At 48.0% G+C, this 72,089-nt stretch overlaps 1 protein-coding gene and 1 long non-coding RNA gene across 2 annotated transcripts in view; both read left to right on the top strand.

Annotated features, from left to right (window-relative positions):
* The window catches only part of LOC142310460 (uncharacterized), a 20,675-nt gene extending 7,290 nt beyond the window's left edge, over nt 1-13,385 (top strand). Inside the window, exon 4 of the long non-coding RNA XR_012754160.1 lies at nt 13,026-13,385. This is a non-coding gene — a long non-coding RNA (uncharacterized LOC142310460). The remainder of the gene's footprint in view (nt 1-13,025) is intronic.
* Nucleotides 13,386-45,210: 31,825 nt separating this feature from the next.
* LOC142312466 (uncharacterized) lies at nt 45,211-71,112 on the top strand. The gene is made up of 2 exons (XM_075351406.1): nt 45,211-45,311; nt 66,792-71,112. The coding sequence occupies exon 2, from the start codon at nt 67,022-67,024 to the stop codon at nt 67,769-67,771; it is 750 nt and encodes a 249-aa protein (XP_075207521.1). The 5' UTR covers nt 45,211-45,311; nt 66,792-67,021; the 3' UTR covers nt 67,772-71,112.
* The last annotated feature ends 977 nt before the right edge of the window (nt 71,113-72,089 follow it).

The raw sequence follows: 72,089 nt of genomic DNA, 5'->3' as shown, positions 1-72,089 counted from the left end.
ACATCTGAGGGGTTGGGGCAAAGAAGGAGGGTATGATACCAGTGGTGATATAGTGAGAGAGGGATCAGTATGGAAGCACCCAGGTTGCCGGTTGGATGTGGGACAAAGACAGATAAATGGGGTACGATATCCCACACTGGCTATGATATTCCGGGTGTGGGACAGGGGTAAGTCTCTTCTGGGGATAAGCGGACCTACAGAGCTCTGGCCACTGTGGCAGAACCCCGACTTGCCAGAAATTAAAAAATTAGTAGGGTTCAGAGGATGGGAGGATAAAGGGATCCATTTAGTGTCACAAGTATTACAAAATAATACTCAAAAAGCTTTGAACAACTGAGAACGGAGTTTCACCTTCCACATGTCTTCTTTTATCAGTATTTGCAGCTGAGACACGCACTGGAAAGACAGAGGAGGACAAACCCGGTAACAGTGACACATAATCAAACATTACATAGGCTGCTTACATCTGAGTCCTCTAAGGGTCTTATTTCGGAACTATATAAAAAATTACTACCTGCCCATTTGGAAACACATCCATTGATTGTTAAAAGCAAATGGGAACGAGACGTCGGTCCCCTGACGGAAGGCCAGTGGTCTGATATATTGGAACAAGTTCCTAAACTGGCGGTATCGGAGTGCCAAAAGCTGTCTCAAATATATCTCATCCACAGGGTATATAAAACTCCCAGTCTACTATTTAAGATGGGACTCAGACCAAACACACAGTGTGTTAGGTGTGGACAGGATGATGCCCATTTGATGCATGTTATGTGGGAGTGTGGACACATTGGTGATTTCTGGAACCAAACCCTGGGACTTATAGATCAAATATATCATATCACAATACAACCGTCGCCCCGCCTGTGCCTGTTGAGTCTGTGGGAAGGAGAAGTGGATCCGGATTCTCCAACAGCTCTGGGAATAGCACGTATCATGTACCAAGCAAGAAAGCTACTTGCATATCACTGGTTAGACCCTCTACCACCAACATTACCAGAGCTCAAAAACAAATTAAATAACGTCATAAGATTGGAAAGGGGAGTTTATTTAAAAAGAAAAACATTGAAAAAGTGTTACAACATTTGGCGGCCATGGATGGAGTTGCCGGGCCTACCCTCTAGTGCACTGGTTCGGGATGCAATGCTGTGCCTGCAGTGATGGCATGTTTGAGGAAGGGAATTAAAACTATTTTTTTCTGTGGCGAAGTGGACTTTGAATGAACCGGTGAGAGAGGACTGGAATGGTTTCATGGATGACTGCACGGAGAGGGAGGGGCAGGAGAGTATAGCAATATGATGTGGAGCGACACGGCTGATGGAGGAGGTGTTCCTGTTAGTCTGAGGCATTATTGCATAATTTAAGTTTTGTTTATTTGTAGAGCCACGAGGTTTGTAGGCTCAAGCTATATAATATAATTATGATTTGAGAACTCTATTATTATATTTACATACATGCAGAGAAAGAACCTGATTTATAAATCACATGTGTTTATCTGTTTATTGTTATCAGTTATATGAAAAGTGAAATACTCTCTGTATTGATCCCTAATGATTTAATAAAAAAAGATCTGATTTAAAAAAAAAAAAGAGTGGAGGAGGGACCCTAGCGCCCCAGACATCAAGGGGACAATGATTAATTCAAAAATGCCGCTGTTACCTGGAAAGATGTAATGATCAGTCAGAGCCTGTGTCCAACCCGACGGCCGTTTCGGCTATGAAGCCTTCGTCAGGGGGCGTGGTGCAGTGAGGGGAAGTGTGGCTTAAAACAGGGCGTCCGCCAATCATAGTAGATCAACACGGCCATGACGCGCGCAGCGCCCCGGGCAACCAGGGACGCTCGTCGCGCGCCGCGCCGTCCCCTGCCGGACATATCCGGTCACATGACCGCCACGTGTGCGCATCACATGGCGACCATGCGAGTGGACGTCACGCAGGGTAATTCAGCGAGGCACCGCGACCATGTCCTGGCGCCCGCGGCGCGCACGCATCAGCCGGAGCTACGAAACATATTGGAGGGGTAAGGACGGTATATGGCCAGGATATAAAGTTATGGGATATACCATGGTAGCATATATAGGGCAAAAACACTCATATAGGTAACATTGCCGTCATATATATTGTGTTATACATTGGTATCCAACATTATTTAAGAGTTACAACTCAGGCAGTTAACCACATTTAGATATGAAAAATAGAAATAGCTATAAATGGTAATATCCCGCGAAATAAATACAAAAATGACATGAAGCACAATGTCAAGAGACACCAATTATTGGAAAAAGTTGCTATAAAGGACCACAGAGCTATAGGTGAATATGTATATACGCGCGCACACACACACACACACACACACATACACGTACACACAAGCAAGCACACCCATGCATGTAAACATGCTCACACACATACACATAACCATATGTGTACACACACAAACAAAACCACATACATACATGTGTGCACACACCCATACACACACGTGCACACATGCATACATGCACACACACACTCTCATACACGCACACACACTCACTCGCACACATGCACACGCATGTGCACACACACACACATACACACTCGCACACAAACAATGTGCACTGCACATACATACGTGTGCATGTATGTGTACGTGCGCGTGCATGCGCACACACACACACAAAAACCAAAGCTACGAATAAACATCACATAGGGAAGGTCAAAGATTCATATATCCGCTTCTTTATTCCCATAAGATATTTCTTGTTCGATCATGCAATACCAGATCCCTGGTCATTCAAGGTGCTTCGGCCGAACATATAAATCGAAGTCACATGCAGGACGCATCCTACAAGAGAAGGGAGGACGCCTGAATAAAATAATAAAAGAAAAACACGTATAAATATACTATAATAAAAACAATAAGGGAAAGAAACCCCCTCAAAAAAGAACCACGACCATCACAAAAATGAGGTATAGGAGATATTTTCATTTAAACCCATAGGGTAGAGAGTTTTTAGAGTCCAAATCCATCTGGCCTCCATCCTGGCCAATCTCGGACTAATCTTGCCACCACGGATGTTAGAATCGAGATGGTCAATACCCCTGACCCGTAGCAACGTCGGATTAGACTGATGATATTGTCTAAAGTGACGTGGGATAGTTTTTAAAGATGAAATATCTAGGCAATCTGCTGCTGCAGCTATCCCATTCACGTGCTCACGAATGCGCACCTTGAATTGCCTAGTCGTCAAACCGACGTAGATTTTGGGGGAGGGGCAGGTGGCATAATAAACTACCGCCATCGTAGTGCAAGTGATGTGTTTTTTGATGGAAAAAGTATGTTCCCCCATGGAGTCGGAGAATGAATCAGTCCTGTCCACATTTGGACAGGCTACACAACGGCCACAAGGTGCACAGCCAGTGCGAGGCGTCACAGGGCCAAACGGAGAGGGCTGAGTGACTCCCTTATAGTGGCTGGCAACAAGATGGTCGCGTAAATTTTTAGATCTCCGAATGCTCAACATGGGCCTGTCCGGAATTATTTTGGCCAGGATCGGATCGGCCTCCAAGATGGGCCAAAATTTCTGCAGACACGATCTCATCGCTGGAAATTGACCATGATAGTCCGTGACAAATCTTAAAGTATCACATACTTTGGATCTCTTGGGAGCGTATAGCAGGGAATGACGAGTAGAGTGTCTTGCCCTGTTATAGGCTCTCTTGACACATCACTTGCTGTAACCTCTTGCATAGAATCTATGCTTAAGGTCGACGGCTCTTTTTTCGAAATCCAGATCAGTGGAACAGATCCTACGGAGTCGCAGGAACTGGCCCACTGGAATGGACCGAATCATGTGGCCAGGATGTGAAGAGGACTCATGCAAAAGCATGTTCCCCGCAGTCTCTTTCCGATTAGATGTCGGTTTGAATGATATTATTAAGATCCTTTTTGACAATGACATCAAGGAAGTCGACGGACTGTGCGTGGTGGGTATAGGTGATACGGATATTCAAATTATTGGAGTTGAGGATTTCCATAAACTCATGGAGTTCAGTCTCCGTACCCTGCCAGATCAAAAAGATGTCATCGATGTACCGTGTCCAAAAAAGGACACGGTCCATCGACGGCAGCTGATCCGACAGGAAGAGGTCTCACTCCCACAGCCCCAGGAACAGGTTGGCATACGAGGGGGTGAAAGAGGCCCCCCTTGCTGTTCCCTGGAGCTGCATATAGAAGGACCCCTTGAATACAAAAAAATTGTTTGTTAAGGTGAACTTCAACAACTCCATTATCAGGGCCACCATGTCTATGGGTGTATTGGACATTTCTAAGAAATATCGAGTAGCCCGAAGTCCGTCACAGTGTTTGATACTGGTGTACAGGGATTCTACATCTCCTGTCACCAGTAATGTATCCCCTCCCACACAGAGTCCGTCGACCTTCCTAAGGAACTCGCCAGTGTCCTTAATGAAGGATGGCAGGCCCTCCACAAGTGGCTGAAGTTTGGTATCAATCCAGCGATTCACATGCTCCAAAAAATTCCCTCTGCCTGAGACAATCGGTCTCCCTGGTGGCACATTAATGTCCTTGTGGATCTTCGGCAGAAGGTATAGGGTGGGAATCGCTGGTTCAATAACCTGAAGAGCCGAAGCCAGCTCCTTGGTGACAACATTGCCATCTAGCGCTGTTTTAAGGGTCCTCTGAAGCAGTGTGGTAAAAGCAGACAAAGGATTATAGGTCAGTTTTTTATAACAGACCCTATCCCGTAACTGTCTGAATGCTTCCTTTTCATAGAGGTCCCTTGGCCAGACGACAACGTTCCCACCCTTGTCTGCTGGCTTCAGTATCACATCAGGTAGGGACCGCAACTCCCGCAACCTAATCCGTTCCTGCCGAGTTAGGTTATCATGTAAAATGCCAGATGGAATGCCGTCAAATTCTTTGGAATGTAAAGGTAGTCTTAGCCTGCTTCTTGTTCAAGACATCTGTGTAGGCCCAGTAAGCAGATGGCAGACCCAGAAGATTTGAGGGCATCACTGGTAGTTGGGCAGCACGGACTAGAACGAGACATTTTTCATGACCGGACAGACTCCATCTGAGTATATCACCAGATTTCCAGGCCAAGACAGGCTCATGCATCTAAAGGTACAGCATACCCAGTCGAAGTGGGTGCGACAGCCCTGGAAGCACATAGAAGGCGATCTTCTCTGAGTGCAGCATTCTCACCCAGAGCTCAACTTCCTTGGTGAAGAACAGGAGATCCTCGGACAGAAGATTTCCAACCTCGGACGACACTGCTATATGAGATTGAATTCACTGGATGGGAATCTGTTGTTATCCACAATGGCATTTTGTATGAAGTTCCCAGTTAAACCAGAGTCCGTATTGGTTGACTCAGTGAATTGGGTGCACACAGGACAAGGACACGGATCTGGAAAAGTACAGAGAAGACTTCATCTCAAATAGGGTAGCCTATCCTATGGAACCTAAGCTTGGTAGTTTCCTAGGACAGAAATAGATCAGGTGAGTAGGATTTCCGCAGTAGAAGCATCCCTCTGTGGTGCGACGGTCCACTGGACGAGGCTTTGAAAGGTTCATACGATCTACCCCATGCGCTCAGGGGAAGCAGCGGGAACCATGGATACCGGCATGATGGGTAGGAGCCAGGCGCAAAGATCATGGTTTGCCTCTCTGGGGCATTCTTGGAATCTGAGATCTATGCAGCCAGAGATACCCGTTGTCCAGCGAAGAAGGCACATCATGGTCTGCCAATTCATCCTTGATTCTTCTGGATAGACCCTCACAGAAATCACCCATCAGTGCTTTGTTATCACAGCATAATTTGGAGCACAAAGTGCAAAATGGATTGGTATAGGACTTCCGGTTCCGGCGCTGTGATGTGAGGATGCAGGGATCTGAGCTCCGCAACTTACCCGGCCACAGATCGACTCTGAAGGACACACAGCTACAGAGAGAGGCAGAGAAAGAGTGCCGGACAGCGGGGGACGCTGGCACATGGAGCGGTAACTTCTTAGAAGCGGCGGCAGACAGGACACGGAACGGCAGAGGGGGAGAGCACAGAGCGGGATCCCAAGATGGCGCGGCGAGCACGGGGCCTGGAGGCCTGAAGGAAGGTGAGCGCTGCATGATGGAGGAGGAGGGGGTGGCACAGAGCGGCAAGCCGGCAGCACACGAGCCCTGCCCGATCACAGACTTGCAGATAGACTACTCGCGACTTGCGGGGGAAGTGGCAGCTTATCTGGCAGACAGGATAAAGCCATCCCTGGAGGACATGGTCCGGGCGGCGCTCTCCCCCATACAGGAGCAAATTATCCAGCAGGGAACTAGGCTGTCTGAAATAGAGCAGAGACTCTCAGACACAGAGGATGAGGTGGCAAAGCTGAAGGGACAACTCCAGGAGGCCATAACAGGGTCCCAGAATATGAAAGATAAACTGGAGGACCTGGAAAACCGCTCCAGAAGAAGCAATTTAAGACTTGTAGGGCTGCCAGAATCCATAAATATGAAGCAGATGGACAGCATATGTGAGTCTGAGCTCCCTAAGGCGATGCAGGGTAGAAAGAGCACATAGGGTGGGCCCTGCAAGAGACCAGCCAGACCAGAGGAAAGCAGTGGGAAAGGAGGATGGCACAGGGACACCTGGAGTTAATAGACCACGCCAAGTAATCATAAAATACTTGGAATATAAAGACAAGGAGGAGCTCCTGCGAGCATTCAGGGGATGGAGAACCCCACTATATATACATGGACATAAAGTATGCTATTTGGAGACTACTCAGTGGAGGTCACCCGTAAACGCAAGGCCTTCAGTACAATCTGAACTGCACTGTACCGCAAAAACATAAAATTTCAGTTGCTGTATCCGGCACTACTGAGAGTGACACAACAAGATGGCTCCCTTTTCATAACCAAGGAACTGAAGGAGGCGGAGAGATGGCTGGGAAACCTCGAGGAGAGGGGGGGCCCGGGGAGAGCGGGGGAGAGGCAGAGCGGATTGTCTGGAGGAGGCGGAGAGGAGGAGCGGGCAGCGAGTGGGAGAGACTGGATGGACGGAGGGAGAGAGAGGAGAAATGACCACCCGGGGAGCCCCAAAGCCCAAAGAACAGCGACCAGCAAGCCTACGCAACAGAGGAAAGGGGACGCTTGAATGAAAGCCGAAGAAGATCTGGTATCACCTGCCGAGAGGGGGACATTTCGGGGGGGGGAGGGGATTGAGCCTGGAGGGCGCACCATTACCATGGCCCTGAGTAGTGAATGAGACTCATCGACATTTTACCTCCTGTTTTGGCTCCTCCCCCAACATCCCCCCCCCTTTTTTTTTCTTCTCTCTCTCTTCTCTTTTCTTATTTCTCTCTCATCTCCTCCCTTTCCTTCTGTCGTCTCTTCTCATCTTCCCTCTTCTCTTCTCTTATTTTTCCCTGTCTCCCCATCATACTTCTTTATATACTAATTCTATCGCCTCCCGCCCTTTGGGGTAACGGGAGCTTCACATGCCGCCGGAAGTCCTTTATTTCGCTCTTCCTTATTCGTCTTTTCACCTCTTTGTCTTCTCTATAGATAAGCAAACACTCTTCTAAACAAAAAAAAAAAAAAAAAGGTGACTCTAGGCAATTGCTAAATATAGACAAAGAAAGAGGAGATGGCGACTACTGAAGGGAATGACACTTGTGAAGGTTTTATTTTGCTGTATCGGTTAGAGGTTATAATGATATAATAGGATGAACGTTTAACTGGCTGGGAAAGAGTTGCGGAGAGGAGAGCACCACAGAAAAAATGGAAGTAAAATGGAAAATACGTAGGGTTGGGGGACAAATCCAAGGGTTGGGGGTTGTTAAGCGGGTTAGGGTAAGTGGTTGGGTTTGGGCAAAACATCGTCTAAGGCAGGGAAAAGACCAGGGAAAGGCGCCAAGACACACACAAGAGAGAACATATAGCGACATAAATGTCCCGAGATGTTGGGATAATGGTTAAATTAGTCACTTGGAACGTAAAAGGTTTGAAGTCTCCACATAAGCGCATGATGATATTACGACACCTTAAAAGACTGAAGGTAGATATCGCACTACTGCAGGAGACCCACCTGCAACAAGGGGATTTTTTTCGTATGCAAAAATTATGGGTGGGGGCGGTAGTCGGGTCGGGATCCCAGGGAAGGAAGGCAGGGGTAATGATCTTAATAAACAAACACTTTACTCACAAAATAGTGTCCCAAGACAGTGATGATGGCGGGAGGTACATACATATCAAATTAACTAGCCCACAGGGAGAGTTTAGTATACACAACATATACGCCCCTAATAACGAACAAAACGCCTTCTTTGACTTTATCACCAACAAATTGGGAGTGGATGTAGAACCAAATAAGATAGTGGGGGGAGATTTTAATGCAGTAGTTTCGAAAGAGGAGGATAGGAGGTATGGCAAGGAACAAGGTAGGCAGAGCAGGACTACAAAGAGTTTGATGGCCAAATTACTGGAAGACACAAATCTGCAGGACAGTTGGAGAACGCAACACCCATATGAACGTGAATTTACACACTACTCACACCCGCACGAAGCATGGTCAAGGATTGACTATATGTTAGTAGACCAAAGACTCTGGCACAGGGTCAAGGATGTAGACATAGAGAACATGGTTATATCCGACCACAGCCCGGTGACCTTAGACTTAAATGACAGAATACAGAGGGGCTCGGATTATATATGGAGATTTCCATCATTCTTACTCAAAGATAAAGATTTTATTAAAACATTAAAGGAGTGGTGGGAGGAATATTGCGGCACTAACAGCGGGCACAAGGAAGAGGCAATGCTATTCTGGGAAACAGCGAAAGTAGTATTAAGGGAGAGACTGATGGGGCATGTAGCCAAAATCAGGAAACAGACGCAAAAACATTACCAGGAGGCAAGCATTAGTTTGAGAGAGAAATACACAAGGTACCTAGAAAACAAATCCCAAAAAGCAAAAGAACAGTGGAAGGAAGCAAAACAAGAGTTTGACATGTGGGTAGGAAAACGAGAAGAACTAGTAAGGTCTCAGCAGGAGGTTGACTTGCACCGATTTGGCAATAAGGCAGGTAAACTGCTAGCTAACCTGGCAAAGGAAAGACGACCGTTGACGTTGATAGATAGTATGACAAGGCAGGATGGGACCAAATCGACGAATCTGCAGGAGATTAACCAGATCTTGTAGGAATACTATGCCAAACTATATAGTAAGGGGGATGAAAATGGAGAAGGAGGGAGGGAGTGGCTAAGGACATTAGGACTTACACAAATAACCGAGGACGAACTGACTAGACTGAACGCGGACATTACAATAGAGGAAGTGCAAACAACAATAGGAGAACTGAGTATACATAAAGCATCGGGGCCTGACGGGTTCAATGGGGAATTCTATAAAGTACTAAAGGAGGAAATATCACTGACGCTGACACGTATGTTTAATAAAATGTTAGGGGGTACGGGAATGTCTAGGCACCTTAACACGGCATATATAAAACTTTTACCCAAGGGAGACAAGAATTTGGACAATCCAACGAATTATAGACCAATCTCACTAATCAACCAAGACCTTAAACTAGTGGCCAAATTGATGGCCAATCGATTGGCAGAGGTATTACCAAGGCTAATCTCTCCCGCCCAATCGGGGTTTGTAAAGGGGAGAGCAGCCGTGACAAACGTAAGAAAGGCCATGATAGTAATGGACGCCATCAGACACAGGGATCTACAAGGAGGAGAATTTCCAGCCATGATCACGTTGGATGCTGAAAAAACATTTGATAATGTGCTGTGGCCATGGCTGGAAACAGTCCTAGATAACATGGGCTTCAGGGGAGCATTCAGAACATTTATAGGTATACTATATGCAAACCCTCAGGCAAGAGTGGCGACACCCGGATTTTTGTCACGACCCTTCTCTCTGACCAAGGGGACGAGACAGGGGTGCCCGCTGTCTCCTCTCTTGTTCAATCTAACCATTGAGCCATTATCAAAACTAATCAATGGAAGAGACTGCTTTGAGGGCATTCGCATTGGAACGGAAAAAGTACATTCAGCTCTATTCGCGGACGATATCATATTATTCATGAATAGACCACAGAATGACCTCTTAAAAACAATACAACAGAGAGATTTGGGTCTATGGCAGGTTTTAAATTGAACAAGACAAAATGTGAAATACTGTTTCTGAATGAGCGAACCATGTCATCCCTGAAAACCTATGGAATAGGGGATAACATATGTGGGATACCGATAGCAAAAACCCACCTTAAATACCTGGGGATCCAGATGGGACGCCAGCCTGCCTCCATAAACTTCAAACCGCTGATACAGAAAATAGAGCGAGAGTTAAAGATGTGGGAGGGGCTGCCGCTATCCCTGCTAGGTAGAAAACACCTATTAAAAATGATGAGTTTCTCGAAGCTGTTATACCCGATGCAGACTATCCCTATATTATTAAAGCATGCAGATGTAAATAGACTGAATAAAGCATTTACAAGCTTCCTATGGAAGAGAAAAAGACCAAGAATTAGGGCGGAAAAACTAATGCTACCATTGGAAAAGGGAGGAATCAAGATGCCAAATGTGAGAGGCTACAACCTTGCATGCTTGATGAGGCATGTAATAGACTGGCTGAGGAAGACAAGCTATGTTATGTTAGCTATTCTAACATAAAAATGGAAAGTGAGTACTGTAGACCATGGGACTTGGGGGCAATATTACACACGTCATTGGCCAATATTCCAAGGAAAATTAAGCACTCCCTGGTATGTAGAGATACGATAATGGCGTGGAAAGCAGTGAGGAAAAAGTTTAACCTGTCCTGGCGAATCTCCAAATACCTAAATATCTGGAATTTCCCGGAATTCCCAGCAGGGAGGGAAAACAAACTATTTCTAGAATGGAGAAATAAGGGGATCGGTGGGGTGAAGGATCTGCTCCATGAAACGGAACATAGATGGTTGACCCTTGAGGAGTTGGTGAACAGGTACGGGCTTTCCCCATTCCAAATCACAATACAAACAGGTGGAAAAGGGAATAATGGGACTATTGAGGGATGTTAGAAAAGAACAGGTAATGAATGAAATGGACCAATTCTTAATGAAGGACAAACAGGAGATTACTATCTCCTCCCTGTACAAAGATTTGAGAACAGCACTGGTACCACTGCACTCTGACCAGGTCTGGGGAGCGTGGGCACGACAATTGAAGGATACAGAGGCAGGGGAAAAGATATGGCAGGGATGGATGAGGATGAGGATGGAGGTGATTAATGAGGGCTAGAGGGACACACAGTTTAGATTAATGCATAGAGTAATTTATGGTTTTAACATCCCTACCAAGCAGACGATGAATAAAATAGAACATTGCCCCAAATGTAAACAGCCGAAAACGGACTTATACCACGGGATTTGGCAGTGCCCAGAAAGTCAGAAATTTTGGGGAAAAATGAAGACACTTATAGAAAAAATATGGGAAGTGGAAATGGAACTAGACCCATTGTTATGGATTTTCCATCACAGGACTAAACAAAAGGAAGAAGGAGGAGATACACGGGGGACCACGATTCCAAGACTCTTTCATAATATTGCTATGATAGGGAAAAAGGCTCTATTACGCAGATGGCTCGAGGAATCTGTTCCATCAGAGGAAGAAGTGGTCAATCAGATTAAAAAGCTGCTCAATATTGAACAGTTGGAAGCTGAAAGAAATAAGGACGAACTAACGGGAAAATTTTTTAAAAAATGGAAGAGATTTATTGTACAACAGTATGGAGTTGCAGAAATACGGAAAGTGGTATCTCCTTTCACTAATACGGAATGGTATCTACTGGGAGACTTGCAAGGCACATTGGGTAAGCTGAAAATACACACGCAGTAGAGACATGACAGTAGGGCGAGACGAGGGTTTCAGAGAAATGGGGCTTCAAACGGGAATCAGAATATAGAGGAGCTGTGTGTTCTTTCGTGACTTGTACTTGGTGTTTGTGTATTAAAAGTGTTGGGGGGGATAAAGTGGGAATACAAGAGGGTGGGTTAAGACAAGGGTGGGTAAACCGGTAAGGTGAATTTATTCTTGTTCAAATGTTAGACATATTGTAATGATTCTGAAAACTGAAATAAAATTTGTGTTTAAAAAAAAAAATGGATTGGTATACTGGCCTACGGTGAGAATTCCATGGCGAAGTCTAAGGAGCAGACATGCTGCAGAGGAAACTTAATTTTGTTTGTCAGATACCTTGGGAAACACCACCAGAAAGTTTTCAGCAAAACGACAGGATCAGTTCACTCCCATAATGGAGTAATGCAAGCAAGGGCATCGCCAGTCATGTGTGACATCATAAAAGATACTTTGGACCTGTCTGAAATGAACTAATAAGATAAAAGTTCAAAGGACAAGGAGCACTGATTTATTAATCCTCTGCATTGCTTGAGGTCACAGTCAAACTGCAAAGAGCAGACAGCAGAGGACCAAACCTTGGAGCCAGATATGCTACCGGGGTGGCGACCACAGCCGGGACAGGATTGGGGTAAGATGTTGGTGTCATGGCTTACAAGCGAGTGTCCACTGACCACAAGTAGGTCAGAATCTGGTCTTGTTATTCCCGTTGATGGACCATCTCATTCCGCATACCTGTGAGCTGAAGAGTACTGGAGCCTGCGTGATCCATGGTCTGGTAAAAGGGGAAGATCCCTTAAATACCTAGTTCCTCTCAGCCTATGGTCGAGAGGCATTTCTGGGTTAGGGCACGCTGGCCCTTTAAGAATAGGTACATGTGCCCTAAGCGTACTCCCAGGAAATCTGTCTGGCGTATGCAGGCCTTGGGAGACGGTGTCAGGGATCGGGGACGCAGACATGTGCCCTAAGCGTACTCCCAGGAAATCTGTCTGGCGTATGCAGGCCTTGGGAGACGGTGTCAGGGATCAGGGACGCAGAAGCCACTGCTGGGCGGCTGGGAGGGTATTTTATAAATGATATCCTTATTTGTATATATTATTATAAATATTTTTTATTCTTGGCAGATGACTGTACCAGGAGATCAGAGGCACGACTGACATCTTCAATTTTTAAATCAGATCACCTTGATGTCACACAAGATATAACTGAAGTGAATGCTGCTTTTCCAGATATACCATCATCTCTTCACCATAAAGATCTTTTATCTGATTCATTTAAACAAGTCCTACCTTTTGATTCATCACAGATTATTAAAAATACATGTCACAAAGGAGGCATTAAAAATCGAAGTGTTCTTACAACAAATAACCCATTTTCAACTTCAGAACATGGAAAAATCCATACAAAAATTTACACAGAGGAGAAAAGATTTTCTTCAGACTCTGGTAGTTACCAGAGTTATCATACAGGGGAGAAGCCATATTCCTGTTCAAAATGTGTCAAATCTTATTACCAAAAATGACATCTTGTTATGCATCAGAGAACTCACACTGGGGAGAAGCCTTTTCAATGTTCAGCATGTGGGAAATGTTTTCCAAATAAATCAAGTGTTGTTAAACACCAAAGAATTCACACAGGGGAGAAACCTTTTTCATGTTCAGAATGTGGGAGATGTTTTAACCAAAAATCGCATCTTGTTACACATCAGAGAACGCACACAGGGGAGAAGCCTTTTTCATGTTCAGAATGTGGAAAACATTTTTACCAGAAAACACATCTCATTTTACACCAGAGAACACACACAGGGGAGAAGCTTTTTTCATGTTCAGAATGTGGGAGATGTTTTGGAGATAAATCCTGTTTTGTTATTCATCAGAGAACTCACACAGGAGAGAAGCCTTTTTCATGTTCAGAATGTGGGAACTGTTTTGGAGATAAATCAACTCTTGTTATTCACCAGAGAACACACACAGGGGAGAAGCCTTTTTCATGTTCAGGATGTGGGAAATGTTTTGCACATAAATCAACTCTTGTTATTCATCAGAGAACTCACACAGGGGAGAAGCCTTTTTCATGTTCAGGATGTGGAAAATGTTTTGCATTTAAATCAAGTCTTGTTACACATCAGAGAACTCACACAGAGGAGCAACTATAAACATGTTCAGAATGTGAGAAATGTTTTGCAAATCAATCAAGTCTTGCTAAATGCCAAAGAATTCATACAGGGTGAAACGCTTGACATGTTTAGAATGAGGGAAATATTTTACACAAAAATTAATCCTTTTAAACATAACAATACTCACAAGGGTAGAAGCCATTATCATACCTAGAAGGTGAGAAATGTTTTACTTAAATTATAATTTGTTGACCACTAAGAAAAATTCACATGGGGAGAAACCATATATTTGACAAACTGAACAAGAAAACAGAAAAGAGACAAAGTAAAGGCAAGTAAGAAAACAAGAAAGGGAAAGCATGCTAGAAGTTACATTAGAATTATAATATATACAGTTACTAATAGACGTCTTTACAAAAAAAATCTGAAAAAAGGAATATTCCATGTGCATCGAACATGTCACATTGTTCTATACGGATATGAGTATTACAACCCTCCCCCCAAAAATACCCAACCTTCCTCCTCCCTCTCCTTCCTAACTCCCAATCTCAGCGATCTGCCATTGATTACAGTTACTTTCAGCGCACAATCTCCATGTCTGAACAATGTCTGTAACTTCTCTATACTACAATAATAAACATGTTCATATTGCAAATTACTATTTCCATCAACGATCCATTCCTTCTTTGTGGGAACATCTGCTGTGATTGAGTTTTTATAATCAGTTTCCACTAAGTTTAGTTGTTTTTTCATCATCATTGGGAACTGACCCCCTTCTCTATTACCCAATACACAGATTATAGGGTTTAGGGGAATTTGTAAATTCTTACTAAATTGTCCCAATAACCTGACACCAGAAACATATTTTTCAAATAAAATCTGAGTATCTAAACTAATGTTCTTCATTTCTTCTTCCTCCATTTCCTTTTTGCTGGAGCAGAGGTCGCCCAACCTGTTCCCTCATTATGGCATTAAATATCTTGGATACAATACTCTTATTACTGCAATTTCTCACTAACAAAGATTTAACTGTTTGTTCATTTTTCTAAAAGGATATCCATTTTTCCTCTGTAAAGGCCTTAAGCCCGCTTTACACGCTGCAATGTATCTTACAATGTGTCGGCGGGTTCACGTCGTAAGTGACGCACATCCGGCATCGTAAGGTACATTGCAGTGTGTGACAGGTGATTGTGATTGAACGGTAAAACGTTCATCGCACGCACATCGTTCATTCCTCAAGAATTGAACGTGAGGTTGTTCAATGTTCCCGAGGCAGCACACATTGCAGTGTGTGACACCCTGGGAACATTGAACAGATCTTACCTGCGTCCTGCGACTCCCGGCCGGCAATGCGGAAGGAAAGAGGTGGGCGGGATGATTACGTCCCGCTCATCTCCGCCCCTCCGCTTCTATTGGCCGGCTGCCGCGTGACGCCGAACGTCCCTCCCACTCCAGGAAGTGGACGTTCGCCGCCCACATCGAGGTCGTATGGAAGGGTAAGTACGTGTGACGGGGGTTAATCGTTTGTGTGGCACGTTCAACAAATTGAACATGCCATACATACGATGGGGGCATTGCAAATCACATACGATATTGTATGCGAAATTGCAATGTGTAAAGCAGGCTTTAGGTAACAATTTAGGCCTGTATTCTTGGCCTTTTTTTTTTTTTTTCTTAGACAATGTGAACTCGTCCTTTTCCTTCATTTCATTGGCTGTTTATTTCTCCACATGAGGTCCTTCTTTAAATTTTCTATGATTTTATATACTTTTTTTTTTGTTAAATCAAAATTTAGCTTTGATGATTGCACATAAAAAATGACAGGAAGGGATAACTCCAAGGGGAAATCCAGCATTGCTTACTCTACCATTAAACGTATCAAAAAAGCTCTATTTCGTATCCAAATGTTCGATGCATGGAGACTGCAGCACCCATCGGACAGAGATTATAGTTTCTATTCCCACACGCAGGACTCATACAGCCGTATCGACTATATTTTTCTACAGCATAATGCCCTCCCTTGGATACAGCATACCGGGATAGGTAACATATTATGGTCTGACCACGCGCCGGTCTATTGTACGATCAAAATTCCCTCTCTCTCGACCCCTAGAGGGTCATGGCGGCTGAACGAGTCGTTGCTGCTGGATGAGCTCTGTCTTACGGATGTTCAGACCTCTATTACTAGGTTCATAGAGGACCATTCAGTGGACGACACTGCCCCCACCTACAAGTGGGAAGCATTGAAGTGCGTTCTACGAGGCATTTTTATCAAACATGGGTCCCGCATTAAAAAAGAAAGGGCCCAAGACATAGTAAAAGCTCTTCATAGGGTTTCTGAACTGGAGCTCATCCACAAACGCGCCTTATCGGCCCCTATTTTACAGGCCCTATTGCACGCTAGGATGGAGGTTAAAAAGCTGCTGGACTCTTCTTATAAACGTCTATTACAGGTGGGTAAGGGGAGGTTTTATGAGTTTGGGGACAAGCCAGGCAGACTGCTGGCCAATGCGTTGAGAGAAAGGAGAGCCCATACTCTCATTCCATGTATCAAGAACTCACAGGATGAACTACTTTATGCCACCCCCGACATCTCAAATACTTTTCACGACTTTTATTCTAGGCTATATAATTTACCTGTTGGACCTCCTGAGTTAGGTGAGGGGTGCCCCTCCATGCCCTCGCCCTTTAGGCAACTCGATAGCTCTGTAGTTGAAGACCTGGAGAGTCCTTTTTCACTGGAGGATTTATTGGCGGTGATTCGCGACACACCGGGCAACAAGAGTCCCGGTCCCGACGGGTTTCCCGCCAAGTTTTACAAATCCTTTTCAGAACAGCTAGCACCCTTAATGCTTCTCTCCTTTAACTCGATTTCAGATTTAGTCCCTTTCCCACCCCACTCCACCACGGCCCATATTTCTTTGCTCCTTAAGACTGGAAAAGACCCCACGGCGTGTAGTAGCTTTAGACCAATATCTCTCCTTAATGTAGATTTAAAAATTTATGCCAAGCTCTTGGCAAACAGACTTAGCCCTCTGCTGCCTGACCTGATTCATTTGGATCAGGTCGGTTTTGTCCCGGGTAGGGAGGCGAGGGATAACACCATAAAGACCCTGGACCTAATCCATCATGCACACACTAAAAAGCTTTCTCTGATGTTGTTGTCTCTGGATGCTGAGAAGGCTTTCGACAGAGTCTCCTGGCAGTCACTTTCCCAGACACTGGAACATATAGGCTTGGGGCCGGTGTTCTCGTTCAGGATTATGGCCTTATACCGTTCTCCGACAGCACACCTTAAGATTAATGGCACTCTGTCGAGACCCTTCTCCATCCACAACGGGACCCGACAGGGGTGCCCTCTGTCACCTTTGTTGTACATCCTGGTCATGGAACATTTGTTATCCGCCATTAGGAATAATCCGGATATACGGGGAATCAATATCGCCAATCGGGAACATAAATGTGCCGCTTTTGCCGACGATCTCCTTGTTTATCTGTGCAATCCCCTTAAATCTCTCCCATCACTAATGTTGGAACTAAACCGATTTAGCAGGTGGTCCAACTTTAAAATCAATTTTGAAAAATCAGAGGCCCTAAATATTTCCTTGCCTCAAACAACTATAGATGCTATAAAACCAAATTTCCCCTTTAGATGGCCACCCCACGGCAGTATTGGCTACTTGGGCATTCATATCCCGTCCGATCTGACCAGGCTCTTCGCACTGAATTATCAAAATTTTTTGTCAAAACTTGAGGGAGACTTAGTTTCCTGGCAAAGGGGTACTCTTTCTTGGTTTGGCAGGATCAGTGCTCTCCGGATGACGGCCCTGCCAAGACTGTTATATTTGGTACAAACGGTCCCGGTTTATGTTCCGGCGGCATATTGGGCCAAGTTACAGCGCTTATTCAATCAATTTGTTTGGTCAAAGAAACGCGCTCGTCTAAGGAGTAGCGTCCTGACTAGGACCAAGAACGCGGGTGGGGCGGGGTTGCCCGACTGTAGGCGGTATTATTTGGCAACCGCTTACGCCAGAGTTTTAGACCTGTTACATAACTCTGGTTCTAAGCTTTGGGTTAGTCTAGCACAGGATCTATGCCCTTTATCAGTGCCGACCCTGCCGTGGACCTGGCCACTCCTTACTAAACATAAGATTAGTATGTCTTATAGCACCAAACAAACACTGAAATCTATACACGCTGCACCACTTCGCAACCGCCTGATCCAGCCCAGGGGTCCCCTCATGCCCCTAACGGATAACCCAGAGTTTATACCAGGGGCATCGTCCAACAACTTTCTGGGCAGCTCGAAACGAAATCCTTTGAGACTGAACCAGGTAGCCCCGGAGGGCTCCCTCCTACCACTCTTGAAGATTGTAGAGAATCGTAATTTTAAATTGCGGTTCCATTTTGAATACGGCCAACTTAAACATTTTATAACCTCACTAGACAGTGGCATGGCCCATCCCTCGCTTCCGACATGTTTTGAAAACCTCTGCGCGGTTTCCTCCGATACACGTCATGCAATATCAAAAGTGTACAAACTCATGACAAGCGCGACAGAGGTATCTCTTCCCCGCTTTTGTGCGGCTTGGGAGGAGGAGCTCAATCAGACGTTCGGGGGGGGATCAGTGGGAGCGCTGTTTCCGTCTGACCCACAGGTCCGTGGTTGCCACCAGGATGCAGGAAACTAGTTATAAAATACTTTCCAGGTGGTACAGGGTCCCAGCATTTTTGCATGCTTGGTGCCCAGAAGTACCTGATACCTGTTGGCGTTGTGGAGCGCAGGGGGGCACCATGTCCCACATCTGGTGGTATTGCCCGAGCCTAGCGGTCTTTTGGAACAAAGTACTAACAGCCATACGGGAGGTTACAGGGATCACAGTTCCTGGTCGTCCAGAGGCAGTCTTATTGTACATCTTTAAGGTACCAGAAAAGACTTACAAAAAATCCCTCCTGGGTCACCTCCTTCAGGCGGCCAAGACGGTGATCCCGCGGCGTTGGAAGGACCCTGCTCCCCCCACGTTGGATGAGTGGGTACTGGAAGTGAATGTGATTCACCGCATGGAGATGGTGATGGCCCAGTCCAGTGGTCAGACGGTAGGGATGGCCACTAAATGGTTTCAGTGGGAATCATTCCTGTCTGGCGAAAAATTTCTTGACCTACTTTAATCTCCGGTGACTGGGTACCCTGGTCTTTTTCCCCATGCTATCATACTCCACCCATCCAACAAATTTTGGTCCAGCGGACTATGTATCAGACCCGGCCGGCACTCTTTTTCTTTTTCTTTTTCTTCTTTTTCTTTTTCTTCCTCTATTTCTTCTTCTTTTGCTGACTTATCCTTTTTTCTCTAAATATCATGACTGCTGCTCTTCTTTACCTTCCCTCTCTGTTTCATTATTTATTTTTCTTTCTCTCATGGTTTAAATTGAATTCCAATGTACTATGTTAATCATTTACATTTTGCCTTTAGGTCTACGACGGTGTTGTCGTCTAGACCTTTGATCTATCTCATTTGTCAAAGCATGGATATATTTTTTCTTGTTATTTTCTTTTTTATAAACTCAATAAAATTTTAAATTGGAAAAAAATGACAGGAAGCAGTGCCATGTTTTCTTTTTTTCAATTAGATAATTCTATTTTTTTTCTTCAGAGAAATGATGATAAAATGCATGGCCTTTGTTAATCACGTTTTGTCGGAGGGTTGTCTGAATCCATCTAAGGGCTCATTCACATGACCATTCCATTTTTGTGGTCTGCAAAACACGGTCCGTTTTTTTCACGGATGCATCCATGTGACAACCATTCCGTATACGGGCCGTGTGTCATCCGTGTGCCTTTCGTTTTTTTTTACAGACCGCAAAACACAGAAGCAGCTAGATAGATAAATAGATGGATAGCTAGATATAGATAGAGGGATAGACCGATAGAAAAACAGATAGATAGAGGGATAAATAGAGGGATGAATGAATGGACAGATAGAGGGATAGCTAGAGGGATAGATAGATAATAAATGAGAAAGACATATATAATGTCCCACTCCCCAGCATTTTGTAATCTTGCACCCTTAAGTGCCTTTCATGTGGCACTAAAGGGAGCTTAGACTTGTATTTAGCCAAAAAAATAAATAATTTAAAAAAACGACGTGGGTTCCCCCCATTTTTTGTTGCCAGCTCGGGTAAAGCAGACGGCTGCACCCTGCAGACCATAGCTGGCAGCTTCACCTTGGCTGGTAATCTATAACAGAGGGCACACCACCCTGATATTTTAAATTTAAATAAATAATTTTAAACAAAAAACGTGGGGTCCTCCCCAAATTGGATCACCAGACAAGGTAAAGCGGACAGCTGTGGTCTGGTATTCTCAGACTAGGGAGGTCCGCGGTTCTTGGACCCTCCCCAGCCTAAGAATAGCAGGCCACAGCTGCCCCAGAAGTGGCGCATCCATTAGATGTGCCAATGCTGCTGCTTTTCCCCAGCTCAATCTGATGCCCTGGTGGCAAACTGGGTAATATATGGGGTTAGTATGTGACGCCCTGGCAAAACCAGGTAGTCACAAAAGAGTTAATCCTCCTTGTTAGCACCTGATCCCACACTGGTCCATCCAACAGGCACCCCCCCCCCTCTTCAGAACAGTAGGGACGCCCACTCGGGATATGAAGTGTCTGGGGAGAAAACAAGCAGTTGGAAGTGGAGAGCAGAGCAGACAGGGGTTGGAGCTCCTGGGCTGCTGTGGAAGCGTGCAGTGTGAGCTAAGTTCTGGGATCTAAAGTGAGGGGTAAGCTCAGGGAACTGAAGTGGAAAGTGAGCCCCCGGGACCGCTGGAACAAGTTGCTGTAGGAAGGAACCCGAAGTGGACCGGGGCAGGGTAGTGGCTCGCCGGTATTGTGAGCGGGAACCTGGACTAGTGCAGGGAAGTGGACTTTCCCCATTCCAAGCAGAGGAGTTAAAGTGACTTTCAACTGTGTGCAGGAGAGAGGGCTCTCCTTCATTGTACCGGGTGTGGGATCTGAGCACCACCCACCAAAGGCCCACGGAAACCGGCAATTTCTGGTTTACCTTATGGACTTGTGAAGTTACTGCGTCATCCTCAGAGTGAGTACACCAGTCCCCTCCGGTCCAATCCTGCTGACGGCATTCCGCTGTGCTATCCCTGCCACCACCACAACTCCCAACTGGGCCCCGGGACTACACCTCCCCTACCCGTGGAGGGGATCCCATCTTGCTGCCCCCCTGCTCCATCAGCCCCGGGCGCCCCATCAACAGGCAGCGGCGGTGTCAACATCCCTCACTGGAACCCACGGGTGGCGTCACAGACAACTCCCCTGTAAATACCCCTCTCTTTCACTGTGTGTGTGGATGGGCGGTTGCACAAGCCCTGGGTCCGGTCACCACTCGAGTCCCAGACACGATCCCGGATCCGAGCACCACTGGAGCAGCCCTGATTGCCGCAGCGGAGGCGGCACTCGTACGCGACAACACAAAAATTGGCGTCACGAACAGGATTTTTACCCCATCCGTGACCTGGATGACGTGTCTTTTTTTGAACCGTGAACTGTTACAAAATTTTGGACTGCCGCCATCTTGCCCACCATCTTTGGCGCCAAAACAACAACGCCATCATCTTTTTCCATGAAAAAGGCGCAAAGCCAATGACCTGCCCCCTGGGAACGAGGGCGGAAACCGGTGACTCCCAAGACAGGAAGCGCAAAGGACAGTGGGTCCCGCAAGACGGCTGTCAAAAAACCAAGGGGGAGGAGAGGACGGAGGGGCACCAGAACTGTAAAGTGCAGGGACGGCAGGACTCTGCAAAATTGCAGAGCAACAAGTTTATCAAAAGGGCCCTATATACCCTGTATTCCCAGTTCACCCACACAGCCAAGATTGTCAGAGTTCTCGCACAGAGCAACAAGTTTAAGAAATGGCACTTACAGAGCCTGTTTTCAGAGTTCCCCCTACAGAGCCAAAATATCAACCCCAGTAGGGTACAGTACAGCTGCTGCGGTTAAAAATCTTGTAGTTGGATTTGGGATCAAGCTGGCTGTCCACTGTGAGGCATACTACAGCCGCTTTGCCTTGGGCACCTCCCCAATGATGTTGACTGAGTGTTCCAGGAGAACAATAGAAAATGATTGTTCAAGAAAGCAGCCATGGCTGAATAATACAGCAAGAAATAATGGGATAAAACTGTTCCTATTTTGTTTATTGGTACTGGGGCCATGGTGGTGCTGGATGTTGTGGCACACTGAGGAACGTCCTGCCGCCTGTGTGCACCAGAGGAAGGTGTTTAGTTTTGGTGCATTGGTGCACAGAGAGACCATGTCTTCTACCTGCAGCAGCTCCACCTCCACCACTAGAAGCAGCACCACAGACAAGTCCTCTATATTGTTTGCACTTCAAAAATTGCAGAGTATTACATGGCCAGTATACAGAGAGAATGCCTATCAGATTATTACACTGACTGTTTTCACAGTTCCCCCACAGAGCCAAATTTCAGGTCCAGTACCTCACACTATAGCTGTAGCAGTTAAAAAGCTGGTTATTGGAAGGAAGTCGGGACGACTGGGTAGTCACTTCAAAAAGTGGAGGGGGTGGACAGTTTAACAAGATGGTTGCAAATTCATTTCATGTAGTTAGCTACCACAATACCTGGACTGTTCATTTCTCATTTCTCTTTTACTGTGTTGTGGGGTACATTTTTTGATATTGGACTTTTTTCTCCCGAGCACCAGAGCTATAGCGGTTGAGCACAGCTTACCCTCTACTGACTACTGATTTCTTAGTATGTGCTACAGCTTAAATATTTTTCCCACATTCTTTTTGTCATGTCGTTTTCTATGTTTTCATATAACGACGAGGATACTTCCACTATATTATCAAAGGTTAATGTATCTAACCAATTCCTGGTGATTCCTACAGAGGAAATAAGAAGTAAGGCTTATGAGAAAGAACTACGCAGACATACTGCTCTTGAATTACATTACATCACCTTAGCAGAGTATCACAAGGCCAAGAGGATCCCACGTGGACTACGCATCCCTCTTCGACCAACCCTGTTTTCAGAAAATATTTCTTACTGTGATAAGTATGAGAGCATTTTAAACAAATGCTCCAGGGACCTCATATTACTGACCATTGAGTACCTTGAGAAGGAGATTGGTGATATCAGTGCAAATATTTCTACCATAGAACAACAATTTCAAAATACCTTATCATCCACGGAGTTCAACAGTATCAAGACAAAGACTGAGTCTGCTATTTCAGAATTCAAGAAAACCCTCCAAATTCGCAAACGGTCCAAATTCCAGCGAGACCAAGAAGACTACCAAAAGAATCAAGTCTACACATGGCGTTCACCAGGCTATACTCAACCAAGACGTGCCCCATATTCAGGACATTATGCTTCATCCAACAGTTCCGACAGCGAACAAAGTCAAGCTCATTCCTCCCATTTTTTAGGCCCACGACGACCACCAAAAGAAAAACGAGGCGGAGCAAGGGATTTCGGTCCGAGAACCATCACGACCCGCTCACAGGTAGGAGCAACGTGGTCTATAATATCTCCTCATACAATCTTTCCCCCAGATAACAGAGAGAGGTAGAAAATGGGTTTTCAAATGCCGCGCCAATGATCACCAGTCAGAGGATCTGATTCATGTATCTTCATTGTTGCATAGGTCACGTTTCAGGAGCTCAGCTCCCTTCCTCAGGACCGTCAGAAGTAAGACAACATCAAATCTACCGTAGCAGATACAGGTATACATCAAATAGACAAAGTGACGTCAGAGTACCGCCGCTTCTTGAAAAAAACGGGCGGGAAAGGGTGCATGGTGATCCAGATATAACGCAATACAAGTCACTACATAATAAAAAAGCAAAACATAAAACCTTGTCTCACATATATATTGGCAGTATGATCTAAATATAATAAAATGTGTGAAAACTGAAAATACACAAAACACATGAGTCTTCATAAATGTGTGACAGAAAAAAATAAAAAATAAATAAAATGAATATATATATATATATGTATATGTATATATCCACAAACACGTGTATGTGAAACGGGTCTTGAACTCACCTAGAATTGTAAGCGCAAGGCACTACGAGGTGGTCCCACAGATAAAAATATAAAAATAAAATAAGAAAAAAACATAGAGTAAAGAAGAATGTGCGGACAAGTCAAAGAAAAACCAGAATGTTAACAACCATTAGATTGCGCCAGCAGAGGCGGGTGAGGGAGGATCGCGGGGAAAGAACACACATGAGTGATGAAACCGTATCAAGGAAAGGAGAGGTATACCGCTATTCTAAGGTGGTGGGTAAGAAATAGGAGAATAAGGCAGGGATAAAGCATACCCTAACGAAAGTGATGAAGTGAAAGAAGAAAAATTGTATATTTTAAAAGGCAGATATATAAAAAAAGGGGGGGAGGATAAAACCTCGTTATAAAATCATAGTACCAACGAATAACCAAGGAAGACAAATGAACTGCTGACGGAGACAAATCTTATAAAATTATATATATATATATGGTGAATGATAGGACCTGGTATAAGACAACAATCATAAAAACATAAAAAAATCAATATAAACAAATGGGAAGCAATATATATATAAAAATTATGCACATATAAAGAAAAAAAAATATATATATACATACATTTCCACATGTAGTGTGCTAAAAATATGCTGAGAAGGTAAGATCAATACATAAATTCTAAAATGATGCATAAAAATACGAAGATAAAAGACATAACTAGGGCAAGTATCTAATGAAATAAATCTGTAACCTCGTTGAGGCCCTGAGGTTTTAAGGTATTAAGTTTGTATATCCAGTATGTTTATTTCCTATTCAGGACCTCAATCCGATTAGGTGTATGTGGGGGTAAATGTTCAATCGGAGTCACCCTTAATTTTATCTTTCTTTCATGATACAGGGTTACATGTCGGGACAGACCATGGAGCATAAAACTCACCTTGAGATTGTGTCTGTGGGAGTTGATTCTATTGTGTAAAGCCTGGGTGGTTCTGCCCACATAACGTTTATTACAATCACACTCTATTAGATATATCACGAAGTCGGATTGACAGGTGAGATGTCCTTTTATCATAAATTCTATTCCCTCCGGGGCCAAACCAAAGTTTACCCTTCCATGCTGAATATTTTTGCAACATAAACAGTTTTTAGCAGAGCATTTATAAGATCCCATAGGTTTATTGATAATAATAGGACTGACATTATCCCTAGGATTGAGGTCCTGAATAGGAAAGAAACATTTTTAATTTTTTTATATATATTGCTTCCCATTTGTTTATATTGATTTTTTTATGATGTTTTTATGATTGTTGTCTTATACCAGGTCCTATCATTCACCATATATATATAATTTTATAAGATTTGTCTCCGTCAACAGTTCATTTATCTTCCTTGGTTATTCGTCGATACTATGATTTTATAACGTGGTTTTATCTCCCCCCCCATTTTTTATATATCTGCCTTTTAAAATATACAATTTTTCTTCTTTCACTTCATCACTTTCATTAGGGGATGCTTTATCCCTGCCTTTTTCTCCTATTTCTCACCCGCCACCTTAGAATAGCGGTATACCTCTCCTTTCCTTGATACGGTTTCATCACTCATGTGTGTTCTTTCCCTGCGATCCTCCCTCACCCGCCTCTGCTGGCGCAATCTAATGGTTGTTAACTTTCTGTTTTTTCTTTGACTTGTCCGCACATTCTTCTTTACTCTATGTTTTTTTCTACTTTTATTTTTATATTTTTATCTGTGGGACCACCTCGTAGGGCCTTGCGCCCTATGTCTCTGTGCACTCTTTTCAGTAATCTGGGTTCACTATCTCCTACTTCCAATGTTAATCGAGACACTTGTTTTGTTTCCCCTGCTAGCGCATTATAATCAATGGGTCTGCGCACACATCAGTGATTTCTCACGGACTTTGTGTCCATGCGGCGCACCCGCATGTCCGTGTTTTCCGCACAGAGACATTTCTGGTTTTCTCCGGCAGCACTGATGTCACACGAACCACCCATTGATGTGATCTGTGTAACACGTACTGGAGAAAACACGTGCCTGTGAAATAAAATGATTTTCTATAGTCACCTGACTCCAGCGCTGCTGTTTCTGCCTCTGCTGTCTGTTACTTTCAACCCGGCTACGGTAATTATTCTCATGAATATTAACTGCACCGCGACCCAAAATCCGGATCCGCGCGGTATGAGCGGCAGATCCGAGACTCAGTGTGCAGAGGGGATTCAGTGAAAAGTATCCTAGAAGAGGTTGGTGCTTATCTTAACCTTGCGGTGTCCACCGCTGAAGTGAACCGTCTGTGAATGACCGAAACGTTTGTGCTATTCAGAGTTAGGGAATAAAACAACTTCTTTGCATCCAGATTTGAGAGCCATGTTCTTTTTGTCATTGCTTATGGGATTGGATCCTACGGTACTTGTGCACCAGCTCCAGAAGTGCCGTGTATTCCATTTCTTTGTTGTTTTTTGACTGACATGTGAAAGGGGCCTTAGGGGGTGTCTGCTTTTCTGCTGAAAGAAAAAACATTGTTGGTATATTTTTACCCCTAGACATGAGCGCAAAAAGAAAGAGCTATTCTGTCGAGTACAAGAAAGGAATCGTGGAGGACTCTCAGGGCAAAAATCTTACTGCTTTCTGCAAAGAGAAGATGCTGAATATCCGATTGGTCTGAAAATGGCGAGCAGATTACGGTAACCTCAGTCAACAAGTGGACAACGGAAATGCTAAAAAGCGCAAGTGTGGATCAGGTCGGCAAACATTATTTTCCGAGCTGGAAGACCTGATCTGTGAATGGGTTATTGACAGGAGAGCAAAGTCTTTGGTTGTGAATAGGGCTCAGATTAAAGAATTTGCCCTTGCAATGGCACCACATTTCGAAATAGCCCCCGAAGAATTCAAAGCATCACAACACTGGCTGGATAGCTTCCTTCAGCGAAGTGAACTGTCTTTAAGAAGATCCACAACACTGTTTAGGCTGGAAGGTGCTGAAATTATTAAACGTGCATTTGCATTCAAGTCCTTTATTGATGACACTGACTTCTCTAAATACAATCTTTCCAACATGATTGCTATGGATGAAACGGCAGTGTTTATGGGCCAAGCATCTCAACCAACAATTGAACAGCGGGTGCCTCCTCAGTGTACATTCCCTCCACTGCTTACGAAAGTGCACGTTTTACCTGCATATTGGCAATTCGTCTGGATGGCACTAAAGTCCCACCTTTATTAATTTCTAAGGGCAAGAAGGATAAGATTGAACGTGTTTCAGGCATATTTATTCTTCAAACTGGAAAAGCCTGGGCCACGGTAGCAATTATAAGGAAGTGGGTTCACTTAATGCTGACACATGTTATGCGAGGGAGACAAAGAGGTCTGCTAGTCTGGGATGAAGCCAGCACACACCGCGCTAAAGATATGAAGACATTTCTTCATGACAGAAACGTAGATCAAATAATGATTCCCGCAGGAATGACGGCCTATCTCCAGACTCTGGATATTGCAGTGAACAAGCCATTCAAGGACAATTTGCACGTGGAAATCAATGACTACATTGGAAACAGAATGGAGAGAAATCAGCGTGGAAACTTTGTGAAGCCTAAACTGCAAGAGGTTGTGACTTGGGTGAAAAATTCATGGGACAAAATCACTGACAGTTGCATTGCAAATGCACTACGAGCAGGCTACCTGGACAAGAGGAGCTCATTTAACCCCTTCACGACCGCGGGCAGTAAAATTATGTCCTATTTTAACGTGACTTAACGACCAGGGACGTAACTTTACTGCCTAAAGTTCATTTGATTGCCGTGGCCATAGCAACGGCTTTCAAATGATGTCCCCTGCTGTTTCTTACAGCAGGGGACCTTTGCTTCACCCCAGGGGGGGCGGCATCGCCACCCCCCATCGACGATCGATGTGATTGGCTGTTCAAATCTGAACCGCCAACCACATCTTTCGCACTGATTTCGGTAAAAATAATGCCGGAAATAGTGCGATACTGTGAGATCCGGCTTTGAGATGCCGTAGCAGCTACAGCAGATCATAGGTGGATCTCAAACATGCCGACCCCAGCCCCTGCAGCACTGATTGGAGCGATCGTGCTATGACGCACAATCGCTCCAATCAGTGTGCAGTGGGGCAGTTTGATTTGCTGGTGGCCGCCCTCCCCAAGCCTGTGCTGGTCTGGGGACCCTCCCCCAACATGTCTGCAGAGTGCAGCACTGGCTGGTACTAGTGGTACCACGCCACCGCTGCTGCTGCCGCTGCTGTCACGTCACGGAGCGGTGAGTATTGTGCTCACCTTGCAGCCCCTGTGCGCTCCTGTGATTGCTCCTGCGCGATCCCGTAATGGCCCCTGCCCGTGCCCCCCTGCGATCTGCCCCCCGACATCCCGATCTGCCCCCCCGACATCCCGATCTGCGCCCCCGACATCCTGATCTGCCCCCCCGACATCCCGATCTGCCCCCTGACACCCTGATCTGCCCCCCGACATATCGATCTGCCCCCCGACATCCCGATCTGCCCCCCCGGCATCTTGATCTGCCCCCCGACATCCCGATCTGCCCCCTGACATCCCGATCTGCCCCCCGCCATCCCAATCTGCCGGCCTCCCCAGTGATCTCTATTCTGCAGCTCCTCCGGTATCTCCCTCCTCCTCTGCTCTCCCCCTCTGCTCTCCCCCTCCCCCTCTGCTGTCCCCCTCCCCCTCTGCTGTCCCCCCGACGTCCTCTTACCTGTCTTCACCGGCCGATCACATCTGCCTCCATCGCTGGGTCCTTCTTCCTGGGTCTTCTGCTGAGCTGTCCAACTTCCTGCCTGCTGCTCCTGTAAAGCTGTTCCTCCTGCTAATCCTCTGGGTACTGTGAGTATAACTTTTTTTTTTCTTTTTCCTCTATCCCCTGTCCATTTTTACACCTCATGCGTCTGTGCGTCCCGCCGAGCGCTGATCAGGGATGCAGATAACGTATCTGCATCCGTGGTCAGTTTTCGGCGGGACTTTTTTTTCCCGTATCCCCGACGCTTTTTGTATCGTATCAGTCAGTGCGTCCCGCCGAACGCTGATCAGGGATGCACATAACGGATCGGCATCCCTGCTCAATTTTTGGCGTGACAAAAAGCATTGGGGATACGGAAAAAAAAGTCACGCCAAAAATTGAGCAAGGATGCCGATCCGTTATGTGCATCCCTGATCAGCGCTCGGCGGGACGCACGGACTGATTCGATACTTTTTTTTCCGTATCCCCGACGCTTTTTGTATTGCATTAGTCCATGCGTCCCGCCGAGCGCTGATCAGGGATGCACATAACGGATCGGCATCCCTGCTCAATTTTTGGCGTGACTTTTTTTTCCGTATCCCCGATGCTTTTTGTCACGCCAAAAATTGAGCAAGGATGCTGATCCGCGCTCAGCGGGACGCACGGACAGATGCGATACTTTTTTTTCCGTATCCCCTACACTTTTTGTATCACATCTGTCCGTGCATCCCGCTGAGCGCGGATGAGCATCCCTGCTCAATTTTTGGCGTGACTTTTTTTTTTTCCGTATCCCCAGCGCTTTTTGTATCTCATCCAACCGTGCCTCCTGCAGCGGCCGATCAGTGCACTGCGTCTGTACGTTTGAAAAGTCAAATGGCGTTCCTTGTCTTCTGAGCCGCGCCATGCGCCCAAACAAATGAATTCCACCACATATGAGGTATCTGCGTACTCGGGAAAAATTGCACAATACGTTTTATGGTGCATTTTTTCCTGATACCGTTGTAAAAAGAAAAAAAAAAGCTACCTTGTTGCTGCAAAAATTTAAAAAAAAAATTAAAAAAAAATAAATAGTTTTCACGGTTCAACATTATCAACTTTCAGTGGAGCCCCTGGGGGTACAAGGGGCTCACTAAACATCTAGATAAATTCCTTGAGGGGTCTAGTTCCAAAATGGGGTAATTTGTGGGGGAGCTCCACTGTTTAGGCATCATAGGGGGGTCTAAAAACGTGACATGGCGTCCGCTAATGATTCCAACCAATTTTGCTGTCAAATGGTGCCCTTCTCTTCTGAGCCACGCCATGCGCCCAACAATTACTTTCCACCACATGTGAGGTATCTGCGTACTCAGGAGAAATTGCACAATACGTTTTATGGTGTATTTTTTCCTGATACCCTTGTGAAAAAAAAGCTACCTGGTTCAAGTAACAGTTCTGTGGTAAAACAAAAGAAAATTGTATTCATGGCTCAACATTATCAACTTCTGTGGAGCCCCTTGGGGCTCACTAAACATCTAGATAAACTCCTTGAGGGGTCTAGTTTCCAAAATGGGGTCACTTGTGGGGGAGCTCCACTGTTTAGGCACCTCAGGGGGTCTCCAAACGTGACATGGTATCCGCTAATGATTCAAATTTTGCTGTCAAATGGTGCTCCTTCTCTTCTGAGCCCCGCCATGCGCCCAAACAATTACTTTCCACCACATATGAGGTATCGTCGTACTCAGGAAAAAATGCACTATAAATTTCATGGTGTATTTTTTCCTCATACCCTTGTGGAAAAAAAAGCTACTTAGTTGAAGAAAACAGTTTTGTGGTAAAAAAAAAAAAAAAATCTTTTCACAGCTCAACTTTATAAACTTCTGTGAAGCCCCCAGGTGTTCAAAGTGCTCACCAAACATCTAGAAAAATTATTTGAGGGCTCTAGTTTCCAAAATGGGGTCACTTGTGGGGGCGCTCCATTGTTTAGGCACCTCAGGGGGTCTTCAAACCTGACATGGCGTCCGCTAATGAGTGCAGCTAATTTTGCATTCAAAAATTCAAATGGCGCTCCTTCCCTTTCGAGCTCTGCCGTGTGCCCAAACATTTGATTTCCACCACATATGAGGTATCTGCGTACTCAGGAGAAAATGGACAATACATTTTATGTTCCATTTTTTCCCGATACCCTTGTGAAAAAAAAGCTACCCAGTTGAAGCAACAGTTTTGTGGTAAAAATTTTTTTTTTCCTTTTCACGGCTCAACGTTATAAACTTCTGTGAAGCCCCCAGGTGTTCAAAGTGCTCACCAAACATCTAGAAAAATTATTTGAGGGCTCTAGTTTCCAAAATGGGGTCACTTGTGGGGGAGCTCCATTGTTTAGGCACCTCAGGGGGTCTTCAAACCTGACATGGCGTCCGCTAATGAGTGCAGCTAATTTTGCGTTCAAAAATTCAAATGGCGCTCCTTGCCTTTCGACCTCTGCCGTGCACCCAAACAATTGATTTTTACCCCATATGGGGTATCAGCGTACTCAGGAGAAAATGCACAATAAATTGTAGGGTGCACTTTCTCTTTTCTCCCTTGCAAAAATGAAAATTTTATGGCTAAAGTAACATTTTTGTGTTAAAAAGTAAAATTTTCCCGCTAGAGCAATTTGTATATAAGACGAGAGGTTCTTTACATAAATTTGACAAAATATGGGGTAGATGGTTGGGATCGCCCTTGACCGGAGGATCACCCGGTTCCCTGACTGATAACCTACAGTCATTATTATCGCAGTAATAATCGATAATGCTCCAGTGAGGGGAAAGGAGAAACATGTGATCCATGAAATACCGTATCTGTGACATGACGAGGTCCCTGAAACCTGGGTTGCACATTCCTTGTTAACATGGGCTTTTTGCCCCAGGACGGATATGACTGGCGAGCTGACACCTTTGAAATGTTTACTGTACTAAGGCCATGCTGAAAGTAATAGACGTGGACTTGATTGTTGTTGCTTTATTACTCTGACTATTAACCAATTTACATGTATTTTTTACTGTACAAATTGCTGATTTATCCTTCAATAAAACGAGTTTAAAAAAAAAAAAAGCTAAATTTTCATTTTTTTCTTCCACATTTCTTTGGTTCCTGTGAAACACCTAAAGGGTTAATAAACTTCTTGGATGTGGTTTTGAGCAGTGTGAGGGGTGCAGTTTTTAGAATGGGGTCACTTTTGGGTATTTTCTGTCACCTCGGCCTCTCAAAGTCACTTCAAATGTGATGTGGTCCCTAAAAAAATTATTTTGTAAATTTTGTTGGAAAAATTAGAAATTGCTGATGAACTTTGACCCCTTCTAACTTCCTAACGAAAAAAAAATTTCTTTCGAAAATTGCGCTAATGTAAAGTAGACATGTGGGAAATGTTATTTCGTAACTATTTTGTGTGACATATCTCTCAGATTTATGGGCATACATTTTCAAAGTTTGAAAATTGCGAAATTTTCAAACTTTTTGCACAATTTCCTAAATTTTCACAAATAAACGCAAAAAGTATTGGCCTAAATTTACAACTGACATGAAGTACAATATGTCACAAAAAAAAATCTCAGAATCGCCAGGATCCGTTGAAGCGTTCCAGAGTTATAACCTGTCAAAGTGACACTGGTCAGAATTGCAAAAAATGTCCCGGTCATTAGGGTGTTTTAGTGGCCGGGGGTTAAGGACAATGCTATTGCCAAACCTGAGAGATTTGGGTCAATGATTCTGAAAGAAATGGAGTCACAAGAAATTCACCAAACAATTGAAAGTTTGGATTGTTATGATGATGTTCCAGAAGATGATGACATGACTGTCACTGAATAAATCTTGCATTGTGTTGTTAAATATTGTGATCAATAAATGTGCCATAGATTGTGGTACATGGAAGTAATGGCAGTAAAACATTCTTGATAGGGTTCACGGTTTGTCTGGTTCTGCTGGTTTGTGATAACTACTGTACAGCAGACAATAAAGTTTCATTTTTTTGTTCATCAATGATTGTGAATTTTTCTTCATGGAAAAATAAGACATCCCCTGAATATAAGATCAGTGCATTTTTGGGAGCAAAAATTAATATAAGACAATGTCTTATTTTCGGGGAAACAGGTTATATAATCACATAGGACGACACAATGACCGCAACGTTTAGGAAATTGTTTGTTGTTCTCTAATTTTAATCTCCACTTTATATAATAGAATACAGCAAATGTGTTCAATGCCACTTATGAATAAATATTAGTGATGAGCGAGTATGCTTGTTACTACTCGGTACTCGCACGAGTATCAATGTACTCGGGCTACTCGGCGGGGACCGAGTAATCTCGTGATACTCGTGCTGTACTCGTGGTCTTCATGTTGGCGCTCTTTTTACAGCCATCCCTTATGCAGGGATTGGCTGGCAGACCACTGCAATGTCACAGCCCTGTTGTGGAATTGCAGTGATTGGCCAGCCCGCACAGCGTGACCGTGCCTTTAGCCCGACACTTCCCCGCTCGGCTACGGCCCCTCCTGCACTCCACTCCGCGTGTATATATATATGCACGCTTACACACACACGCACGTTTTTTTTTTTAATTTACAGTTTTCTGGTTTCTACATGCTGCCGGGGGTGATTTCACAAAAATACTCGGGTCTCCCATAGGATAACATTGGGCTCGGTGCTCGGGCCGAGTACACGAGTATCTTGGGATGCTCGGCCCGAGCCTCGAGCACCCGAGCTTTTTGATACTCGCTCATCACTAATAAATATCAAAAAGCAAATAAGAGGCAAAAATGTAACTTTTAATAAAATTATGTGAAAGACCTAATAATTAGGCCAATGTAACCATAAGCAGACTGTTATCAGGATATAAGGCGTGGATAACACGTGGAAACACAATCTATATATTTTTTTCATTTTTTTGTTTGTTTAGTTTGTTATATTTGTGGCATCCCTGAGGGGCTGTCTCTTGTGTGGCGGGGTCTACGCCTTATATCCTAATAGTAGTCGGGGATGCTTATTGTTACATTGGCCGAAGTATTAGGTCTCTTCTATACTTTTATTAAAAGTTATGTTTTAGCCTCTTATTTGCTTTTTGATATCCACTTAATATTATGTGAGACATTCATACACTGCAAGCGACTCCCAGTGGGCCGAGCACTGAGCAGCGAACACCGAGTATATCCGAGCACAAAGCACCGAGCACCGAGTATATCCGAGCGCCGAGCACAGCGCTGCTCCCTCCAGTGGTCACATTCATAAGGCACCCAAACTCCGAAAACTAATATTTTTTGTAAAGTCTGGGTTCACTACAAACACCGAACAATAATGTTCAGGACCGGTCATCTCTACTCCTGACCCCACACATAACCATCCCCTCATCCAGAGTCCTGCATACACTGAGGAGCTGATCATGTGACCCTGACTCCTCCCCTCCATGTGACATCATCACAGGTCCTGGAAGCACAGAGCAGCCATATATCTAGTGTGCGGCTCTGCAGGTGGAGGTAGGTGCAGGGTATTATATATCTAGTGTGCGGCTCTGCAGGTGGAGGTAGGTGCAGGGTATTATATATCTAGTGTGCGGCTCTGCAGGTGGAGGTAGGTGCAGGGCATTATATATCTAGTGTGCGGCTCTGCAGGTGGAGGTAGGTGCAGGGTATTATATATCTAGTGTGCGGCTCTGCAGGTGGAGGTAGGTGCAGGGTATTATATATCTAGTGTGCGGCTCTGCAGGTGGAGGTAGGTGCAGGGTATTATATATCTAGTGTGCGGCTCTGCAGGTGGAGGTAGGTGCAGGGTATTATATATCTAGTGTGCGGCTCTGCAGGTGGAGGGAGGTGCAGGGTATTATATATCTAGTGTGCGGCTCTGCAGGAGGAGGTAGGTGCAGGGTATTATATATCTAGTGTGCGGCTCTGCAGGTGGAGGGAGGTGCAGGGTATTATATATCTAGTGTGCGGCTCTGCAGGTGGAGGTAGGTGCAGGGTATTATATATCTAGTGTGCGGCTCTGCAGGTGGAGGTAGGTGCAGGGTATTATATATCTAGTGTGCGGCTCTGCAGGTGGAGGTAGGTGCAGGTTATTATATATCTAGTGTGCGGCTCTGCAGGTGGAGGTAGGTGCAGGGTATTATATATCTAGTGTGCGGCTCTGCAGGTGGAGGTAGGTGCAGGGTATTATATATCTAGTGTGCGGCTCTGCAGGAGGAGGTAGGTGCAGGGTATTATATATCTAGTGTGCGGCTCTGCAGGTGGAGGTAGGTGCAGGGTATTATATATCTAGTGTGCGGCTCTGCAGGTGGAGGTAGGTGCAGGGTATTATATATCTAGTGTGCGGCTCTGCAGGTGGAGGTAGGTGCAGGGTATTATATATCTAGTGTGCGGCTCTGCAGGTGGAGGTAGGTGCAGGGTATTATATATCTAGTGTGCGGCTCTGCAGGTGGAGGTAGGTGCAGGGTATTATATATCTAGTGTGCGGCTCTGCAGGTGGAGGTAGGTGCAGGGTATTATATATCTAGTGTGCGGCTCTGCAGGAGGAGGTAGGTGCAGGGTATTATATATCTAGTGTGCGGCTCTGCAGGTGGAGGTAGGTGCAGGGTATTATATATCTAGTGTGCGGCTCTGCAGGTGGAGGTAGGTGCAGGGTATTATATATCTAGTGTGCGGCTCTGCAGGTGGAGGTAGGTGCAGGGTATTATATATCTAGTGTGCGGCTCTGCAGGAGGAGGTAGGTGCAGGTTATTATATATCTAGTGTGCGGCTCTGCAGGTGGAGGTAGGTGCAGGGTATTATATATCTAGTGTGCGGCTCTGCAGGTGGAGGTAGGTGCAGGTTATTATATATCTAGTGTGCGGCTCTGCAGGTGGAGGTAGGTGCAGGGTATTATATATCTAGTGTGCGGCTCTGCAGGTGGAGGTAGGTGCAGGGTATTATATATCTAGTGTGCGGCTCTGCAGGTGGAGGTAGGTGCAGGGTATTATATATCTAGTGTGCGGCTCTGCAGGTGGAGGTAGGTGCAGGGTATTATATATCTAGTGTGCGGCTCTGCAGGTGGAGGTAGGTGCAGGGTATTATATATCTAGTGTGCGGCTCTGCAGGTGGAGGTAGGTGCAGGGTATTATATATCTAGTGTGCGGCTCTGCAGGAGGAGGTAGGTGCAGGGTATTATATATCTAGTGTGCGGCTCTGCAGGTGGAGGTAGGTGCAGGGTATTATATATCTAGTGTGCGGCTCTGCAGGTGGAGGTAGGTGCAGGGTATTATATATCTAGTGTGCGGCTCTGCAGGTGGAGGTAGGTGCAGGGTATTATATATCTAGTGTGCGGCTCTGCAGGTGGAGGTAGGTGCAGGGTATTATATATCTAGTGTGCGGCTCTGCAGGTGGAGGTAGGTGCAGGGTATTATATATCTAGTGTGCGGCTCTGCAGGTGGAGGTAGGTGCAGGGTATTATATATCTAGTGTGCGGCTCTGCAGGTGGAGGTAGGTGCAGGGTATTATATATCTAGTGTGCGGCTCTGCAGGTGGAGGTAGGTGCAGGGTATTATATATCTAGTGTGCGGCTCTGCAGGTGGAGGTAGGTGCAGGGTATTATATATCTAGTGTGCGGCTCTGCAGGTGGAGGTAGGTGCAGGGTATTATATATCTAGTGTGCGGCTCTGCAGGAGGAGGTAGGTGCAGGGTATTATATATCTAGTGTGCGGCTCTGCAGGTGGAGGTAGGTGCAGGGTATTATATATCTAGTGTGCGGCTCTGCAGGTGGAGGTAGGTGCAGGGTATTATATATCTAGTGTGCGACTCTGCAGGTGGAGGTAGGTGCAGGGTATTATATATCTAGTGTGCGGCTCTGCAGGTGGAGGTAGGTGCAGGGTATTATATATCTAGTGTGCGGCTCTGCAGGTGGAGGTAGGTGCAGGGTATTATATATCTAGTGTGCGGCTCTGCAGGTGGAGGTAGGTGCAGGGTATTATATATCTAGTGTGCGGCTCTGCAGGTGGAGGTAGGTGCAGGGTATTATATATCTAGTGTGCGGCTCTGCAGGTGGAGGTAGGTGCAGGGTATTATATATCTAGTGTGCGGCTCTGCAGGTGGAGGTAGGTGCAGGTTATTATATATCTAGTGTGCGGCTCTGCAGGTGGAGGTAGGTGCAGGGTATTATATATCTAGTGTGCGGCTCTGCAGGTGGAGGTAGGTGCAGGGTATTATATATCTAGTGTGCGGCTCTGCAGGTGGAGGTAGGTGCAGGGTATTATATATCTAGTGTGCGGCTCTGCAGGTGGAGGTAGGTGCAGGGTATTATATATCTAGTGTGCGGCTCTGCAGGTGGAGGTAGGTGCAGGGTATTATATATCTAGTGTGCGGCTCTGCAGGTGGAGGTAGGTGCAGGGTATTATATATCTAGTGTGCGGCTCTGCAGGTGGAGGTAGGTGCAGGGTATTATATATCTAGTGTGCGGCTCTGCAGGTGGAGGTAGGTGCAGGGTATTATATATCTAGTGTGCGGCTCTGCAGGTGGAGGTAGGTGCAGGGTATTATATATCTAGTGTGCGGCTCTGCAGGTGGAGGTAGGTGCAGGGTATTATATATCTAGTGTGCGGCTCTGCAGGTGGAGGTAGGTGCAGGGTATTATATATCTAGTGTGCGGCTCTGCAGGTGGAGGTAGGTGCAGGGTATTATATATCTAGTGTGCGGCTCTGCAGGTGGAGGTAGGTGCAGGGTATTATATATCTAGTGTGCGGCTCTGCAGGTGGAGGTAGGTGCAGGGTATTATATATCTAGTGTGCGGCTCTGCAGGTGGAGGTAGGTGCAGGGTATTATATATCTAGTGTGCGGCTCTGCAGGTGGAGGTAGGTGCAGGGTATTATATATCTAGTGTGCGGCTCTGCAGGTGGAGGTAGGTGCAGGGTATTATATATCTAGTGTGCGGCTCTGCAGGTGGAGGTAGGTGCAGGGTATTATATATCTAGTGTGCGGCTCTGCAGGTGGAGGTAGGTGCAGGGTATTATATATCTAGTGTGCGGCTCTGCAGGTGGAGGTAGGTGCAGGGTATTATATATCTAGTGTGCGGCTCTGCAGGTGGAGGTAGGTGCAGGGTATTATATATCTAGTGTGCGGCTCTGCAGGTGGAGGTAGGTGCAGGGTATTATATATCTAGTGTGCGGCTCTGCAGGTGGAGGTAGGTGCAGGGTATTATATATCTAGTGTGCGGCTCTGCAGGTGGAGGTAGGTGCAGGGTATTATATATCTAGTGTGCGGCTCTGCAGGTGGAGGTAGGTGCAGGGTATTATATATCTAGTGTGCGGCTCTGCAGGTGGAGGTAGGTGCAGGGTATTATATATCTAGTGTGCGGCTCTGCAGGTGGAGGTAGGTGCAGGGTATTATATATCTAGTGTGCGGCTCTGCAGGTGGAGGTAGGTGCAGGGTATTATATATCTAGTGTGCGGCTCTGCAGGTGGAGGTAGGTGCAGGGTATTATATATCTAGTGTGCGGCTCTGCAGGTGGAGGTAGGTGCAGGGTATTATATATCTAGTGTGCGGCTCTGCAGGTGGAGGTAGGTGCAGGGTATTATATATCTAGTGTGCGGCTCTGCAGGTGGAGGTAGGTGCAGGGTATTATATATCTAGTGTGCGGCTCTGCAGGTGGAGGTAGGTGCAGGGTATTATATATCTAGTGTGCGGCTCTGCAGGTGGAGGTAGGTGCAGGGTATTATATATCTAGTGTGCGGCTCTGCAGGTGGAGGTAGGTGCAGGGTATTATATATCTAGTGTGCGGCTCTGCAGGTGGAGGTAGGTGCAGGGTATTATATATCTAGTGTGCGGCTCTGCAGGTGGAGGTAGGTGCAGGGTATTATATATCTAGTGTGCGGCTCTGCAGGTGGAGGTAGGTGCAGGGTATTATATATCTAGTGTGCGGCTCTGCAGGTGGAGGTAGGTGCAGGGTATTATATATCTAGTGTGCGGCTCTGCAGGTGGAGGTAGGTGCAGGGTATTATATATCTAGTGTGCGGCTCTGCAGGTGGAGGTAGGTGCAGGGTATTATATATCTAGTGTGCGGCTCTGCAGGTGGAGGTAGGTGCAGGGTATTATATATCTAGTGTGCGGCTCTGCAGGTGGAGGTAGGTGCAGGGTATTATATATCTAGTGTGCGGCTCTGCAGGTGGAGGTAGGTGCAGGGTATTATATATCTAGTGTGCGGCTCTGCAGGTGGAGGTAGGTGCAGGGTATTATATATCTAGTGTGCGGCTCTGCAGGTGGAGGTAGGTGCAGGGTATTATATATCTAGTGTGCGGCTCTGCAGGTGGAGGTAGGTGCAGGGTATTATATATCTAGTGTGCGGCTCTGCAGGTGGAGGTAGGTGCAGGGTATTATATATCTAGTGTGCGGCTCTGCAGGAGGAGGTAGGTGCAGGGTATTATATATCTAGTGTGCGGCTCTGCAGGTGGAGGTAGGTGCAGGGTATTATATATCTAGTGTGCGGCTCTGCAGGAGGAGGTAGGTGCAGGGTATTATATATCTAGTGTGCGGCTCTGCAGGTGGAGGTAGGTGCAGGGTATTATATATCTAGTGTGCGGCTCTGCAGGTGGAGGTAGGTGCAGGGTATTATATATCTAGTGTGCGGCTCTGCAGGTGGAGGTAGGTGCAGGGTATTATATATCTAGTGTGCGGCTCTGCAGGTGGAGGTAGGTGCAGGGTATTATATATCTAGTGTGCGGCTCTGCAGGAGGAGGTAGGTGCAGGGTATTATATATCTAGTGTGCGGCTCTGCAGGTGGAGGTAGGTGCAGGGTATTATATATCTAGTGTGCGGCTCTGCAGGAGGAGGTAGGTGCAGGGTATTATATATCTAGTGTGCGGCTCTGCAGGTGGAGGTAGGTGCAGGGTATTATATATCTAGTGTGCGGCTCTGCAGGTGGAGGTAGGTGCAGGGTATTATATATCTAGTGTGCGGCTCTGCAGGTGGAGGTAGGTGCAGGGTATTATATATCTAGTGTGCGGCTCTGCAGGTGGAGGTAGGTGCAGGGTATTATATATCTAGTGTGCGGCTCTGCAGGAGGAGGTAGGTGCAGGGTATTATATATCTAGTGTGCGGCTCTGCAGGTGGAGGTAGGTGCAGGGTATTATATATCTAGTGTGCGGCTCTGCAGGTGGAGGTAGGTGCAGGGTATTATATATCTAGTGTGCGGCTCTGCAGGTGGAGGTAGGTGCAGGGTATTATATATCTAGTGTGCGGCTCTGCAGGTGGAGGTAGGTGCAGGGTATTATATATCTAGTGTGCGGCTCTGCAGGTGGAGGTAGGTGCAGGGTATTATATATCTAGTGTGCGGCTCTGCAGGTGGAGGTAGGTGCAGGGTATTATATATCTAGTGTGCGGCTCTGCAGGTGGAGGTAGGTGCAGGGTATTATATATCTAGTGTGCGGCTCTGCAGGTGGAGGTAGGTGCAGGGTATTATATATCTAGTGTGCGGCTCTGCAGGTGGAGGTAGGTGCAGGGTATTATATATCTAGTGTGCGGCTCTGCAGGTGGAGGTAGGTGCAGGGTATTATATATCTAGTGTGCGGCTCTGCAGGTGGAGGTAGGTGCAGGGTATTATATATCTAGTGTGCGGCTCTGCAGGTGGAGGTAGGTGCAGGGTATTATATATCTAGTGTGCGGCTCTGCAGGTGGAGGTAGGTGCAGGGTATTATATATCTAGTGTGCGGCTCTGCAGGTGGAGGTAGGTGCAGGGTATTATATATCTAGTGTGCGGCTCTGCAGGTGGAGGTAGGTGCAGGGTATTATATATCTAGTGTGCGGCTCTGCAGGTGGAGGTAGGTGCAGGGTATTATATATCTAGTGTGCGGCTCTGCAGGTGGAGGTAGGTGCAGGGTATTATATATCTAGTGTGCGGCTCTGCAGGTGGAGGTAGGTGCAGGGTATTATATATCTAGTGTGCGGCTCTGCAGGTGGAGGTAGGTGCAGGGTATTATATATCTAGTGTGCGGCTCTGCAGGTGGAGGTAGGTGCAGGGTATTATATATCTAGTGTGCGGCTCTGCAGGTGGAGGTAGGTGCAGGTTATTATATATCTAGTGTGCGGCTCTGCAGGTGGAGGTAGGTGCAGGGTATTATATATCTAGTGTGCGGCTCTGCAGGTGGAGGTAGGTGCAGGGTATTATATATCTAGTGTGCGGCTCTGCAGGTGGAGGTAGGTGCAGGGTATTATATATCTAGTGTGCGGCTCTGCAGGTGGAGGTAGGTGCAGGGTATTATATATCTAGTGTGCGGCTCTGCAGGTGGAGGTAGGTGCAGGGTATTATATATCTAGTGTGCGGCTCTGCAGGTGGAGGTAGGTGCAGGGTATTATATATCTAGTGTGCGGCTCTGCAGGTGGAGGTAGGTGCAGGGTATTATATATCTAGTGTGCGGCTCTGCAGGTGGAGGTAGGTGCAGGGTATTATATATCTAGTGTGCGGCTCTGCAGGTGGAGGTAGGTGCAGGGTATTATATATCTAGTGTGCGGCTCTGCAGGTGGAGGTAGGTGCAGGGTATTATATATCTAGTGTGCGGCTCTGCAGGTGGAGGTAGGTGCAGGGTATTATATATCTAGTGTGCGGCTCTGCAGGTGGAGGTAGGTGCAGGGTATTATATATCTAGTGTGCGGCTCTGCAGGTGGAGGTAGGTGCAGGGTATTATATATCTAGTGTGCGGCTCTGCAGGTGGAGGTAGGTGCAGGGTATTATATATCTAGTGTGCGGCTCTGCAGGTGGAGGTAGGTGCAGGGTATTATATATCTAGTGTGCGGCTCTGCAGGTGGAGGTAGGTGCAGGGTATTATATATCTAGTGTGCGGCTCTGCAGGTGGAGGTAGGTGCAGGGTATTATATATCTAGTGTGCGGCTCTGCAGGTGGAGGTAGGTGCAGGGTATTATATATCTAGTGTGCGGCTCTGCAGGAGGAGGTAGGTGCAGGTTATTATATATCTAGTGTGCGGCTCTGCAGGTAGGTGCAGGGTATTATATATCTAGTGTGCGGCTCTGCAGGAGGAGGTAGGTGCAGGGTATTATATATCTAGTGTGCGGCTCTGCAGAGGTGCAGGGTATTATATATCTAGTGTGCGGCTCTGCAGGAGGAGGTAGGTGCAGGGTATTATATATCTAGTGTGCGGCTCTGCAGGTGGAGGTAGGTGCAGGGTATTATATATCTAGTGTGCGGCTCTGCAGGAGGAGGTAGGTGCAGGGTATTATATATCTAGTGTGCGGCTCTGCAGGTGGAGGTAGGTGCAGGGTATTATATATCTAGTGTGCGGCTCTGCAGGTGGAGGTAGGTGCAGGGTATTATATATCTAGTGTGCGGCTCTGCAGGAGGAGGTAGGTGCAGGGTATTATATATCTAGTGTGCGGCTCTGCAGGTGGAGGTAGGTGCAGGGTATTATATATCTAGTGTGCGGCTCTGCAGGAGGAGGTAGGTGCAGGGTATTATATATCTAGTGTGCGGCTCTGCAGGTGGAGGTAGGTGCAGGGTATTATATATCTAGTGTGCGGCTCTGCAGGGGGAGGTAGGTGCAGGGTATTATATATCTAGTGTGCGGCTCTGCAGGTGGAGGTAGGTGCAGGGTATTATATATCTAGTGTGCGGCTCTGCAGGTGGAGGTAGGTGCAGGTTATTATATATCTAGTGTGCGGCTCTGCAGGTGGAGGTAGGTGCAGGGTATTATATATCTAGTGTGCGGCTCTGCAGGAGGAGGTAGGTGCAGGTTATTATATATCTAGTGTGCGGCTCTGCAGGTGGAGGTAGGTGCAGGGTATTATATATCTAGTGTGCGGCTCTGCAGGGGGAGGTAGGTGCAGGGTATTATATATCTAGTGTGCGGCTCTGCAGGTGGAGGTAGGTGCAGGGTATTATATATCTAGTGTGCGGCTCTGCAGGAGGAGGTAGGTGCAGGGTATTATATATCTAGTGTGCGGCTCTGCAGGAGGAGGTAGGTGCAGGGTATTATATATCTAGTGTGCGGCTCTGCAGGTGGAGGTAGGTGCAGGGTATTATATATCTAGTGTGCGGCTCTGCAGGTGGAGGTAGGTGCAGGGTATTATATATCTAGTGTGCGGCTCTGCAGGAGGAGGTAGGTGCAGGGTATTATATATCTAGTGTGCGGCTCTGCAGGTGGAGGTAGGTGCAGGGTATTATATATCTAGTGTGCGGCTCTGCAGGTGGAGGTAGGTGCAGGGTATTATATATCTAGTGTGCGGCTCTGCAGGTGGAGGTAGGTGCAGGGTATTATATATCTAGTGTGCGGCTCTGCAGGTGGAGGTAGGGGTGCAGGTTATTATATATCTAGTGTGCGGCTCTGCAGGTGGAGGTAGGTGCAGGGTATTATATATCTAGTGTGCGGCTCTGCAGGTGGAGGTAGGTGCAGGGTATTATATATCTAGTGTGCGGCTCTGCAGGTGGAGGTAGGTGCAGGGTATTATATATCTAGTGTGCGGCTCTGCAGGTGGAGGTAGGTGCAGGGTATTATATATCTAGTGTGCGGCTCTGCAGGTGGAGGTAGGTGCAGGGTATTATATATCTAGTGTGCGGCTCTGCAGGTGGAGGTAGGTGCAGGGTATTATATATCTAGTGTGCGGCTCTGCAGGTGGAGGTAGGTGCAGGGTATTATATATCTAGTGTGCGGCTCTGCAGGTGGAGGTAGGTGCAGGGTATTATATATCTAGTGTGCGGCTCTGCAGGTGGAGGTAGGTGCAGGGTATTATATATCTAGTGTGCGGCTCTGCAGGTGGAGGTAGGTGCAGGGTATTATATATCTAGTGTGCGGCTCTGCAGGAGGAGGTAGGTGCAGGGTATTATATATCTAGTGTGCGGCTCTGCAGGTGGAGGTAGGTGCAGGGTATTATATATCTAGTGTGCGGCTCTGCAGGTGGAGGTGTGTGGAGATTCCCCATTACTGGGGCAGGCGGCATTAACCCCTTCAGCTCTGAGACTTTATTGGTGTTTTTCTCTCGCTGATTTCTATGAATTGTGAGGTTTTTGTTCCTTTTCCCCTGATAGATACAAACACCCCAACTATGAGAGGCCGGAAGTGAGGAAACCCGTCTGCCCTCAGTCCTCGGCCCATTTCTGCCCTCGGTCCTCGTCCCCTTTCTGCCCTCGGTCTTTGGCGCCTTTCTGCCCTCGGTCCTAGGCCCCTTTCTGCCCTCGGTCCTCGGCCCCTTTCTTCCCTCGGTCCTCGGCCCCTTTCTGCCCTCAGTCCTCGGCCCATTTCTGCCCTCGGTCCTCGTCCCCTTTCTGCCCTCGGTCTTTGGCGCCTTTCTGCCCTCGGTCCTAGGCCCCTTTCTGCCCTCGGTCCTCGGCCCCTTTCTTCCCTCGGTCCTCGGCCCCTTTCTGCCCTCAGTCCTCGGCCCCTTTCTGCCTTGAGTCCTCGGCCCCTTTCTCGGCCCCTTTCTGCCCTCAATCCTCAGCCCCTTTCTGCCCTCGGTCCTCGGCCCCTTTCTGCCCTCGGTCCTCGGCCCCTTTCTGCCCTCGGTCCTCGGCCCCTTTCTGCCCCCGGTCCTCGGCCCCTTTCTGCCCCCACACAGTATAATGTTCCCCCAGAATGTTCTCATTATATGTTTCCCCTTATTCTCTCCAGTAATTATATTATTACAGCGGATTCTCTATGATGTTACATCGTCATCTTCTCCCCATTCAGGTCCCTACAATATCGGATCCTCTCAGTGGAGATCTTCTATATAAGAGAATTCTCCTGATTGACCCATCAAGGATGGATATGGACAGGGACAAGATGGCGGAGAGGATATTACACCTCACCCTAGAGATCCTCTTCCGGCTTACTGGAGAGGTGAGAGATTCTGATGACGTCACATTACATCATTCTTATCTATGGGAATAACAGATGGACAGAACTGGAGAGGTGAGGACTCTGGAAATGTCTGGAGTGAGATTTATTACTGTGTCTCTCCATAACCAGGATTACACAGTAGTGAAGAAGACCTCTAGTGAGCGCTGTCAGGCCCCTGTGTCTGAGGGATGGGGAACACCCCTGAGCCCAATCACGGGGCCTCCACCTCACCCCCCGATACATGAGGACATCAATTACCAGAAGATCCTAGAACTCACCTACAAGATGATTGAGCTGCTGACTGGAGAGGTGACACTGCTGGGAATGCTGGGACATTATACAGTAACGCTATGAAGGGATCGGGGGTGACGGTATCATTGTATGTGTCAGGTTCCTATAAGGTGTCAGGACGTCACCGTCTATTTCTCCATGGAGGAGTGGGAGTATTTAGAAGGACACAAAGATCTGTACAAGGACGTCATGATGGAGGATCCCCAGCCCCTCACATCACCAGGTAATAGACAGGACTAAATACACACGGCCTATAATTATCTGTATGTAAGGAATGAATTCAGTCCCTGTATGTGTCTCCTCCAGTTCTATCCAGTAAGAGGACAACACCAGAGAGATGTCCCCGTCCTCTTCTCCCACAGGACTGTAAACAAGAAGATCCCGATGTTCCTCAGGATGTGTGTCCTCCAGCTCTATCCTGTAAGAGATATCTACTCATGCACTTTCTGCACTCATTTTGTGTTTACATTTTTAGACTTTCTGCTGTGTTTTTTTTCAGCTGTATTTTCTTTGCTTCTGCTTCTTCTGTTGTTTGTTTCTAGTGCCTTCTCTATGTTATGAAGGCAACTCAAAGACCTTCAGTGGGTTCATGAATACCCTGTTTCCCCGAAAAGACGACCTACACCAAAAATAAGACCTAGCACGATTTTATGGGATTTTTGGAGAATGCTTGAAATATAAGCCCTACTAAAAAAAAAAAACCTAGTTAGTCAGGGCCAGCATTGGAAGGAGTCAAATTACGCAATTTATCAGGAACCCCACTCTCTTAGTGACCACATCAGTTGTATTCTAAGGTTGATTGTATAAGAATATAAGCCCGCAAGGGCAGGGCCCTCTGCCCTCTGTACTAGTCTGTCTACTGTAACTTGTGTATGTATTCTGTATGAAACCCCCTTCTCATGTACAGCACCATGGAATTAATGGTGCTCTATAAATAAATAAAAAATAATAATAATAATAAGAACCTTTGATGACTTCAAAGTCATGTGACAGGACGTAACCAAAGGTCTCTTAATTGCAGCAGTCTAAACTGACCAGGACACAAGCTGGCATGCAGGACTGGTATTAGGTGAAAGGGTGAGCAAATTGGAATTGTGCGACTTTTGTAGGTTGGCCAGAAGAAGGGTGTGAAGCTTCTGTGTCACGGGCGGAGAGGGGTTTTCGGGAATACCGCTCGCCTTGGGAGATCACTGGCGCTCGGGTCCGGTGCTTCTGTGAAGCCCCACAGGTGTTGTATCGGTGCATACCTTCAGGGACTCCACGTAGCTGGTGCTGGTCACAGGTAGGGAATCTTCAGTTTTGATCGTGACGCCACTCTCAGTATTGCGGTCAGTGGGGACCGCCACTGCAGGTTAGGGGACGCCTGGGGCTGATGGTGGGTGCAGTCGGATATAGTAGCCTCCTGAGAGTGAGGCAAGCCCCAGGGCCCGGTGTGGGTTTGTAGTACCACAAGTCGCAGAATGACTCAAACACAGTCTAAAAGTCTTTCAATGTGTTTACTCACTGTTGGGGGGGGTCACGGTGAGATGCCCGGGCGACACTGTGATAACCAGGTGGAACCAGGAATTCCAGGAGGCCGTTCTGAGGGTAGCTGTCCACTCGCCTTCCTTGCACCCCTTCTGTTTTGGGAGGGTCCTTTGCTTGAAGCGTGGTAGGACCCCTCCAGGGAAGCTGTTACCACCCTGCTCCCCTCTCTCTGGCTCGTCCGCCGGCAGCGTGGCCTTGGTGGGATGGCTTCTGGCCCTATCCCCTTATGGGCCTGCTGATTGCTGCTTGGCCCGAGCGCTGCGTAGTAGTGGTGAGGGCATGGAGTATCCCCACCTGTAGATTGAGCAGCTCTGACTGGTTTGCTGCCTGTACTGGGGATCTAGTTCCCCTTGGGTGCTCGGATACCGGGATCTCCGTACTCAGCCACCCCTCTTTCTCTGGATGCTCTTCAGGCCGACCCACGGTACTCCGTTCTCCTCCGCTTTCAGCTACAGCACTCCTCAGGACCTGTCTGCACGGGAGCTTCTCTGCTCCCCCCTCCATACACTTCAACTTCTTCCTCTCGACTCCCTCACTTCCTCTCTCTCTCTGCCCTGCTTCCTAGCAACCAGCCCCTGAACACACCCCTAGCTGGGAATTGAAAGTTAACCCCTTCTGGCTACCCAAGGGTCCCCTCTGGTGATGTGGGAGGCCTGGTCACTATATGTTTGTGTGTGCACCTCATCCTGGCCTTTGGAGATTACCTGGAAGCATTGCTCCCGCATGGGTGCAATACTCTGTGGTGCCTGACCAGGTCAGGGGCGCCACATTCCCCCTTAGTTATCATCAGCACGTCCTCGGGCTGCAAAGACAAGAGAAAGAAAAAAGGTAAATACAAATTTTTCCCACACAGGGGCAATTATTTACATTTAAACATGCCAGGTACCATTCCACCACCAACCACCCACATGTCCGAACCCCACCCAAAAACCTCCAGGAGGTAGGTCACCGGTCCTTTTGGTAACCAGGTCTGGGCCATCACATTCCCCAGACCTTTCCTCCAATCTTCCTCTCCTGAGGGGAGTGGTGTAAGGTAGGCCCCATAAACAGGCGTACCCGCTTCCGAGTGTTGGAGGGCAGGCCCCATAAACAGGCGTGCCCCCTTGTTGGTGCAGAGCCATGCCCCTCAACAGGCAGACCCTGTGGTTGGTACCAAGAAGGCAACTTTTTACAATACAAAAGTTTGTGGTTAAAGCCAGTTCATAACCAGTGGTCTAACATTTTAAGAAGGTCTCACAATAGTCCTTGTGGGCACATTTCGCTTAAACGTTGCTTAACTATAACAGGTTAAACATTACACTTCATACCGTCACTTTCAACTAAACTGTACTTTGTCTATAGCGTAATGGGAGCTGACCAAAGTTGCTGCGGGTTGATCTACGCAGTACTATACTGTCATCTGTCTGAGGTTGTGTCCTCCCACCCGATGTATGTGTCTCAATGTGAATTCTGGGTGTACTGGGTACTGATACCAATGCGTGGTTTTCTGCTTCAGCTACATTTGGCACTTCTAGGTTCTGAACAGGTGCTTCTAGGTCTCCTACTTCTCTAGATTGAGTGAATGTAATGACTGGAATAACAACTGCTCCATTGTATTGAGGCCAACTTGCTGGAAAATCTCCAAGCGCAGTATGGATCATCCTTTCTTTTGGTTCTTGAACTGGCAAAGGGTTGGGAATTTCTTCAGGGATTCTTAGTTGTTCAGGACATTTCTTTAGGCGATCTCTAGAAACGACAGCTGTTGTTTTTCCTCCATCTTTGCTGATAAGGCATGTCTTTTCATTGCTAAGCGTTGATGGTAACACAGTATAGGGTTCTTCTTCCCAGTGATTGTCAAGTTTATGACGCCTTCTCTTTCCCTTGAGAACTATATCTCCTGGCATCAAAGGAACAGCAGGTGCTTTTCGATTGTAGGCCGTTTCTTGTTTCTCACGCTGCTGAGTCAGGCTTCGCTCCACACACTCTTGTACTTTCTTGTATTGGGCTTGGCGGTTGGAATCCCAATCAGCACCTTGTTGATGGTCTTCAGGGGTCTCAACTCCCATTTCCAGATCTACTGGCAATCTCCCTGGTCTGGCCCTCATCAGGTATGCCGGTGTGCAGTTCGTGGAACTCACAGGGATGTTGTTATACATGTCCACTAGATCGGGTAGTTTTTCTGGCCACTGACTTCGTTCCTCCAATGGGAGCGTCTTCAGAAGATCGAGAATGATGTGGTTCATCTTCTCACACATGCCATTGGTCTGAGGATGGTAAGGCGTAGTACGGATCTTCTGGCAGCCGTATAGGTTACAAAACTCCTTAAACACTTCAGCTTCAAAGGCTGGTCCTTGGTCAGTGAGCACTTGATCTGGATAGCCATGTGGTCGACAGAAGTGTGTCTGGAAAGCTTTGGCTGCAGTTTGACCTGTCAAGTCCTTGACTGGTACTACCACCAGGAATCTGGAGTAGTGGTCAACCATAGTGAGAGCGTAGTTGTAGCCTTGTCTGCTGGGTGCCAACTTTACATGGTCCAGGGCCACGATCTCCAGGGGCCGTTTAGTTTGGATGGGCTGGAGTGGTGCTCTCTGGCGGTGCTGGTCTTTTCTTCTAAGATTGCAAGGCCCGCAGTTTCGACACCACTTCTCTAGGGCAGATCTCATGCCCACCCAGTAGAATCTTACTTTAAGTAGGGCCTCCAGTTTCTTCCAACCAAAGTGGCCTGCACCATTGTGATAGGCTTCTAGCACCATCCTCGTATCCTTCTGTGGTACAATCACTTGCCACACCTTCTCATGCGTCCTCGGGTCAATGATGCTCCTGTAAAGTTTGTCTTGATAGATGAATAATCGACCCCTCTCCTTCCATAGGTACTGTGCCTCAGGTGGGGCTCCTTTGTCAAGGCTGGCGCCAGGCTGGCTGATCAGTTTCTTTACCAAGCCTACCGCTGGATCATTTTCCTGGGTCTCCTTCCAGTTGTAGTGAGGTAGTGGGTTCAGGGTCACCTCTTGGCGGTTGGCACGCGACTGCCGACACTGTTTTGCTCCATGGCGATGGAACGCTGGCAGCTCAATCTCTTCAAGATCATCTTCATCTTCACCCTCGTCTGCTAGGTGAGGCATCCTGGACAGAGCATCTGCGTTGCCGTTCTTGCGGCCAGCTCGATACTTGACAGTAAAGTCATAATTCGCCAGTCGGGCTACCCAACGCTGCTCCATGGCACCCAATTTAGCAGTATCCAAGTGGGTCAGGGGGTTGTTGTCCGTGAAGACAGTGAATTTGGTGGCTGCCAGGTAGTGCTTGAACCGCTCTGTGATAGCCCATACCATGGCCAGGAACTCTAGCTTGAATGAGCTATAATTCTCTGGGTTTCTTTCAGTAGGCCTGAGCTTCCTGCTGGCGTAAGCAATCACACGCTCTTTGCCTCCCTGCACCTGTGAAAGCACTGCTCCCAGTCCCACATTACTGGCATCTGTGTACAGTACGAATGGCAGACCGTAGTCAGGATAGGCTAGGATCTCTTCACCCGTCAAGGCCCCTTTCATTTGTCTGAAGGAGTGTTCTTCTGCTTCTCCCCAGTGAAATGGCGGGCCGGAGATCTTTCCTTTCTTCTTTGGGTGGCCTACCAGGAGCTCTTGCAAAGGCGCTGCCATTTTCGTGTAGCCCTTGATGAACCTTCTGTAGTAGCCTACCAAGCCAAGGAACTGACGTACCTCCCGGACGGTAGTAGGTGTGGGCCATTCCTGGATGACTGTGACCTTCTCTGGGTCCGGTGCTACTCCTTCTGCACTGACCACGTGACCTAGGTACTGGACCCTTGGCTTCAGTAGATGGCACTTGGATGGTTTCAGCTTCATTCCATATCGGGATAGTGCTTCAAAGACTTCAGCCAGGTGTTTCAGGTGGTCCTCATAGGTCTTGGAGTACACGATGACATCATCCAGGTAGAGCAGGACGGTTTCAAAGTTGAGGTGCCCTAGGCAGCATTCCATAAGCCTCTGGAAGGTCCCGGGGGCATTGCAGAGTCCAAATGGCATGCTGTTGAACTCACAGAGGCCCATTGGGGTGGTGAAGGCCGTCTTCTCCCGATCTTCTTCTGCTACAGATACTTGCCAGTAGCCACTAGTAAGATCTAGGGTAGAAAAGTAGTTAGAGGCTTTCAAGGCAGCGAGGGATTCATCTATCCTTGGCAAAGGGTAGGCATCCTTGTGTGTTATCTGATTTATCCGTCTGTAATCCACACACATCCTCATCGTGCCATCCTTCTTTCTTACCAGGACTAGGGGAGCTGCCCAGGGGCTGCAACTGTCCCTTATGACTCCTGCCTCCTTCATGTCCTTCAGCATGTCCTTTGTGCGCTGGTAATGGGCTGGTGGAATAGGCCTATGTCTTTCCTTAATGGGAGGATGACTGCCTGTGGGTATGTGATGTTGCACCCCTTTGATCCTACCAAAGTCTAGTGGGTTCTTACTAAAGACCTGCTCGTATTCCTGCACGACCCTGTAAACCCCATGTTTCTGGTAGTCGGGTGTAGAGTCAGTCCCCACGTGTAGTTTCTGGCACCAGTCCTCTAACTGCTTTTGGGAGGTCTCGCCCTCTTTTGAGTCAGCTTGTGTCAGGGGACCTACAGGTGTTATGGCGTCATCTGAGCATGTAAACAGTTTGGCTATGGTAGCGTACCTTGGTAGTCTGGCTTCCTCCTCCCCACAGTTCAACACTCGTACAGGCACTCGTCCCTTGTGTACATCAACTACCCCCCTGGCTGTCAGAATCGTGGGCCAGTGGTCTGAATGAGTGGGCTCTAGTACAGCCTGGTAATCTTGTCCTCTGAGACCTACCGCTGCTCTACACCACATCATCATTTCACTCCGTGGGGGTATCACAATGGGGTTAGCATCCATCACCCGTACACTACCAATCTCACCGCCAGTCTGTTTTACCTGTTGCTTCCTCAGAATGATTCGGATCTCCTTTTGCAAGGCTCTTTGCGACCTGCCGTCAGCACCTTCAACAATCTGGTGAAGCAACAACAACACTTCCCCTAGGCAATTTTCTATGACATTAGTGCCTAAAATCATTTGCGGGTTCCTTTCTCTAACATCAGTGTCCACAACAATCAGTCCTTGTCCCTTCATTTCCTGCCTTCCCACCTTTATGGTTACCTCTTTGACCCCGATCTGGTCTATAGGTTGTCCGTTGGCAGCATAGATGGTGAGGGAGGGGTCCGGTGGTCGGAGATCGCCGTCCGACCAAAACCTCCGATAAAGGACATGCGGGATCGTGGTGACCTGAGAGCCGGTGTCCAATAATGCCGGGGTAGGGATCCCGTCCAAGACGATGGACAGGACAGGACGTCCACCCACGTACTGATCACAGCAGCGACTTGGGCCTGATCTTCTTAATCCTGAGGACTGGCCCTCGGCCCCAGGTTTGACTCGTTTAAAGGACAGGCCCTTGCATAGTGACCTGCCTTCTGGCAACGACGACAGATGGGTTGTCCAGCTGAGTCATAGCGATCACTGCTCCTGCCTCGAGTTGGGGGACCCCTTCTCCTCCGCATCCAAGGGACGTCCTCTGGGTTGTCGGCTAGCAGGATCTGATGAGGGACTTTGGTCTCTGAGGGCAACTGCATTGCTTTCAGGATTTGTGCGACGTCCTTAGTGAGCTGCTGCACTTGGGAGGATAGCGTACTTATGGTCTCTGCTGGCGCGTTGAGTCCTTTTGCAGTCATCAGGGCCTGCGTGGAGGATTCCGCTCCTGCAGCCGTGGAACTGGCAGGGTCTGTGTCCACAGGGGGTTGGAGTGCTTTCACTGCCCGGTCTTTCAGAATGGCAAAGTCCACGTCGGGGTGTTCTAGGGACCACAGCTTCATCTGCTTCCCATCCTCAGGAGAGCGCAGGCCCCGCAGGAATTGTTCCTTCATCATCCGGTTTCCTTCCTGGTCACTAACAGGGTCCACCAGCTTGAGAGCCCGTAGTGCAGCCTGCAGCCTGAGGGCATAGTCTCTTATACTATCTTGGGGCTTCTGACGGCAGTGATAGAAGTCCGTTCTCAGCTCTCCCTCCGTGCGGTGTTCAAAAGCAGCTGCTAGTTTGGCAAAGATGGTCTCAACAGAGCTCCGGTCATCATTGGCCCAGGACTCAGCTTCCAATTCTGCTGCTCCAGTCAATTGTCCCAGCACCACAGCGGCCCTCTGTTTACCAGTCATCGCGTGCATGTCTAGCAGGGTGTTGATCTTTTTCTTAAACCCGGTCAGCGTGTCTATTTTACCGGCGTATTGAGGCAGCCATTGCGCCCCTGGGGCATACAACAAGGACACTGGCATTATGGGGGCGACCTCGGCCGGCGCAGCTGCGACCGCGGCACCGGCACCAGGCGCTGCGGCGTCCAGCGCGACAGGGGCTGGCATCGCTTGGGCTGCGTCGCCCTGACCAGGGGCATTACCTCCTGCAGCGTCCATTTTTCTTCAGAAATCTGCGCGCTCCCTTTCCACTTCCTGGGTCAGAACGCTCTCTGAATTGTGGGGATTCTGGGGCGGCCACACCTCTTCGTGGGCGGTGCTCTTCTCCCTCGCGCGGGCTGCAGCGCGCGCTTTTGAAGATGGCAATATGGCGGCGGTTCAATTTTTGCGGTCGGACCTCTGAGGCACACGGTCACCTGTCTGAACAGGTCTAGTCCTTATCCTGTTCGTGACGCCAGAAGATGTGAAGCCCCACAGGTGTTGTATCGGTGCATACCTTCAGGGACTCCACGTAGCTGGTGCTGGTCACAGGTAGGGAATCTTCAGTTTTGATCGTGACGCCACTCTCAGTATTGCGGTCAGTGGGGACCGCCACTGCAGGTTAGGGGACGCCTGGGGCTGATGGTGGGTGCAGTCGGATATAGTAGCCTCCTGAGAGTGAGGCAAGCCCCAGGGCCCGGTGTGGGTTTGTAGTACCACAAGTCGCAGAATGACTCAAACACAGTCTAAAAGTCTTTCAATGTGTTTACTCACTGTTGGGGGGGGTCACGGTGAGATGCCCGGGCGACACTGTGATAACCAGGTGGAACCAGGAATTCCAGGAGGCCGTTCTGAGGGTAGCTGTCCACTCGCCTTCCTTGCACCCCTTCTGTTTTGGGAGGGTCCTTTGCTTGAAGCGTGGTAGGACCCCTCCAGGGAAGCTGTTACCACCCTGCTCCCCTCTCTCTGGCTCGTCCGCCGGCAGCGTGGCCTTGGTGGGATGGCTTCTGGCCCTATCCCCTTATGGGCCTGCTGATTGCTGCTTGGCCCGAGCGCTGCGTAGTAGTGGTGAGGGCATGGAGTATCCCCACCTGTAGATTGAGCAGCTCTGACTGGTTTGCTGCCTGTACTGGGGATCTAGTTCCCCTTGGGTGCTCGGATACCGGGATCTCCGTACTCAGCCACCCCTCTTTCTCTGGATGCTCTTCAGGCCGACCCACGGTACTCCGTTCTCCTCCGCTTTCAGCTACAGCACTCCTCAGGACCTGTCTGCACGGGAGCTTCTCTGCTCCCCCCTCCATACACTTCAACTTCTTCCTCTCGACTCCCTCACTTCCTCTCTCTCTCTGCCCTGCTTCCTAGCAACCAGCCCCTGAACACACCCCTAGCTGGGAATTGAAAGTTAACCCCTTCTGGCTACCCAAGGGTCCCCTCTGGTGATGTGGGAGGCCTGGTCACTATATGTTTGTGTGTGCACCTCATCCTGGCCTTTGGAGATTACCTGGAAGCATTGCTCCCGCATGGGTGCAATACTCTGTGGTGCCTGACCAGGTCAGGGGCGCCACACTTCCGCTCCTCGGTGGCTCGAGTGGGGCCGGACCCGGGGCTCGAGCAGCGCCTCCTCGCCCACGAGTGAAAAGGGGAGGTTTGGTGGTGGGATGTCGGTTGTCACCCACGGGATTGTGGTGATGGTGGGTGTGACGACATGGACACCCAATGCCTCTCATGGGTTAAAGTTTCTTAACATTCAGCCAGACGTATTGTTCTTATGTGTGCTAAGTCATGTTTGCTTAGCTATTGTTTCTCCAGGCCCTTCCAGTAATCATTGTATTGTAGTTGTGTATTGCTAATGTATTTACCTTAGTAGTCATTGTCTAGTCTGTGCATTCCAGACTACATGTATACCCTCAGTCTTTCTGTAGACATCATTTGGATGAACATTGTCCATGCAGCTTGAGGTTCATCCAATGGGAGAGGCGATCTTGTCCAACCAATCGATGAGGACGCAGTGTGCCGAGAGGGAGGGCTGTGGCTATAAGAGAGGATTTCTTTAAGCCACCAGGTTGATGAAGGTTGATGGATGCTTATGGATCCAGTCTAAGCTCTTAGTAGCTGACTAGAGGATCAGGGTATCTTGTGGCTTCAATCTAGGGACTCCGGTTCCGGTTGGAGATCATATCCCCAGTCTAGGAATTTCGACTCCGGCTGCCAGGATTATATCATCATACCAGGACTACCTAAGGAGGACACTCAGGTTGGGACAGTTCAGTCACCTGGAACAGACTTTGCAGACCTCAGACAGCTTCCTAAATCTGGCATTATTCCTTTCTCGGTGGGTGCCCGCCAAAAGCAGGGTGCTGCTGGATTGGAGCAAATAGCCCTGGGACCTCTGAGTCATGGACATTCTAAATCACTGGTGAGCCAGCAGAAGGGTGAGACTCTGTTGCCTGTTACATTTGTGTGTTTTGCTGGTTATGTGTTATGTGCCGTTAATTGTTTGGGGATCCAAGAAAGTCTAATTATTGTGGTTCCCTCACCCTGTGTTGTCTGAGTAGTGTTCCACCCTCAGTTAAGGAGGCCGGTATTCAGTTGGGATGAGCCCTGAGCCACGCTGTCTTTCTGAAGGCGGCGGGTTTTAGTGGACGAGAGCACCCACTGAGCCCCGTGTCTCCACAATTGGTGGCAGCAGTGGGATACTACTCAGCCTAGTTTATCCAGGGAGCTGCAGAGGACTGGTGTTCGTGGACACCGTCAAGGGCTCAACAACCAGGGAGGCACATAAGCATACCTAGCAGGCCATAGGAGAGGCACTCAAGTTTCGGACACTGCCATGTCCAACCCCACCAGCTCAGCCATGGGACAAGGACCAGAGAGGAGTTACGACCGCAGCAGTAAATGGATGCTACAGGATCTATGCCAGAGGCGAAAGATTATCTACTGGAACACTGAAACTCGGTCGGACTTGATTCAAAAATTAGTCCGTTGGGATGCCCAGAATGATGCAGGGGACGATGAGGATCCTGCCGATATTGACCTGGAGGATTTAATCTATGTGCCACATCATGGATCTAGTGACAATCTGGAATCAACTTGGTCCAAAATGGCCCAAGCCACAGCGTTGTTGACTGCATTGGGGCCTAAATACTCAAGAGAAGAGAGGGCTTAGGTTCTGCAATATGTTTATGGAGTTCCAGCTGCCGTACTGCTAGCACCAGCTGCTCGAGAAGGATGGTCCCGCTACCCAGCAGAAGCTGCACCAAAACAAAGAGGCCGCATGCTTGGAGCCTGTCTGCCACTCCAACCAGTCGACATATGCCGAGATGATCCAACGAGACCTGAGGAATGCTACTCCCAAGAAACACCAATAGCTGAGGAAGTGGTATATCCAGTCCACACCCTACGGCAGGCCGGACACCGTACACCAGCCAACCTCCATCCCCACATCCAGGCGGTCAAGGTCGGTGATATACAGGCTCAGGGACTTCGGGACATTGGATCTTCCATCACTCTGGTAAGCCCAGTTATTGTTTCCCCAGAAGACCCTTTACCAGATTCCCAATTACCCATCTCCCTGGCTGAGGGTCAGCGCTCAGACGTCCCTCTGGCATGTGTGCAGTTGGACCTAAGGACCGACCAGGGAAAGGTCGAGGTGGAGCTTGTGGATAGCCTCCCCACACCTGGTATTTTGGGGACCAACCAGGAAGCGATCGATGTGGGACTTGTGAACAGTCTCCCTATACCTGTCATTGTGGAGACTGACCAGAGCAAGGCTGATGTGGAGCTTATGGACACCGTCCCCACACCAGTTACTTTGGGGTCTGACCAGGAAGAGGTCCATATGGAGTTTATGGACAGCCTCCCCACACCTGTTGTTTCGGGGACTAGCCAGGAGGAAGTTGAAGTGGGGTTCATAGATGGCCCCACCAAGCCTGTTGTTTCGGATACCACTCAGAGGGAAGTGAAAGTGGGGCTTGGGGATTACCTGCTCACACCAGTCATTTTGGAGAATGACCTAGGACAAGGACTATCCAGTCAGTTTGAAGCAGCCATCACCCACTTCCAAGCCAAGCAGGACCCTGATGTGGATCTTTCTAACATCTTTTCCAAGGATAATTCACATTCCCAGTCTCCAGCATCCACTTCTGAGCCAAGAACCGTGAGTAAGCCTAAGCACACTGTGGCTACTGACTGGTAGAAGATTAATAGTAAGAAATGTATGCAAGTTCAACTCATGGACCCCACCTTATGTGGGCACCACCGCTGCTGGTGATCGGGGTTCCCGGGAGCGATGGCGGGGAGCAGCTAAGTTGTTGGCCCCTCCGTGGGTAGGGGCTGTTGGTCCCGGGGCCCCGGTTGGGAGGGTTGGAAGTCGGTGGGTAGGGGATAGGTGCAGGTGCCGATGCGAGGAGGCAGCGCGGCTGCGGGGTCAGCGTTAAGGTGCAGAGCTGTGCCGGATGGCACTGGTGTACTCACTCAGGCAGTCAATAACAGAGTCTCTGGTAAACCAAACGGCTGGATGGAGGGGGCCCACAGTCGGCTGCGGCGTCTTCACTCTCCCCGGACGGGTTGGTGGCGGCTGTCTTTTCCTGCACCTGTATGTATGTGTTTGACCCCCTATGCCCGGCTTGTACGTGTCGGGAGAGCCCGTTTTGCCTGCAGGCGCTGGCCCTTGGATCTCTGGCCGTTGGCGGTGGCTCTTATCCGGACGGGTTGGGCGGTTGCTTTCTGACGGGACATGGGTGGGAATGAACCCCCTAGGTCCAGACCGCAATCAGAGAATTTGACCTTTACGGCGGCTTCCGAGCCTAGTCGGGGTCTGAGTACCCTGCCTTGGTGCTTAGCTTCACTCCGCTCCCCGATTCGGTACCGGCGGGCCACCGCCCGACCCCGGTCCTACGGTTCCACAGACATCCACTAACTCCTGCAGACGGCCACCACCGTCTGCCGACCTTGCTGATGGTGCCTGGGCTCCGACCCAGACACGCACAGTCTCTTACTCCTCTCAACTCCTCACTCCACCCACTCCTGAACTCAACTGCCCTGAACTAACTGCTTTTCCCGCCTCCAGGACTGTGAACTCCTCAGTGGGCGGGGTCAACCGCCTGGCTCCGCCCCACCTGGTGTGGACATCAGGCCCTGGAGGGAGGCAACAAGGGTTTTTGGGTTGACCGGTGTTTCCTACCAGGGGAGGGTGTGTGTGTGTGTGTGTGTGATGTTCTACAGTCCCCCTTGGTAAAACGCAGACCATCCACGGGCTGCCCGTCCATCACCGGTTTTATTTTTTTTTCTGAAAAAGATAAATAACAAAAACAACAAACAAACAGTAGGCATATGTTTTAAATCTTCCCTGACGGGAGGCACTTGCTTAAACGTTACTAACAGTAAAACAACATTTTTAATAACAACCGACGGGTCTCGGTTCTTCCGCTTTCCCTCCCAAACAACCTCAACCTTGATGCTGCCCCTAAGAAACGGGCAGCACCCCTCTTCCCCAGTCCAGAAGCAGGAACCTGGTTCAGGTCGCCCAAGCGGGAATGGTTACGGTACAGTTTTCCGCACCCGGTAAACACTCAGGGGGCCCCTCGTCCAGGGGGACCCCTGACCCCGGCGGACGGTCACCGGAACTCAGCCCGGAACTATTTACAAGCCCACAAGTTCGTGGGTGGCCTGCAAGTTCTCGGCCATGTTCATGAGTAGTTCCTCATGCGGTACGGGGACTTAACGGTTTCAAACGGAAACAACACCAGTCCCAACGGGGGACAACAGTTCTTTTTGCAAATCAGGTGAGAATCTCGGATGATTAGTGCTCATTCATTCGGATATTTACACAACATACGGCACCCCTAGATGGCAGTTTCCCTATACCTAAGCGGGGGCCTACCTAGGTTGGGACGTGTGGACCTTCTGGGCACAATGTCGTCATTGGGGGGCACTGGGACAGAGGAGACAACTGGTTCCTCTTCCCGTCTGTCGGGTGTGGCAGGTGGAGGCCTACGGGGGCGTGGTATAGGTGCATCCCTGGGCACTGGTTCAAGCGGTTCACTGGCGGTTACTTCCGTTTCCACTTCTTCCACGGGTTGTGGAAACATTATCACCGGAGCCCGTCTGTTGAAGCGTTGTTCCTGTTTTTCTCGGCTCTGACGCAGATTCTTTTCCACATATTCCTGAATCCGTCGGTACTGCGCCCGCCGCTTGGTATCCCAGCTTGCAGTGGAGGGAAGAGCCTCCGGGGCATCCAGGCCTATCTCCAGGTCCACCGGCAGCCGGCCTGGTCGGGCCCTGATCAGATACGCGGGAGTACACTTGGTAGAACTACAGGGAATGTTGTTGTACTTGTCTACCAGGTCAGGCAACTTCTCCGGCCACAGGTTTCGTTCTTCCAACGGTAGTGTCTTGAGTAGGCCCAGGACCAAGTGATTCATCTTTTCACACATCCCATTGGTTTGGGCGTGGTACGGTGTGGTCCTGATTTTCTTGCACCCATACAACTGGAAAAACTCCTGGAACACCTCTGCTTCAAAGACCGGACCCTGATCCGTGAGCACTCTCTCCGGGTACCCATGCGGTCGACAGAAGTAGGCCTGGAATGCTCTAGCTGCGGTTTGGCCTGTCAGATCTTTAACTGGAACAACCACCAGGAACCGTGAGTAGTGGTCTACGATGGTTAGGGCATAGGTATACCAATTCGACTGGGTGTGAGCTTGACATGGTCCAGGGCGACCAATTCCAGCGGTTGATGGGTGATGATCGGCTGTAGGGGGGCTCTCTGGCTCACTTCGTCCCTTCTTCTCAGTGTACAGGGACCACACTCTCGACACCAGGCCTCCACAGACTCCCACATCCGACTCCAATAGAACTGTTCCCTCAGCAACATCTCCAGCTTCTTCCACCCAAATTGTCAAGCGCCATCATGGTACACCTGTAAGACCTTGTGCACGCTGGCCTGGGGGACCACCAGCTGGCGAATCTTCTCATGAGTTTTTGGGTTGATCAGCTCCCGATACAGCTTCCCTTGATGCAGGTATAGCTGGGCTCTTTCTTTCCACAGCTGCTGGGCTTCAGAGGGAGCTGAGGGATCCATTTTAGAGGAGCCCTTTGCAATCATGGTCTTAACCAACTGGACGGCTGGTGCCTGGTCCTCGGCTTCCTGCTATCCCTGACTGGGCAGTTGGTCCAGGTTTCCTTGTTGCTTATGGACACAAAGTTTTTCAGCTGGTGGCTGGTGGAACGCGGGCAACTAGATTTCCTCGAGGTCGTCATCTCCCGACCCGCCATCAGGTAGGTGGGGCATCCGGGATAACGTGTCCGCATTGGTGTTCTTGCGGCCGGCTCTGTATTTGATAGTGAAGTCATAGTTGGACAGCCGAGCCACCCACCGCTGTTCCAGCACGCCTAGCTTGGCCGTATCCAGATGGGTCAACGGATTGTTGTCTGTGTAGGCAGTGAATTTCGCTGCCGCGAGGTAATGCCTAAACCGATCGGTGATTGCCCACACCAGGGCTAGGAATTCAAGCTTGAAGGAGCTGTAATTCTCGGGGTTTCTTTCTGTGGGCCGGAGTTTTCTGCTGGCATAGGCGATCACTTTCTCTTTCCCGTTCTGGACCTGGGACAAGACCGCCCCCAGGCCCACATTGCTGGTATCGGTGTAAAGGATGAACGGGAGGCCGTAGTCGGGATATGCCAGAATTTCGTCTCCTGTCAAGGCTGACTTCAGTTGGTGAAAGGACTCCTCATGCTTCTCTTCCCACACAAACGGGGGTCCGGGGACCCTACCACTCTTGGTCTGTCCCACGAGGAGGTCTTGCATTGGTGCCGCCATCTTCGTGTATCCCTTGATGAAGCGGCGGTAGTAGCCCACCAGGCCCAGGAACTCCCTCACCGTGGTCGGCCGTGGCCAGTCTTGGATAGCGGTAACCTTCTCAGGGTCTGGGGCGACACCTTCTGCACTCACCACGTGTCCGAGGTACTGCACCTTAGGCTTTAGAAGGTGTCACTTGGAGGGTTTCAGCTTCATCCCATACTAAGCAAGGGACACGAACACTTCCGCCAGGTGCTCCAGGTGAGCTTTGTATGTCTGGGAATACACGATTACGTCATCCAGGTACAGTAAGACAGTTTCGAAATTAAGATGTCCCAGGCAGCACTCAATAAGCCGTTGGAAGGTCCCAGGGGCATTGCACAGCCCAAACGGCATGCTGTTGAACTCGCAGAGTCCCATGGGGGTGGCAAATGCAGTCTTCTCACGATCTTCTGGCGCAACCGCCACCTGCCAGTATCTGATGGTAAGGTCAAGAGTAGAGAAATAGTTAGCAGCTTTCAGCTCAGCCAGCGACTCTTCAATACGGGGGAGATGATAGGCGTCCTTATGCGTTATTTGATTGATCTTCCGGTAATCTACACACATTCTCAATGTGCCATCCTTCTTCTTCACCAGCACCAGTGGGGCTGCCCAGGGACTACAACTATCCCGTATGACCCCTGCCTCTTTCATGCTCCTCAACATGTCCTTCGCGCATTGATAGTGTGCTGGTGGGATGGGACTATACCTTTTGCTTGATGGGTGGATGTATGCCCGTGGGGATATGGTGTTGAACCCCTCTAATCCTTCCGAAGTCTAGCGGGTGTTTACTAAAAACCTGCTCATACTCTCGCACTACCCTGTATACCCCCTCTTTGTGATGCATGGGTGTAGTTTCAGTGCCTGCATGTAAAGGGGGCTTTACACGCTACGATATCGTTAATGTTTTATCGTTGGGGTCACGTTGTTAGTGACGCACATCCGGCGTCATTAACGATATCGCAGCGTGTGACACTGACCAGCGACCTAAAGCGACCTCAAAAATGGTGAAAATCGTTCACCATGGAGAGGTCGTCCCAAACTCAAAAATCGGTAAGGGTTGTTTTTCGTTGTGGTTCATCGCTCATGCGGCAGCACACATCGCTGTGTGTGACACCGCAGGAGCGAGGAACGTCTCCTTACCTGCCGCCGGCCCCAATGTGGAAGGAAGGAGATGGGCGGGATGTTACGTCCTGCTCATCTCCACCCCTCCGCTTTGATTGGCCGGCCGCTTAGTGACGTTGCGGTGACGTCGCTGTGATGCCGAACGTCCCTCCCCCTTGAAGGAGGGATTGTTCGGCAGTCACAGCGACGACGACGACCAGGTAAGTACGTGTGACGCTGCCGTAACGATAATGTTCGCTACGGCAGTGATCACAAACAATCTCATGCGCGATGGGGGGGTACTTACACGCTCGATATCGCTAGAAATTGCTAGCGATATCGCTACCATGTAAAGCCCCCTTAAGTCCTGGCACCACTCCTCTAGTTGTTCGGGGGGTGTACAGCTATTGGTGGGGGGTGCAGAGGTAGAAGGGATGGTTTCGTGGATGGCGTGGGGGTCTATGGTAAGCAGCTTAGCAATGGTAGCATAACGGGGAAGCCTAACTTCTTCCTCCCCACAATTCAGCACTCTCACAGGCACTCTCCCCTTCTTGACGTCAATCACCCCTCTGGCCGCCATCACCGTGGGCCAGTGTTCTGAAGGCGTTGGTTCCACCATCGCCGGGTAATCGCGCCCCTGGGGGCCTACTGCTGCCCTGCACCAAATTATCATCTCGGTCTCCTTGGTGGCACCACCAAAGGGGCCACATCCATCACCCGCACGCCACCAATCTCTCCGCCCGTCAAGTTCACTTGCTGCCGATGCAGGAGGGCCCGGATCTCACGTTGGACTGCCCTCTGTCGGCCTCCTCCTGCAGTGGCGGACAACTGCTGCAACAGACTCAGCACTTCCCCCATACAATGCTCAGTTACATTAGTCCCTAAAATTACTTTTGGGTTACGGTCATTGGATCATTCAACACCACAATCATCCCTTGATGTTTTAACATGGTATGTCCCACGGTCAGGGTCACTTCTTTGAAGCCCACCTGTGTCATAGGGAGCCCATTGGCCGCAATAATGGTCAGGCTGTCATCAGGAGGGGCAAGTTCACTATCGTCCCAATACCGCTGGTACAATGTATATGGCATAGTGGTTACCTGTGATCTGGTGTCCAATAGGGCCATGGTCGGGATGCCATCTACCGCCAGGGGGATGATGGGGCGGCCTCCAACGTACCGGTCTTGCCAATCAGTAGGGCCGTTAGGGTCTACTCCTGAGGATTGGCCCTTGGCCCCAGGGGTTGCTCGTTTAACGGGCATCGTCGGGAGTAGTGACCAGGCTTGCTGCACCTGTAACAAGTAGAGGGTCCATACCGCTGATCGATGATACTTCTCCGCTGCATCCAGGGAACGTCCTCCGGGCTGTCGGCAAGTTGGATCTTCTCCGGGGGCTTGACTCACGTCGGAAGCTGGAGGGCGGCGAGGATCCGGGCGAGGTCTCCATCCATGCGGCGGACTTGCGCGGCCAGCTCTTCCATCAGTCCACCGGACGCTGCAGGGGCCGGCAGAGCCAGAAGGGGGGTTGCTATTGAGACAGGAGCGGTTTCAGCCAGCCACGGGGCTGCATCAGGGGCATCAGGGCTTGGAGCTTACAGGGCCTTGATGGCCCGCTCTTTTCAATACGGTAAAATCTAGGTCGGGATGCTCCAGGGCCCACAGCCGCAGCTGCTTGCGGTTCTCCGTGGATCCCTGCAGGAATTGTTCCACTAGCATCTTATTGCTGTCCACATCATTAATGGTGTCCATTCGTTTCAGCGTACGGAGGGCAGTGTGCAGGCGCAAGGCATAGTCTCGTATGTTATCTGCAGGTCGCTGTCGGCATTGATAAAACTGCATCCGCAATTCAGCTTCCGTGCGGGTCTCGAAAGTGGCTTGGAGTTTTTAAAAAATGGTAGTCACTGAGGCCCGGTCCGCGTCGGTCTAGGTCTCCGTCTCCTGCTCAGCCACGCCGGTTAGCTGCCCTAGCACTACCGCCGCCCGCTGTCTGCCGGTCATGCCATACAGGTCAAGAACCGGGCTGATCTTTTTCCGGAATGCCTGCAAGGAATCAGGCTTCCCATCATATTGCGGCAGCCAGGTAGCACCAGGCACATAGGGCAGGGAGATCGGCATTACCTGGGCGACCGCGGGACCCACGCCCCCCCCCCCCCTCGCGCGCGTCTGCGGCGAGGGCTGCCATATTACAATCTCCAGGCGCCGTCGCGACCGCGCCCGGCGCCCCTCCAACAGCCACACCAGGCGCAGACATCTTTTTCTCGCCCCTCCTTGGTTTTCTCTTGCACTTCCTTCAGGGGGCGGGCTTCACTTTTCGCGCTTTCCCTGCTCGGGGAAGACGACTCGAGCGGGAACTTTTCGTGCCCAAGATGGAGGACTTTAAAAATTTTCGGCCGGACACCGCCGGCGGGGACTGCAAGGCGCACTTCTACTGGTAAGTAGATGGGTAGGATCCTGTTCGTGACGCCAGGTTGTCGCAGGCGGAGAGGGGTTTTCGGGAACGCCGCTCGCCTCGGGGGATCGCTGGCGCTCGGGTCCGGTGCTTCCGCTCCTCGGTGGCTCGAGTGGGCCCGGACCCGGGGCTCGAGCAGTGCCTCCTCGCCCACGAGTGAAAAGGGGAGGTTTGGTGGTGGGATGTCAGTTGTGACGCCACCCATGGGGTTGTGGTGATGATGGGCACCATCGCTGCTGGTGACTGGGGTTCCCGGGAGCGATGGCGGGGAGCAGCTGAGGTGTTGGCCCCTCCGTGGGTAGGGACTGTTGGTCCTGGGGCCCCGGTTGGGAGGGTTGGAAGTCAGTGGGTAGGGGATAGGTGCAGGTGCTGATGCGGGGAGGCAGCGCGGCTGCGGGGTCAGCGTTACGGTGCAGCGCTGTGCCGGATGGCACTGGTGTACTCACTCAGGCAGTCAATAACAGAATCTCTGGTAAACCAAACGGCTGGATGGACAGGGCCCACAGTCGGCTGCGGCGTCTTCACTCTCTCCGGACGGGTTGGTGGCGGCTGTCTTTCCCTGCACCTGTATGTATGTGTTTGACCCCTATGGATTCCCACGGGTGGTCCGCTCCCCGGCTTGTATGTGTCGGGAGAGCCCGTTTTGCCCGCAGGCGCTGGCCCATGGATCTCTGGCCGTTGGCGGTGGCTCTTATCCGGACGGGTTGGGCGGTTGCCTTCTGACGGGACTTGGGTGGGAATGAACCCCTGAGGTCCAGACCGCAATCAGAGAATTTGACCTTTACGGCGGCTTCCGAGCCTAGTTGGGGTCTGAGTACCCTGCTTTGGTGCTTAGCTTCACTCCGCTCCCCGGTTCGGTACCGGCGGGCCACCGCCCAACCCCGGTCCTACGGTTCCGCAGATGTCCACTAACTCCTGCAGATGGCCACCACCGTCTGCCGACCTTGCTGATGGTGCCTGGGCTCTGACCCAGACACGCACAGTCTCTTACTTCTCTCAACTCCTCACTCCTGAACTCAACTGCCCTGAACTAACTGCTTTTCCCGCCTCCAGGACTGTCAACCGCCTGGCTCCGCCCCGCCTGGTGTGGACATCAGACCCTTGATGGAGGCAACAAGGGTTTTTGGGTTGACGGGTGTTCCCTACCAGGGGAGGGTGTGTGTGTGTGTGTGATTTTCTACTGTGACCCCTGGGGTCCAGGGCGTCACAACTGCTTCTCTAATTCATAACAAACTGCGGCGTTCCCTATGACAGAGATTTCACTCCAGTCCCTGATGTCATTTTTCAGTGTCCATCGCTGGTATTCATGAATTAGAGCCCTAATGTTTATCTGCACAGACATCAAGACCCTGCTACCTGTTTTGGTTACAAAGCCTAAGGATAGGCCATCAATTTTACAATCCTGGCCAACCCTATTAAATATCCAGCATCTGTCTGTAACTATTATATTAGTCTTCGAAAAAAATCTATTTAAATTGTCTATGCTGTGGATCAATGTTACAAGGAGATTTTTGCAGGTTTTGACAACTGTCATTGCGGTATCAGGATCTTGGAAATTATAGATTCTAGTACTCTACATGTTTAACTTCTCTGCTGTCTGTGAGCAGCGCATTGAGACGCAGGCATCAAATCACTGGCTTGGGCAGTCTAGCAACAGTTATTCTCTGCTAGGCTGCTTGTTAATGTCTTTGATCACATGCTGTAGGGGAGCCAGTATCTTTCTCTTTCTTTCTGTATATGCTGGTTGGGCTATTTCATTAATGCCAGCTATAATTTACCTATACTGGTCTGGTGAGGTGTTGTGATCCAGACTTACAGGTAGTTGATGTGTATTATTGCTGTGAGCTGTTGTTGTTCTCTTTTTATCGCTGCCTTGCTGCTCTTGCTTTTCTCTTTAGTCTCTCACTGTTTATTTATGTGAGTTTGCAATATGTCCTGTCTGTCTTAATCTGTGTTTCCCATCTGTCTTAATCTGTGTTTCCATCATACTACTGCCCCTTCCTTCCCGGGGGGGAATAACAGATTAGATCTGGTCAGGAGAATAGTAAGGTATGGGACTCTGGCATCTCCATCTTCAGGGGTAATCCAGAGGTTAGCAATAGCTTAGGGTCCCCTAGCGTGAGGGACAGTATAGGAGCCTCCTGTCCCTCATTATCCTGCAGTCACATTGTGACAATCAATTAGATTATTTACTGTAGCACATTCTAGAGAACTGGTGCTAGGAATGGGAGATCCGCATTAACAAAGATGTAACTCTTAAGGCCGCTTTACACGCTGCAACATCGCTAGCGATGTCGCTAGCGATAGCACCCGCCCCCGTCGTTTGTGCGTCACGGGCAAATCGCTGCCCGTGGCGAACAATATCGCAGGTAAGCGTCACACGAACTTACCTTCCTAACGAAGGGCGGCAAACAACCTCTTTTTTAAGGGGGCAGTTAGTGTGGAGTCACAGCGACATCACACAGTAGGCAACGATATTTTGAAAATGAACGACGTGTCAACAATCAACGATTTGGTGAGTATTTGGGATCATTAGCGGTCGCTCGTAAGTGTCACACGCAACGATGTCGCTAACGAGGCTGGATGTGCGTCATGAATTCCGTGACCCCAGCGATATCTCGTTAGCGATGTTGTTACGTGTAACGGGGCCTTTAGATGTCGAAATTGGACAACAGATTCAGAATACATTTTTTCCTAATTTAATTTATGTTATTCTGGTTTAAAAAAGTAAATGTACTTTCAAGATCATATCATTAAAAAATAATAACATTGTGTTTATTTTTAGCCGATGACTGTATTGGAAGTTCAGATGGAAATCAAATATCTTCAGAATTTAAAACAGATGGTGGAAGTATCCCACATGATACATATGAAGGGCATGCTGCTGTCCCAGATCTACCTCCAGTCCTTCCTTGGAAAGCTCTATCATCTGATCTTTTCAAACAAGTCCAAAATTCCGATTTATCACAGAATTGTCAGCAAAATAAAACTTACGGAAGGGATGTGGAACATGAAATGGCTCATACAAAGGAGAAACCATTTTCATGTTCAAAATGTGGGAAATGTTTTACCAAGAAATCACATCTTGTTAACCTTCAAAAAGTTCAGACACATGAAAATCCATTTTCATCTCCTCAATGTGAGAAATGTTTTGCTCGAAAATCAAACCTTATTGATTATCAAAAAAATCAGACTGGGAAGAAGCTATTTTTATGTTCAGAGTGTGGGAATTGTTTTAATTGGAAATCAGGACTTGTCCTGCATCAAAGATTTCACACAGGGGAGAAGCCATTTTCATGTTCAGAATGTGAGAAATGTTTCAACCAGAAATCAGATCTTGTTAGGCATCAAAGATCTCACACAGGGGAGAAATCATTTTTATGTTCAGAGTGTGGGAAATGTTTTATTCGGAAATCAGAACTTGTTAGGCATCAAAGATCTCACACAGGGGAGAAAACATTTTCATGTTCAGAGTGTGGGAAAGGTTTTAGTCAGAAACCACACCTTGTTACACATCAGAAAAATCACACAGGAGAGAAGCCATTTTCATGTTCAGAATGTGGGAAATGTTTTAATTGCAAATTAGAACTTATCCGGCATCAAAGACTTCACACAGGGGAGAAGGCATTTTCATGTTCAGAGTGTGGAAAATATTTTATTCGGAAATCAGACCTTGTTGTGCATCAAAGATCTCACACAGGAGAGAAGCCATTTTCATGTTCAGAGTGTGGGAAATGTTTTATTCAGAGATCACACCTTGTTTGACATCAGAAAATTCACAAAGGGGAGAAGCCATTTTCATGTTCAGAGTGTGGAAAAGGTTTTAGTCAGAAATCAGACCTTGTTAGACATCAGAAAATTCACAAAGGGGAGAAGCCATTTTCATGTTCAGAGTGTGGGAAAGGTTTTAGTCAGAAATCATACCTTGTTCGACATCACAAAATTCACACAGGTGAGAAGCCTGTGTGAAAAGGCTTCACCGTAAGTGGTTCTAACCATACAAGCAGTAAATATAAGCAGACTAGGTTTCAGCAATTCAGTAGCATTAGATCACATTCTACTGATCCTAGTGTGTCTTCTCTACTGCTAGCCAGTGCTGGAGACAATAGTTGACACAACATTGACCAAGCAACCCCTCTTGTATGGACCACTACGCCCCCTACAGTCCATGAGAAATACTCATCTCTTCCTCCTTCTATTGAGGTTATTAAAATACAGATTTCTTCTTCTATTGCTCCTATCACTACTAATACAATGCTTATGGGGGCAAATACTCTGTCCCCGGATGTTAATAAGGTTTTTGATACCAATACAGACAAATTCAACACTCATACACAACAGGATTTGGCTATCATTCAGACACAAATCGATAAATTAAGCAAAGAGAGATCTGTGGTTTCTTTGATGTCAGCTAACTCCAGCTCCTTTAAGGAGATTGGAATAGTTGACTCTGTATCTAAAGGCCCCATGAGTCTAACGATATGTCATCGGGGTCACGGAATTCATGATGCACATCCAGCGTCATTAGCGACGTCGTTGCGTGTAACAGCTCCGAGCAAGTGTTAACGATTAAAAATACCTTATCGTTGATCGTTGACACGTCGTTCATTTTCAAAATCTCGTTGGTTGTTGTGGACGTAGGTTGTTCGTCGTTCCTGAGGCAGCACACATCGCTACGTGTGACACCCCGGGAACGACGAACAACAGCTTACCTGCGTCCTCCGGCAACGAGGTGGGCGTGTCGTTAATGCAGCTGTTCTCCGCCCCTCTGCTTCTATTGGTCGGCCGCTGTGTGACGTCGCTATGACGGCGCACGAACCTCCCCCTTAACGAAGAGGTTGTTCGCCGCCCACAGCGACGTCGCTAGGAAGGTAAGTACATGTGACGGGGCCTAGTGAAATTGTGTGCCACGGGCAGTGATTTGCCTGTGACACACAAACGACGGGGGCGGGTGCTTTAACGAGCAACATCGCTAGCAATGTCGCTGCGTGTAAAGCCCCCTTAAGCCTCTGGCATCTGATAGAAATATTAACCCTCTATTATCTAATACATGTAACAATACTTCATTTGATTTGCTTGATCTCACCATTCCTGATAATATAACGGTTTTTATTGCAACCCCTGGTTCATCCTCTACACTACCTGATCATAATAAACTTATCACTATTGATAATTCCACTAGTGCTGCAACATTGGTGCTTTTTTTTACCCAAGGCCACCCCCGGTCAGAACAATGTGATAACCAATTATCTAACTCCCAAGTCGGTAAAAAAAAGCATTACAAAGGGACCATAACTGGAGCCAAAACAAAGCAAAAAAGGGAAAAAAGTTTATCTGCTGGATGCTTAAATAAGAGAAATAATATATTTCATCTTTCAGATTATACACCTACTACTACAGACATTTCGTTACTTAATAAGGGCCTTTCTTTTTGTCCCACTTTTAATATAAAACAATTTGATTTATTTACCGATCTACAGACATTTATTAGAAAATTGACTCTGCAGAAACACTATACCATTATGGCGGGTAGGACGACATCCAATAGTGCACTTTTAGGTGATTCGGTCACCGATCAATTCTTACACCTTAGAAGGACCTCTAATTTTTATCCAATGGAAAGTAAAGGACACAATTTACACACATTCTGGGAAATGGTGCTTCAGGATTTCAACCTATTAAAAAGCCAATGCGGAAATATTCCTTATAACTTATCCAGATCTGAAAAGAGGGCATTAAGCTCTCTAAAAGGGAATAATAATATCATCAGACCAGCGGATAAAGGGGGGGGAGATGTCCTACAGAATAAATCAGACTATATAGCAGAGGCTTTCAGAATCCTATCTGATCCCACAAATTACCGGCGGGCGACACAAAAGGATTATCAACTAGCCGTTTTACAATATAACAACATAATTAAAGGAGCCATTGCCTCTAATATTTTAAGACCGAGAAAAATTCCTCACAGTAGTTAACCCTGCTATGGCATTTTTCTACCATCTGCCAACAATACACAAAGATTTATCCAAACCCCCGGGTCGTCCGATAATCTCAGGGATCGGTTCCTTAACATCCAATTTAGCGTCATACATCGACTTTATAATGCACCCCCATGTTAATAGAATGGACAGTTATCTAAGGGATTCTACCCAACTTATAGGCTTGGTTAATGACATTCCATGGAAAGATTCTTTTGTTTTCATCTCCATGGATGTCTCTGTCTCTATTCTAATATTCCCCACAATTTGGGTTTATTATGTTTTGATTTTTTTCTGGAAACAGATGACCGGATTCCTCCAATACAGAAATTTTTTATTTTGTAAGGCATGTCATTCATTCTAAATAATAATTTCTTCACATTCATGGATAACATGTACCAACAGACACTCGGGACGCAATGGACTCGAAGGTGGCACCTATGTATGCAAATTTGTTTATGGCCACCTTCGAGTTTATTTTTATCTTTAACAACGATTTATCAGGTCTCATTGTGCTATATAAATGGTACATTGATGACCTTTTTATTATTTGGGACAACTCTGCCAGTAATATCAATAGCTTCATGTCTGCAACAGATAACAACAACTGGGGCCTAACATTTTCACCAATCTTGAGCAATACTAGTGTAGACTTCCTAGATCTTACCATTTTTCACAATGGGAATCGCATTCTGACCAAGACGTTTTTTAAAAAGGTCGATGCTAACCGTTATGTTCACTATAATAGTGGGCACTACTATAAATGGATGCGCAACATACCATCCAATCAGTTTACGCGAATAAAAAAAAATTGTACCCTGCATGCTGATTTTGTGAAGCAGTCTAAAGCCTAGGTCACATGTAGCGACGCAGCAGCGATCACGACTACGATCTGACCTTATCAGGATCGCTGCTGCGTCGTTACATGGTCGCTGGTGAGCTGTCAAACAGGCAGATCTCACCAGTAACCAGCCCCCAGCCAGCAGCGACGCGTGGAAGCGATGCTGCGCTTGGTAACTAAGGTAAATATCGGGCAACCAAGCAAAGTGCTTCACTTGGTTACCCGATATTTACCTTGGTTACCAGCACACACCGCTTAGCGCTGGCTCCCTGCACTCGTAGCCAGAGTACACATCGGATTAATAAGCAAACCGATTTGCTTATAGTTACCCGATGTGTGCCTTGGCTACATGTGCAGGGAGCTGGCTTTAAGAAGCTGCGGAAGCTGGTAACCAAGGTAAATATCGGGTAACCAAGAAAAGCCTTTGCTTGGTTACCCGATATTTACCTTGGTTACCAGCGTCTGCAGAAGCCGGCTCCCTGCACATTCAGTTCGTTGCTTTCTCGCTGTCACACACAGCGATGTGTGCTTCACAGCGGGAGAGCAACGACCAAAAAATGATCCAGGACATTCAGCAACAATCAGCGACCTCACAGCAGGGGCCAGGTTGTTGCTGGATGTCACACACAGCGACATCGCTAGCAAAGTCGCTGCTACGTCACAGAAAATGGTGACTTAGCAGCGACGTCGTCGTCGCTGTCGTTGTGTGTGACATGACCATAAGATCCTTTCTGAGAGGTTTTTGGACAAGCAATATCCCAAAAGGCTAATCAAGTAAGCTTTTGTTGATTCTAGCAAATTGAATCAGGGAGATTTAATTACATACAAAACTGTCTGATTGTGATTATTCCCACAGTACCAATTTTGTCACTACATATTGTGCTGACAGCATAAAAATAAGGAACATTCTACAAAAACGCTGGAGCATTTTGACTAATGACCCAATATTGGGTAAAATGCTTCCCAGGTTTCCTGCAGTTATGTTTAGAAGAGCACCAACACTTCACAATCTTTTGGCCCCCAGCAGGTTAAAGGTTGGGGGTGACAGGAGTGGACCGGTTATTAGAACAAGGGGATCGTACAAATGTATGACACCGCGATGAATGTGCTTCAAATCCATTTGTCACAACAGGAACACTTTTTGTTCGCCTGTTGATACATCTGTAGGGTTATCCAATTAAACAACACCTCAATTGCTAATCGAGTTTTGTGATCTACCTGATAGACTGTGAATGTAGTAAACCGTATATAGGTCGGACGACAC

Source organism: Anomaloglossus baeobatrachus, chromosome 5, assembly GCF_048569485.1.
Source record: "Anomaloglossus baeobatrachus isolate aAnoBae1 chromosome 5, aAnoBae1.hap1, whole genome shotgun sequence".
In the NCBI taxonomy this organism is placed as follows: Eukaryota; Metazoa; Chordata; class Amphibia; order Anura; family Aromobatidae; genus Anomaloglossus; species Anomaloglossus baeobatrachus.
Note: the sequence above shows the minus strand (reverse complement) of the source record. Positions and strands in the feature narration are given on the sequence as shown.

Coding starts and splice junctions, on each gene's coding strand:
- LOC142312466 (XM_075351406.1), top strand. CDS start 67,022: ATGGCTCATACAAAGGAGAAACCATTTTCATGTTCAAAATGTGGGAAA.